Below are 72089 nucleotides of genomic sequence, written 5' to 3'. Positions count from 1 at the left end.
AGAAAGGATCCATTAGGTAGAAGTGAAGCAGTCCAGGTATCAAGTCAGGGACCTTATACTATAGGAGAAGCAGCAAGAATTAGAGAAAGAATGGATGTGGAAGAGAAAGATGACATGGTGTCAACAGGAATTTGTAACTGATTAAATATAAAAGATGAGGGAGAAAGCAGAGTCACAGATAACACCAAGGTCTCAATTCCCCGAGACTGGATAAAAGGTGACACTACTGACAGAAACACTGAAGTCAGAGGGAGGAGCAGGTTTGGGGAGAAATTGAATGAACTCAGTTCCCACAAGGGGAAAAATACTGTTTGTGACTACAAACTAGCCCCCTCCCCAATCAGCCATTTCACAATTGTTACACACACACACACACACACACACACACACACACACACGTGTATACTCTTTTTTTTCTCTGTCTCTGTCTATCTCTGAATCTTTCTCTTTCTCTGTGTCTCTATCTCTGTGTCTCTATCTCTGTCTCTATCTTCCTGTCTCTGTCTGTTTTTGTATCTCTCAATTCTCTGTCTTTTTCTGTCTATCTCTTTCTATCTCCTTGTCTCTCTCTGTTTCTGTCTCTGTTTCTTTCCCTCTCTTCCTGTCTCCCTCTCTCCCTCTCCCCACCTCTGTCTCTGTCTCTCTCTGCTTCTCTCTTCTTCTGTTTCTTTCTCCTTCTCTCCTCCCTCTCCCTCTCCTTCTCCTTCTCTCTCTCTCTCTTTTGGAGGAAACTAAATCAGGGTAAGTGATATCTCTCATCTATCATCTGTGGGAAAATGGCAGTTTTTGTCAAGCACTACAAACTATGGGCCAATAGGACCATCTTCATTTATGAAGGATGATATTTTGGGTCAGAAAGCATAAAATGAGGCTCAGTAAGGACAGAAGCCATGCTGTGCACTCACCAGACAAAGTCCACCTTTCACCTAGATCAAGCTCCTCCTGACTGGACAATAGTTGCCTCATCTTGCCTTGTCTCCAGCCAACCCCACCTCATTTTGCTACCATTTCTATTCTATTCTGAACTAACCTCTTCTCACCCTCCTTCATGTTTCAACTCTAGCTGCAGAAGAGTGCTCAGATCAACATTACCATTATCAGCCTTGCCATTTGAGTCATTCATCTCCTATCTTCTCTGCTCTCCCCATCCAAAACCTTTTTCCTGAGACACTGCTCTCCTTTGCATGTTGCATTCTCTTATTAGAGCATAAATTCCACGAGGAAGAGATTATTTTGCTTGTTTGATTTTTATTTCCAGTGTTTAGGACTAGGTCCAGTTTATGGTAAGCACTTAATAAATCCTTTTTCATGTATTCATTTATATTTTAGGCCCAAGAAATGAACACTAAATTGTAAATTGAATCAGCACATCAAATGCCCTTTTCTACCCCAAGCCAGCTGTAAGTAATGCTCTAACTCCTCTAGTCCACACCAAGGATGCCAACTAGACCACCCTCTTCCTCCAATATAGCAATGAAACAATAATGCAGGGTACAGCCCAAGAAGACTTGTCTTTTCCCTACCTTTAGCTAAATCTACACTCATTAAAGCATATTCAAGCAACTATTTCATCAGTCTATTTCCTCATTCTTTGGTCAAGATTTTGTTATCATCTTCATTCTTACTTTTTTCCATATTTGCTCTTTTTCTTTTTTCTTCCTCACTTCTTTCTTTCCTCCTCCCTCCTTTCCTTCCTTCTATTTCTTTCTTTCTCTCCTTTTTTGATTCCATTCTTTCCTCTCATTTATTTTTCTTCCTTCCTTCCTTGCTCCCTTCCTCTCACTCTTCCCTTTCCTCTCCCTTTCTCCCTCCTTACTGTATCCATTCTTCCTTCCTCCCCTTCCCTCAATACTATTTGCCCTCTATTCATATTGACTTCCAGTTTTCCTTTTTTCTTTCCCAAAATGCTATAGTAAATAAAGTGCTAGCCTTTAAGCCTGGAAGTTTCTGCCTCTGACACTTGTTATCTACTCTAGGTGACTGTAGGTAGAGCATAACTTCAGTAAGCCTCAGGCAACTTCTTAGGATTTCTTTACTAAGTCAAAGATTGGTTGAGATCTGCATCAATGAAGAGTATTCCTATTTGCAGAATTCCCAACACTGATACAGACTTAGTTTTTATTGTTACCTTAGTGAATTTAGCATATAATCAGAATCAATAGCATCTAGAGTTCTTTGTAATTGCAATGATGCATTTAATGAAGCTAAGTGTGTGTTTTTTTAACAAGAAAAAAAAAGATACACCATTTATGAACATTTTTATGCCTTAATCTATTATCTAATGGTTAAGATAGTAGCAATGGAGGCCTGATTTTTTCATCAGATAGGGTAACATTTTCCCAAGCTTCTTATAAAACCTCTTTTAAATTGAAAACATTAATTTTTACCATTTGTTTCAAGTTCTCCATTTACAGATACCTTTGCTTCCATTAATTCTACTGGCTTTAACTTATTTGTACTATATAAACCTTTAATCCCCTTCTCCCTCCTCCAAAGTTCTGTGGGTTTATTGCCTTCTTTGACTGGGGTGCTTTTTGCTTTGGTTGTTTCAGAAAGATTTCTATTAAATAATTTCAACTTAATCCAAAGCTTTCCCACTTTCCCTACATGGTGAGGAAGATATAAAGAAAGTTATCACTAGCTATTTAACTGGGCTAAGAAATCAAGAGCATTCAATTGCATGTCTGCCTCCAAAACATATTTATACTTTTCTCTTTCCTAAGAGGAAATCAGCCAGAAATTCTTAAGTTTTGTTCTCATAATTTACTTAAAGCTCTACTTGGTCAGTGGTTAGGCACTCAAAAGTTGTGAAGCACAAGAGACAAGGCACTACCGTATCTGGAGTCTGAGAGGCAGGTTGTGAGTTCTGGTCCTAATACAAGCTATCTTCCTAGTTATCATGATTCAGTGAATACCCATAGGACCCAGGTTTACATCTGAGCTCTGCCTCTCACTACTTATGGGACTTTGGCAAGATCTTATGGACTTCAGTAACTAAATGGCTCCTGACACTTCTCAATCTATGATCCTGTCACTGAATATTTCTGGGCCTCCATTTCCCCATCTGAAAAATGAGGCAGTGGACTAGACTGTGTTCCCTTCCATCTCAAAATCTATAATTCTAGAAAGGTAATCAATCCATGAAGACTACTGACAAAGATCATAGAGGGACATAGGTGTATTTTGTTTACCCAAGGAAGATCTCTTCAACAGCATGCTTTTCTCATTGTTCAGTCACTTTTTCAGTTATGTTCAATTCTTTATGATTCCATTTGAGGTTCTCCTGGCAGAGATGCGGGAGTGGTTTGCCATCTTCTTCTCCAGCTCATTTCACAAATCAGGAAACAAGGCAAACTGAATTAAGTGACTTGCCCAGGATCACATAACTATTAAGTGTCTGAGATCACATTTGAATTGAAGTACTTCAGGTTCAGCACTCTATCCACTGTGCCACCTAGCTGCCCAAGAGCTCTACTCATATACTGGGAGTATTCTTGCACAAGACAAATTCCTTGGGCTACATGTGAAAATTATTTACATTTGCTATATTTAGAATTAGCATATTTATACAATAGTTCTCTTCTCCAGATATCCTTCTATCCTTAAAAAAAATTAGCAAGAAACAAACCAAGAAGAATTAATTCTAATAATTGACATTTATATAGCACTTTATATTTTGCAAAGTGCTTTACCTAATGTCATTTGATCCTTACAACAACTCTAGAACATGGGTTCTATACAGATTGTTTAGAGTCAGTCTTTCTATATAGTGTTTTTATGTCATGGTTTCTCTTAGTAGTCTGGTAAAGCCCATGGATCTTTTTCTTAATAATGTTCTGTCTGGGTATTTTTTTTTTACATTTATAATTAAAGGAAATGCTAAATTCCAACTAGAGATCAACAAAAATAAAATATTTCCCATCCAAGTCCACAGACCCCCTGAAATTTACCCATAGGTCCTTTGAGGGTCCAAGACTCCCAGAGGTTAAGAACCTCTGTTCTAAGGGCATCACAATCTATTTCACAGAAGAGAAAGCAGATACTCAGAGATGTTAAGAGGCTTGTTCATGATCGGACATGACTTCTGAATATGAAAGGTAGGATTTGAATCCAGGACTTTCCAAATCCATATCCAGCATTCTATGCACTATACCATGCAGATTCCCAATAAAGGATGAACTTTATGGTACCAAGGCTGAGGATACAGAGTTTCTAGCAGTCCATTTCACTGAGTGTTTAGTTTGATTTTTATACTTTTGAAGAATATTTTCCTGCCAAAATATTTCCCTGCTCTAATAAATGTGGCAGAAAGATCAATAGTTGGGTGCCATGACTTGGAAGATTTCACCAAGGCAGGCAACCCTGGAATGTTTGTTTTGCCTTCTCTGTGTTCTGGGGAGTTCAGAGGAAGAGTCAGCATCCCAACACAGCTTAAACACAGAACCTATATCATGGATGCCCACCATGATTCTTTCCCTATCTCATAGAAGACTTAACATTATCAGGTTGTTTTTTTTTTTTTTCTTAAAGAAACACAACCTAGGACACTGGCTTTCTGAAGCCCTGAGAAGCCCCATTCATTTATTCCAAAGGAGGAAACAGAGCCAGGAATTTGTTTTGGGACACCAATTGTAGTAGATAGTCACAAGAGTATCTGAAAAGCAATTCAAGCTATGGCTAGTACAGGATCTTTATCCAGCGATGGAGTCAGAACTTGGGCTCAGAATCCTGGTTCCTCCATTGATTGCTCTGAGAAAGTCATTTACCTCTTTAGTTTCCTCATCTATAAAATAGAGGGAAGTGTTGGACTAGCTGATGTCTAAGATCTCTTATCATCCTAAGTATGATTTGTCCCCCTTCCTCTAAAACTGAATTTGATTGGTCACCAGGAGCAAAGGGATAAAGAAAGGGAAGTTGATGAAATACAATAGAGTTCAAGAAGAAAATGGCAAATGCTGGAGGAAATGAAGGAAAACATGCTTGCTTATGTGACCAGCCTGGCCCTTTTGGAACTATGCTTCCAAACTTACTAAACAGTGCATATAGCTAGATAGTGCTATCTATCTAGGGGAGTCAGGAAGACCCCAGACAGTAGCTATATGACTCTGGGCAAGTCTTTCAGCCTCAATTTTCTCATCCGTAAATAGAGATAAGAGTATCTACTTCTCAGGGCTGTTGAAAGCATCAAATGGGATTATATTGGTTAAAGATAGTATTTGTAAACTTAAAGCACTATATAAATGCCAGCTCTTATTATTACAATCTTTGATCCAGCTATACCACTGATAAACCTAAACCTCAAAGAGATCAAAGAATAAAGCATCTATAAACAAATATATTTATAGTATGTCTTTTCATAGTAGCTCCAAAGTGGAAACTTAAGGGGCAATGTCTAAACAAATTATGGTATATGAATGTAACGGAATATCATTGTGCCATAAGAAACAATGAAATGGGCAATTTCAAAGGAAATTGGGAAAATCTCTATGAACTAGAGCAAAGAAGTGAGTAGAACTAGAATAATTTATACAACAATATTATAAGAGAAACAACTTTGAAAGACTTGTGAAGTCACATCAACCCAATGATAAATCATGTGTCAAGAAGATTAAAGCTGAAACACATCATTCACCCTTCCGCCAAAAAAGTGACTTAAAATGGAGAGACATAGATTTCGGGGCATGACCAATGTGTGTGTATACTTTGCTGGATTACACATATAAGTTGTTTGGGGGTATGTGTGGAGGTAACATTATTAATAAATATATAAATAATATGTAAACATAACAATGAAATAGGAATTAAATATAAGTTAGATGCAGATATAAATAAAAATAATTAAATATAAATTTTGAGGTATAAATATATGAATGAATTTTTTAGAGAAAGTTACCTAAAGAAAACACATTTTAGAGCCACCATGATAAATTATATGACTACAGAGCCCCAGAAAGAAAATTCAGTTTTGAAATGCTAGGAGTGGTTTCTGAGCTCCCTCTGCTGGCCTAAGATAGCTTAAGCTAAGTGATTATTTTCAAAACTCTTTCTTGAAGGCCTCTTAAAGTCCAGTGACTCAGATTGTAGTTAAAAAAGATTTGATAACTCGCTTTCATGGCCAAGGGAACTTTTCCTTGCAATGCATCCTGGGGCAGTTGAACAAAAGTATAAAAAAACACATACGTACACACATACGTACATACATACGTACATACACATTAAAGCAGAAGTAGCCTGGCTCCTTTTCAGTTCCATGCATCAGGAAGTAAAAGTAAATTACCAATTAGAAAACAAAATTGGGGCAAGTCAAATTGCTTCCAACTCTGAAGGAGGAAGCTTTCCATATGGTACGATGTGGGGCTGGTAAATCAAAGAGCATTTGTCCCAGTCCCTGGGGTCATGCTCCTACTCTCCCCTCTTGCCTTAGAGAGGATGCATTTTCCCCTCAGGTTTATAGGAATTTTACCCAATGCTGCGGCTATACCCTCTCAGCAGAGTGCTGGTCCTGACATTATGAGGAAAAGATGCTGAGTGGGGGACCATGATGAAGGCAGGGTCCCACGATCCCAGTGGAAGCTCGGTTCCCAGCCTTTTTTCCTTACTGCCTTGGCTTCCTGAGGATGGTCTTTAATTTTTGTTCTTTACTAAAAGTTTACAAAAGCATCTGCTGAGGCAGTGTGAAACAGTGAGAAGAAAGTGGGACTTCCAATGAGCAAGAACTGAGTTCAAATCCTGACTCAGCCATTGACTAGTAAGAGGACTCCCTTGCTAACATCTCTGTGCCTCAGCATTCTTATCTGAAAGATGGACTTGATGGCTTCCAGGTCCCTCCCGGTTCTAAAATTATGTTCCTTTTATTTTTTTATTTTTGCTGAAGCCATTGGGGTTAAGTGACTTGCCCAGGGTCACACATCTAGGAAGGGTTAAGTGTCTGAGGTCATATTTGAACTCAGATCCACCTGACTTCAGGGCTGGTACTGAGCCACCTAGCTGTCCCTAAAACTATGTTCCTATAAAGTAAAATAATGCTACAAGTTTTAATATTTTGCTTAAATTTTAAGTTTTACTTTATGATAATTTTTAAATTATACTTTGCAGGGGTCCAGCTTCTGCAGGGAATTCAGGGGGTTGAGCAGGAGTAATAGGGTCAGCATCAAAGGAAGACAGGAGTTGTGGGGTAGTTTGAGTGAGGAACTGATGGAAGTGATGCTCCCACATCTCTCAGACTTTATTTTATACAACATCATGATCATATACTTTTCTTTAGGTCAACATAGTCTTCAGACATGTGTCTGACTTATTGATCTTTATATATTACTACATTTGACATTTACATTTGAGTAAGTTTTTTATGGTTAAGTGTTAATTATTGATTATATTATGTGAAGCAATTAATGAAAGATAAATGTTATACAACATTAAAGTCAGTGAATTGCGTTAGTTTACTTATATCTTCTTTGCCAATCCTATGTATTGTTTGATTCCTGACTTGAAAGAATAAAAATAGATATTTAAGGCAATTCCTAGTAATACTTTAACCATCTTTTGGTTCCTAGATATACTGATCTTTTCTGAATCTAAGTTGGCTATTTCTTGGACCTTTGGATTCTCTCCCATAGTGACATGGTGTTCTCTCCTTTATCATTTGTCTCAGTGAGAGATAAGTTTTATTAGGACAGAATATGCATGTGGAAGCATTGCTAGTTAACTTGCCCAAATCCCCCTTGTCACCAGATTTTTTTAGATAATGTTTGGTGCTGTAATCAAGCCAATTACAAATAATATAGGAAATAGTAGTCCGCTGATGAGAATCAGAACGAAGTGTTGTTCCTGCATGAGTGCTGGGCACATCTGATCTCAGTGCTGGGCTTTGCCCGTCAGCTTAGAGACCGCGGCTCCCAACAATTCTTAAATTGTACTTTGCTATGTTTAAGTTATACAGCAGCTAGTGGTGCGGTGGACACTGTGTCAGGCCTGAAGTCAGGAAGACTTTTCTCTGTGAGTTCAGATCTGGTCTCATTTATTAGCTGCGTGACCCTGGGCAAGTCGCTTCACCCTGTTTGCTTGTTTCCTCATCTACAAAATGAACCAGAGAAGAGAATGGCAGACCAGACTAGCATCTTTGCCAAGAAAGCCCCACGTGGGGTCACTAAGTCAGACACTCTCCATCCCTGTTTTCACAGGTGCTGTTTATCGTCTGTAAGAGTTCCTGGACCAATAATCAATGGATTAAAACCATCCCTTGCTAATGAGTTTATGTTTGAGAGGTAATGTGGTTCCACGGAGAGTCAGAATCAAACTCTGCCATTTACCAGCTGTCTAATCTTGGGCAAATTATTTAATTTCTCTGGGCCTGTTTCCTCTTCTGTTAAACGAGGGAGTTGGATCGGATGCTCTCTGAAATCCCTTTCAGGGCTAAAGCTATGATTCAGTGAATCAACAAGCATTTATCAAGTGCCGACTGTATGCCGGGTACTGCACTAAGCCACCAGGATACAGGAAAGAGCCAAAAACGGTCTCTGCCCTCCGGGAGTGTGCATTAATCTGAGCACCAACTTGAAAAAAAATCAGGACCGTGTGAGCGAGAGACGAAGTGGGTGATGGTCGTCAGAACGGGCACCGGGGAAAGTCTCCTTGGAAAGCTGGGATCTGGAGGCTCGTCGGGAGCAGGGAAGCTGGGAGCAGGAGGGAGGAGAGAGAGCATCCCCGCCCAGGGCACGGGCAGAGCAGAGGCAGGACTGAAGCTCGCCAGTGGAGGGAGACCATTAAGTGCGCGGAGGGAGACCATTAAGTGCGCAGAGAGAGCCGAGGGGTAAGAAGAGTGGGAAGGCAGGGAGGGGTCAAGTGCCCAGTGGCAGACTTTGTATTTGAGAATGGAATAGGAAAGTGCTGGAGATTATCGGGGGCTGGGGAGGGGAGAGGGGGATGCGTCTGAGCAGCCCAGGGACTTCGGGGAGCTCGGCCTGGAGGAGGGAGAGGCTTCAAGGAGGGAAGTGAGTTAGTACATCGCGGCGGCATCTTAGGTGAAAAACAAGGCGGGGCTGACTAGTTACCGCTCTGTGAGTGGAGATTTTACATGTATAGATATAAAATTGAACAACTATATATATATATATGTTTGAACAAAAAATATTTATATAGAATTGAACAACAGGAATATATATATGGACATATGTAAGTTCAAGGCAAGTAGTTTGAGATATCCAAGAGGCAATTATGAAATATGTTCCCACAGCTCCTGGAGAGGTAGGTGCACAAGAGGGCAAAGGTCAGCCACAGCCCCCGCCTGGACTGTTATTCAGTCTACAATCTCCTCATAAACCACTAGGGGGCACCTCAGCTCTCTGTCCTCCTTAGGTCAATTTCTCACATGGGCAGGTGTCACAGCACCAGGCAGGAGGCGGTCTGGGGCCCATGTGGGGCCCGTGTGGGGCCTGTCTGGGGCCTGTCTGGGACCCGTCTGGGGCCTGTCTGGGACCAACTTGGGGCCCGTCTGGGGCCTGTCTGGGGCCTGTCTGGGACCAACTTGGGGCCCGTCTGGGGCCCGTCTGGGGCCCATCTGGGGGCCTGTCTGGGGCCTGTCTGGGGCCCGTCTGGGGCCCGTCTGGGGCCTGTCTGGGGGCCTGTCTAGGGCCTGTCTGGGGCCCGTCTGGGGGCCTGTCTGGGGGCCTGTCTGGGGCCTGTCTGGGGCCTTCCTAGGGCCTGTCTGGGGCCCGTCTGGGGCCCGTCTGGGGGCCTGTCTAGGGCCTGTCTGGGGCCTGTCTAGGGCCTGTCTGGGGCCTTCCTAGGGCCTGTCTGGGGCCTGTCTGGGGGCCTGTCTAGGGCCTGTCTGGGGCCCGTCTGGGGCCCGTCTGGGGGCCTGTCTGGGGGCCTGTCTGGGGCCTTCCTAGGGCCTGTCTGGGGCCTTCCTAGGGCCTGTCTGGGGCCTTCCTAGGGCCTGTCTGGGGCCCGTCTGGGGGCCTGTCTGGGGCCTGTCTGGGGCCTGTCTGGGACCTGTCTGGGGCCTGTCTGGGGCCTGTCTGGGGCCTGTCTGGGACCTGTCTGGGGCCTGTCTGGGGCCTGTCTGGGGCCTGTCTGGGGCCTGTCTGGGGCCTGTCTGGGGCCTTCCTAGGACCTGTCTGGGGCCTGTCTGGGGCCCGTCTGGGGCCTTCCTAGGGCCTGTCTGGGGCCCGTCTGGGGCCTTCCTAGGACCTGTCTGGGGCCTGTCTGGGGCCTGTCTGGGGCCTGTCTAGGGCCTGTCTGGGGCCCGTCTGGGGCCCGTCTGGGGCCTGTCTGGGGCCTGTCTGGACCTGTCTGGGGCCTTCCTAGGGCCTGTCTGGGGCCTTCCTAGGGCCTGTCTGGGGCCTTCCTAGGGCCTGTCTGGGGCCCGTCTGGGGCCTTCCTAGGGCCTGTCTGGGGCCTTCCTAGGCCTGTCTGGGGCCTGTCTGGGGCCTGTCTGGGGCCTTCCTAGGGCCTGTCTGGGGCCCGTCTGGGGCCTTCCTAGGACCTGTCTGGGGCCTGTCTGGGGCCTGTCTGGGGCCTGTCTGGGGCCTGTCTGGGGCCTGTCTGGACCTGTCTGGGACCTGTCTGGGGCCTTCCTAGGACCTGTCTGGGGCCTGTCTGGGACCCGTCTGGGGGCCTGTCTGGGGCCTGTCTGGGGCCTGTCTGGGGCCCGTCCGGGACCCGTCTGGGGCCTTCCTAGGACCTGTCTGGGACCTGTCTGGGGCCTGTCTGGGGCCTGTCTGGGGCCTTCCTAGGACCTGTCTGGGGCCTGTCTGGGGCCTGTCTGGGGCCTGTCTGGGACCCACTTGGGGTCTGTCTGGGGCCCGTCTGGGTTCTGTCTGGGACCTGTCTGGAGACCGTCCAGGACCCGAGACCCCTGCTTACCCCACTCCTCTGCCCCCAGTCTCTGCCACGGCTCTCCCTTTCTACTCCTGTCCAGGTGCTACCTCGCCATCTTACTACTCAGGGTCCTTTTGGAGTATCACTCTTGAGAGCCTGTGGATACCTAAGCATGATGTTTTAAAATGCATAAAACAGAATATACAAGGTTACAAAAGAAAGGATTTTGTATCTAATCCCAGAAGTAATAGGAACTAACTGGGGTTTATTGAGAACAGAGGTGACACAGACCCACACTTTGTGAAGCAAAGAAAGTCAAATTCATATTATGGATTATAACATGCTACCTGAATAGGAAGTAGTGAAAATGTATATAACATATGACATGTATAACATATACATATGTATATGCATATATGTACAAATAACTCAATATATACATATATGTGACATTAAAATTCCCAAATAGTTGTACTATTTCATGAAAAAAAAAATCCAAATCTCAGTTTTACTTTTGTCAAGGGTACCACTGCATAGAGACCCTTCTAGAATGGGTCTAACAATTCCCCCCAATATCAGACTCAACAAGAGGGGAGCCCTGAAGGACCACAGAGGTGGCCACCATTGCTGGGAAGAATGCCAGAGGAACTCTGGAGTCACATGGGTACTAGAGTTTCCGCAGACATCACTGAGCGGCTCTCCCTGAGCACAGGTCCTCAGGATATTATGCTGCAAGCCAGCTTCATCTAAAGCCAGTGTATGATATCCTCATCATGGTCTCTTCTGGCATAATTGCCACAAAGCAATCTATTGTCTTTATTTTAATGATTCCAACTATGGCATGAAAAGAAAATTGTGTTTTTGTGGCTCAGTTTATATGAATATAAATTCTTTTCCATTTTGGTACCTTCCAGTTGGGAAAAACACAAAAGAATATGTAGAAGGAAAGTACCTAGCTAAATAGACACTCTGAACGGCCAAGGGCTGGTGCAATTTGAAGACGTTTGAATAATAAAAATTTGTTCTAAAGGAACAAAGAGCCCATCTTCCGCTCTTCTGGGAGTCAGCCCTGTGGGGCCACTAGGCACCTATAGTCTCAGCCTTGGCCTGGTAAGAAATAAGAGCCCTAGCATGGCACAAGGCACAGGAAGCCCAAGCTGAAGAATAAACAATCTCGGTGTTCTCTAAAAGTGTGAGTTTAAGTGGCTAAAGCCATTAAGAATGAGTGGGAAATAGGAATAATGAGCCTGTCTCTACTCACACTATACACTGAGACAGACCAACAGAATGAATTTAGGAAGCTACCACTTACCTCAGGCCCGTAACTAACAAGTATTGCACATGGACCAAGTGGCACAAAACTTGCCAAGGGTTGAAGGCAGGAAACAAGCTCTTAAGTCAACTTTTTCAGACATATTCAGGTGGTGATGGGAGCCAAGCTGGGTCTCAATGAAGGAACTCACACAGGGTACACAGTTGCTAAAAGGGGGAAATACTATTGCTAAATGGGAGTTTTCTATTCCATTAAGTTCTTCAAACTAGGTGGGATGATCAGTTGCTTCTGTTACCAAAGGGCTCATAGACTGTCTGTCAGCACTCTAAATTTCAGCATCTTGCAGTTCGTTAAGATGCTTTACACAGTGAGCACAAGATTCCCATCCAAAAGTAACATCAAGGGGGCTGTTGATTGGATTCGTGGGATTTGAACTTCACATGGACAAACATTCACTTTCAAAACTATGAGTTTATTCGGGACTGTGATGTCTTTGAGTAAATTTGAGTCATTTCTCATAGAGGAGGGAAAAGGAAGAGGAATTAGTAAGGCACAGCAGCTGGTGAGGGAGTGAGCTGAAGTGTGACAGCAGCTAGTCCCAGATATGGTGGGTGACTGAGGCAAGTGCCCCACTGGATGACAGGGTTCCAAGATGAAGGTTTACTATGTGCCAAACATTGTGCTGGGAATATAATGCGAAAGTATTAAAAGATAGCGTCTTCCCTGAATGAGCTTCTTTTGAGGGAAGACAGCATTTAAAATGAAGCTGAAAGGGGAAGTCCAAGACCAAGAGAAAGATATGAGCCTGGAGAAGAATGAGAGATGATTGGCTGGGGTGTCCCTGATTCCTGCTCCCAAAGTTCTGTCACTCTAAAACCCTGATGAAATAAAAAGCTGTTATTTATCTCTGCTCTGCACCTATCTGTGTGAAAAGCAAGAGCTTTTCACCTGGAATTATTGGGAGAAGGGTTTATTCAGGTTAGGGTTCAGGTTTGGCTTATTTTTTTAAATAAGCTTTTATTGATGTCTTTAGATTTTTACACCATCAAGTTTTTTCCAGTAACTCTCCCCATACATAAATAGATAAAAATTCCAAATAAAAATTTATTTTTTTTAGTCTGGTAATTAAGTTTATTTTTTTAATTAATTTTTTTATTATTATAGCTTTTTATTTACAAGATATATGCATAGGTAATTTTTCAGCATTGACAGTTGCAAATCCTTTCATTCCAACTTTTCCCCTCCTTCCCCCCATACCTTCCCCCACGATGGCAGGTTGATCAATACATATTAAATATGTTAAAGTATAAGTTAAATACAATATATGTATACATGTCCAAACAGTTATTTTGCTGTATAAAAAGAGTCGGACTTTGAAATAGTGTACAATTAGCCTGTGAAGGAAATCAAAAGTGCAGGCAGGCAAAAATAGAGGGATTGGGAATTCTATGTAGTGATTCATAGTCATCTCCCAGAGTTCTTTCCCTGGGTGTAGTTGGTTCAGTTCATTACTGCTCTATTGGAACTGATTTGGTTCATCTCATTGTTGAAGAGGGACATGTCCATCAGAACTGATCATCATATCGTATTGTTGTTGAAGTGTATGAGTGATCTCATTTCACTCAGCAGCAGTTCATGTAAGTCTCTCCAGACCTTTCTGAAATCATCCTGCTGGTCATTTCTTACAGAACAATAATATTCCATAACATTCATATACCACAATTTATTCTGCCATTCTCCAATTGATGGGCATCCACTCAGTTTCCAGTTTCTGGCCACTACAAAGAGGGCTGGTTTGGCTTATTATTAAATCAGCCAAGCCCAGATGAGAATAATGAGCTGCAGAAAAAGCCCCATGAACTCAACTGCTTTGGAGCCAGACAACATCATCAACCTGTCCTTTATGTTTTCAGGAAGTGCCCCAATCTTCCAGTGAATATGATTTCTGATCTATAGCTCCAGCACAGCCTGCTGGTTCAACTGTTATAACACTGGACAAAAGAAAGCAGAAAAATTGAGAAGTGGTCCAAATTCAACTCTTTCCTTTCTGGATTTCTTTGGGGTTCTGCATCTGTATTAATCCTTCCATTGCTTGAAAAATTACATATTTAGATAAAAGCCACAGGCTATGAAACCCTGAGAGTGCCTTTTCTGCTGGGTCAGGCTTTCCTTCCCAGGAGGCAGCAGGGCATGGTGGACAGTGCTGAACTTGGAGCTCCCAAGGGAAGCCTTGGTTCCAAGTCACCAGCTACCCTTCCTCCTGGGTGGCTTTAGGCAAGTCTCTTAACCTGCTCTGAGCTAAAGTTTTCTCATTTATAGAAAGGATATGTAATATCTGAAGTGATTAATAGGGCTGTTGTGAAGATCAAATGAGAGTATGTGGTGTTTTCCAAACTTGACAGCCTTATTTGTTTTGTGTTTATTATTGTTAGAAGAAAAATAATAGCATTTACATAGTGCTTTAAGGTTTGTAAAGTGCTCTACAAATATCATCCCATTTTATCCTTCTAACAATCCTAAAAAGTAGATACTATTATCCCAGTTTTATAAATGAGAAAACAGAGGCAGAGAGTGGTCAAGTGATTTTGCCAGTCACATAGCCAATAAGTGTCTGAGGCTAGAACTGAATTCTGTTCTTTCTGACTCAGGTTTAGTACACTACCTACTTCATTACCCAGTTGCCTCATATAGATGTTTTTTGAGTGATTATATGTAAGTAGAACAAGATTATCTTAGTATTTTGGCACAGAATCTCCTACCTTAGAGATTATTTAGCCTAAATTCCCTCATTAAAAAAATTGACACCTTCTGTTTTCATCTCTCTCCCATTTCCAAATATATTTCTCCCTTTCCCCTATCCAGAGAGTCATTTTGAGTCATAAAGGAAGAAGAGGAGGAGGAGAAAGAGGAAGGAATGAAAAGAAGAAAAAGAGGAGGAAGAGGAGAAGAAAAAAGAGAAGGAGGAAGAGGAGGAAAGAAGAAGAAGGAGAAGGAAGAGGAGGAGAAAGAGAAGAAGCAGAAAGAGGAGAAGCAGGAAGAGGAAGAGAAGGAAGAAGAAATCGGCTCAGTCAAGACCAACTGAACATGAGAGTGTATGCAGTGACATACATCCATAGTTTTCCACCTTTGCAAAGGAGAGAGGAAGGCACATCTTCTCAATATTGCTTTCCTGGCCTTCTTCCAGATCAAGTTTAGTCACAGTAGTCAGTTTGAAGATTGTTTTTTTTTTTTTCTTTCAATTTCCATCACTATAGTCATTGCATAGACTCCTGGTTTTGCTTACTTCACTCATTTAACATTGATTTACGTCTTCCCTTCTCTAAATTCCTTGTAGTCATCATTAGTTATGGTATAGTAATATTCCATTACATTTGTGTACCACTATTTTAGTCATCTTAAGCAATACAAATTCACATGAATAAAAGTTAAGGAAACAGATCTTCAAAGAGTAATTTACTCAAGATGCTGTTGAGATTCTGATTTGTTGTGAAGATCAAATTAAGAAATGTTTGTAAAGTGCTTTGTAAGCCTCAAAGCGCTATATAAATATTAGCAATTACTATCTTTATTATTATTAGTAGTAGTTTTAATATTAAGTAGAACTCTTAATCAGGTCCTTTACTCCAGGAATTGAACTGTCTCCCAAACTCCTTCAACTACTTCCAGCCCTTCCCAATTCCCTTTTTAAACTTTCTAACTCAATAATTTGTCTAGGAGAAATAAAAAAAAAAAAAAAAAAAAAAAAAAGCTTCCCAGGCTGCCCATGCCAAAGAGAAAGTCATTCTGTCTTTAGCCCCTTTTCCATAACCTTTCTTTCATAGGCAAATGGCACACACTCAGTCTCGCCACCTTAACCAACCAAAGCTGGGATTTCTTCTCTGCCATCTGTCTCACAGATTCATTTAGCTGCCAATCTTAAGTGCATATTTACTTTGTGGAATATTAATAAATCATAATCTACATGACTTTGGGAGAGGAGGAGTGTGACTCTTTTCCTGAGCATTGATTTTGAACCTCAATACTAGGATAAAAGGTTTGAATATTTATGAAGGAAATCTAAAGGACTGTGTCATAAGTTGTATTTAGTTCCTGTGATTACTTAGGCTCATCATAGGATATCATAGGGTAACCAATTTTTCAAAGATTTTCTTCTAGTTTATAAAGGGGCTGAAATTTCAGTACTGTTTAGGAAGTACCACCTCCCTTCTCTCCTATAATTTCCTTCCCCCTTCATTTTCCCTTTCCCTCATTTCCCAATAAACCAATCATCCCAGAAGTAGTGAAGATGAAATGATTCCTTTAAAAACAAAAGAATGAATCAATACTATTGGCCAGATGGAGGGGGAATAATTGCATTTGAACTAAAAGATATGAAATCAAATCCTTTCTCTTTGGTTTCTTGAAGGATGTTCACTGAGCCTTAACAAACACCACCAAGGAGATATTGAACCAAAAAACTAAAATGTATTTTTTAAAGTTTTCCTAAATTTATGACTTGGTGAAATTTAAAGGATCTTGGAAATAAAAAAATTATGACGTACTCCCCATAAAGACCTTTAAAAAAGAGAGAGAGTAAAACAGATTGGAATTTAACAGGATTTAGAACAAGCTATAACTTATTTCACCAAAATGAATGGCTTAAAATATTTTCCCCTTAAAACAGGCTACACATGTTTTATTCATCTTAATGAATATTTCAGTTTGATGATGTATATATTTAATCAGAATGGTCAAACCTTTCTCTGTCTAGAAGAACACTAATATTGTCTAGATAATAGACAATGCAAAGGACGTTAAGAATTACTGAACATTTCTGAATCCATGGAGTCAAATATTGCTAAAATCCATTTTTATTTTAAGGCCTAAAGAACAAAAGTTGGCAGTGCTATAGGAGAGCAAAATGAGAAGCATCATTTCAGCTTCCAATACTCCCTGAAATATTCAAGTCTTAGAATTAATGTCTCTGGCAATGAGGCAGTACTGGTAAAAATATGGAGCAAATTAAAAATGGAATTGCAAACAAATCCACATAAAGATAGAAGCTTATTTCTCTCCCTACAGACACCAAGTTCTGACAGAGACCAAAAAATATGTAGTAAAAAAAGTAAACAAAACAGAAATAACTGACATGATTAGTAATGTTGGAATACCTAAGGTTTTTTTTTTTCCCCAATTGGTTATTTTGAAATAGTTATCCTTTAAAATTCCATATTTGTAAATAAGTTACCATGTTGAAATAGGTGTTGCAAAAAGAATTATGAAATGCCTTTCAAAGCTGATACATCTCCCAGAGTATATTCGTGCAGTTTCAGCTCAGGCCATGAGAATTTTGGTTAGTTTCATAAAGGTATTTTGGTATCTCCTCCTCGTTAGAGGAAAGGTCTTGTTTTTAACATTCTAAGCAAACCATTCTAGCTTAAAGAGCAGCTATTCACACATGGAATGAGTTTATACTTTGAACTTGGCACTTAATAAAGTACTCAATAAAGCATGCACAAATAGAAGTGAATGCTAAAATTGGAAGCCAGAGAGAACATCATAGGAATCCTTGCTAGATATTATTTTCTTTAGCTATGTGAAGTGGTGTAATTAAGACTGCATAGAAAGTCAGGAGACCTAAGTTAAAGTCCCAACTACAATCACAAGTATGTGAGGCAGTGGATAAAGTACCAGACTTGCTATTACAAAATCTTGAATGTGAATCCTGCCTCGTATGTAACTAGCTATGTGACAAATTATATAGGCTCTATCTACTACAGTTCCTCATTTGTAAAATAGGGATAATAATAATGTTGCAGACAGATTGGTGGCACAATGGATAGAGCACTGAGCCTGGAATTAGGGAGATCTGAGTTTGAACCTGACTTCAGACACTGACTACTCACTCAACCCTGTCTGCCTCAGTTTTCTCATCTGTAAAATGAGCTGAAGAAAACGGCAAACCACTTCAGTGTCTTTGCAAGAAAACCCCAAATGGGGTCACAAATTGTGTAAATCACAACTAAAAAATGATTGAACAATATAGTGTTGTTGTGAAGATCAAATGAGATGATTTTTAAAGTGATTTGAAAATTTTAAATGTTATCTAAATGGTAGCTAGCCACAATTACTCAATCCTTTGAATCTCAGCTTTCCACAACTGTAAAATGTCAGGTAGTTTTGCTTTGTTCTGTTTTTTCTGTTTTGGAGTTATGGTTTCATCACCTGAGGAAGTGTCAGAGAGAAAACTCCCTCTTACAATGCTGTTGTCATTTAGTTGTATCTGACTCTTCATCATCCCATTTGGAATTTTCTTGGCAAAGATAGTGGAATGGTTTGCCTTTGCCTTTTCCTGTTCATTTTACAGATGAGGAAACTGAGGTGAATAGGATGAAGTGACTTGTCCAGAGTCCCACAGTCAAGTGTCTGAGACTGGATTTGAACTTCAGATGATGAGATCTGACTCTAAGCCCAGAACTCTATTCACTGTGACACCCAGCTATCCATACTTTTCAATATTTATATTATTCACTCAAAGGTTTGCAGTAAGTTATGAAAAAGAAATTTGTAAAGCATGTAAAATATCAATGGGAAATATTTTGTTACTGTAAAGATCATCTAGAGAAGTTATAATTATTATGTTGTTATCAAAACATAGGGCCAAATGTAATAATGTGAAATTTAAAAAGGCGTGAGATAAGTTATCAGAAAAGGGCAAAATGTCACAAGTATAAAATGGAAGCACAGACAACAATTTGTCTCAAAATGTTCTTAGGTTTGCAATGCTTGCAAGTGTGTGTGATAAGACAGTAAAGCTAATGCCACCTCCTAGGAAGGACACTGATTGAGAATAAAGAATGGGTAGTGGAAACTAGGATCTGTGGGAACTGAGTGTGGATCACAACATAACATTCTTACTCTTTTTGTTGTTGTTTGCTTGCATTTTATTTTCTAATTTTTTCCATTTTGATCTGATCTTGCACAGCAAGATAATTGTATAAATATATTTATACATATTGAATTTAACCTGTATTTTAACATGTATAACACATATTAGATTACTTGCCATCTAGGGGAGGTGGAGAAAAAGAGGGGAAAATTTGGAACACAAGACTACACAAGGGTCAATGTTGAAAAATTATCCGTGCATGTTTTGAAAATAAAAAGCTTTAATAAAAAATATCAATTGAAAAAAAAAAAAAGGTATCATCATCCTCCCGCTCACTCAGACTCACAACTTCAGGCTTATCTTTGACTCTTGATCATTCTCACTCTATATATCTAATTTGTTTATCTCTATAACTCTTCTCTTATCTGTGCCTTTCTCTTAACTTATATAGACCCCAGCTTCTTAAACCATGGTTTGTACCTGATGTGGCACCTTGTAACTGAATGTGGGTATGGTGAAATTATGATTTAGTATCAGTAACAGATTGATTTGTATACCTATTTTATATACCTATATATCTGGAGTCACATAAAAATTTCTTGAGTAAAAAAGGGTTGTGAATTAAAAAAGTTTAAGAAGTCCCGGCATAATCTACATCATATTACAGGTCTTTACATCCTGCTTGGACTATTGCAGTAATGAGCTGGATTCTTTGCCCCTCACACATGGAATAAGCAAATATAAAGTCCTCCATTTGATATTTTAAAACTTTTCACAACCTGCCTCTTCCTATCTTCCAGTCTTCTCTCCATGTACTGTGATCTAACCATACTTACTATTTTCACAGGACACTCCCATCTCCTTAACTACATACATTTGCAATGGCTGTCCCTCATGCCCATAAATCTTTCCCTTCTCATCTTCAAGTCCCACCTTCCCTAGCTTTTTTCAAAACTCAACTCAAATCCCAACTTCTGCAGATAATTAGTTTATATTGGGAACCTGTCATGTGCCTATTGGACACTTTGCTATGCCCCCAAAGAAAGGCAAAAACAGTCCCTACCCTCAAAAAGCACATAGTTTAATAACCTTTAAGCAACTATGCATAGTTTAATAACAAACAACTATGTATAAACAAGCTATTCATAGAAAATCTCAGAGGAAAGGAAGTAACATTTAAAGGAGATTGGGAAAGTTTCTTGAAGAAATTTCTTCATGGGATAGGATTAGGATTTTAGATAAAAGGATTTTAAGTAAGATTTGCTAAAAACCAGAGAAAACAATGTACAGAGATGGGGAGAGAATTATACAAGCTTTTACTGTTTCCCTTGCTTCCTTTCCCACTCCCCATAGTACTTCCATCTAAGACAAGAGATCTGTGGTCTGTGGACAGATTCAAGGGGTTCATGAATTTTAAAAACACTTTGATAAGCACATTACTTATGTATTTAAAAACACCATGGATAGAATTTCATAGGTTTCATCAGACTGCAAAGAGTTCATGACACAGAAAAGATTAAGAACCCCTGATGATACTGTAAATAGCTTGTGTGTACATGGTTTCTTCCATGTTGTCTCTCCCAATAGAATGAACTGCTGGAGGCCAGGTTTCTTTGTTAATTCCCCTTGTATGGCACATGTTATTTGTCTTTTGTTGAAGAGAATCAATGACATCATAGGGTAATGTCTTAATTTGTTTTCAAACTGGATTTAAGTAAGGCAGAGTTGTGCAAAGTCATCAGCAGAATTAGTATGGTTTTTATGTTTCAAAAACCACATTTTTATAAGACTCATCTAGAAAAAGATATACTAAGTTTTTATTTCCATTTCACAATAAACCCATCTCATAATCTTTTAAGAGCATTTAAAGTAGTACAATGGCACAGTCTAAAAAAATAATAGTACCTAACTTTGAGCTCTGGCTTTGACACTTCCTAGCCACAGGACTATGTTTTCTCCATGGATAAAATGAATATGATTAATACTATCTCTTTTGCCTGCTTCACAGTTATAGAGATCAGAAAAGCAATGTATAAGAAAGTAATAATTTGTACAGTGATATACAAATATAGCATTCAGTTTTAGGGATGGAGTAAACAGAGGAATAGGCAACTGAAATTATTTTAGATGTCATAGCTTCTAACCCTATTCCTGCCTATTTTCCCAATATTTGTACAATTTATACTATAAAGGCAATGATGCATTTGGAATTTGTGAGCAAAAGAGATAATGTAATGCATTTTAAAAATCTTAAAGTGCTATGTCAGTTACTATTACTCAAATTTACATTTATTTAATAGGTCAGATTAGCTTATATGGATGTTTTTCATCCGGACTATATCATATTTCATTTCTGCTTATCACTCACTATACTTCCCAATTATTCTTAAGAAGATAGTCTCAAAAATTTCAAGAGGTCATGAGTTCTGTCTCACTAAGAGTCTTCAAGAAAAAGCTGGATAACCATGATTTAGTTATCCCTGCTTTCTGTCGAAGCTCCAAGGTCATCAATAAGGAGATCAATCACAATGGGAAGCTCATCTTCATTATCATCACCAATTATTGATCAACTGCCCCAAAGTCCAAAGCCACAGGAATGGCAGTATCTCCCAGACCACCAGCTCCGCTTCAAACGCTATGGAGATTAAGCCTGGCAATTACTTCCACGGGGTGCTACAGCCACAAGTACTGAAGGTTCAAGAGAAAGTTTCTGTCATCAAAATATTTTACAGTGCCAAATGATTCAATGTCAGAAAATAGGATTTTATCAGTGGAAATGACATCTTAAAAGAGGCAGTTTTAGCTGCACCCTAAAGACTTTTCCATCTGACTTGTACCAAAAGCCTCCTATTTGTATGATCTTTTCCATTAGAATGACAGCTCCATGAGAGTAGGTGCCCCCTGGGATTAGAATACATCATAAGCACAAGTGCTTTTTCTTTCTTTCATTCATTCATATAGGTTGGTATTAGCTGACTCTGAGGTACCTTGCAACTCCAAGATTCTGAGTGTTGCCATGAAAAGAAAATTATTTTAAACATATTGACAGTATTAGAGATTGGATTCCACTAGATTAGTCAAAAGTAGATATATAGAATATGGGCTTAATACAGTGTCTCTCACACAAGATGTGCTTAATAAGTCATGAGTTGACTGATTTTGGGAAATCATGTGAAAAATATGAAGTATATTTCTTAAAAATTTGTAGTAATTTTACATCCTTAATTATACAAATATTATAAAGGTTCCATTGAGAAGAGACATTTTCTGGGAGTTTTTCCATGGAAATTCCAAAGCAGTGATGTAATGTTTATATTCAACTGGAATTTGCATCTTCAAGTAATATAATACAGCTTGCAAACTAAAAAAAAGGTTCTTAGTAACTTCTGAAAAATATTCCTAATATCACAAGAAAAAATTTTTTCAATGTCCCACACCTGCAAATATAACTTTCCATAAAATTATATGAAATTCATAACCTGATATTCTTTTTCATGCTAAATACTAAAAATCTGAATCCTGACAATAAAGACTTTTAGACTTTATCCCTTGCTATTCTTGTGGTGATTATTTTGCTGAAAACAAGGCTAGTCCCGAGACCTCCAGAAAGCTAACCAGAACCTTACATATTGGCGCCCGAATGTGGACTAAGGACCCACATCCCACTGAGAAGATCCAGAAATAGGATGAATACAAAAATAGACAAGCAGGAAATTTTAAGGGATAAACTAGTGTTTCAGCTGAACTGGGACAGATGCTTAGAAAGGAACCTTCCCCACTTCAAAGGAATTGTGTAGAAAGCATAATTAGGGTAATAAAAAATCAAGGATTGAGTGTAATTTAAAAGTAAATCATTGAACTCTTTGAAACATTAAAATACATCTCCTTGGTTCTCTAAGGAAGAAGAATTAGAGCCAAACGAGTGGAAACTAGTAGGAGAGCAACTAAATGAATATTACAATGATTATGGTCCTGATTCAATTCCTAAAGATTCTATACATATAACTTAATACAATTGGCTTTATGGAATTACATAATTATTAGAATAAGGAAAAAGAAGAAAAAGCAGGAGGGAGGCTATTGATAAAACAGCTGAAAAGCATGAAGAATTAGACAAGAAAGGAATTAAATACAATGCTGATGAAATTAAGGCATGTGGTGCTTCACAGCAGGAGCCATTAGGGCATTCCCCATCCCCTGACCTACCCCCCTCAATTAACCCTTCATGGGTGGAGGAAGGAGGAGTGGGAGGGGGAGTGACACAATCAGCACCATCCATACAGCAGTTTTGTCTACCCCCTATAACATGATTACAAAAGGCACTAATTAAAGCTAAAAATGAAGGACAGGATATCTGATTTAAGAATAGAAGCATATCCTGTTATCCAAGAGTTTGACTCTTCAGATCAAGAAAGGAGAAGATACAAGAAGATACACTCCTTTTGATCTGGAAATTATCAAAGATCTGAAAAAGGCTTGCACTCTTTATGGGGCTACATCATCTCATGTTAAGATGGTATTAGAGATATTTGGCTTATGAAATTTTAACCCCTAGTGACTGGAAATCTATAGCAAGAACATGTTTAGAATCTGGACAAAACTTGTTGTGGCTTTCGGAATGCAGTGAACTATATAGAATACAAGCCCAACGAAAAAGGCAAACTGGAGTTAATATACAAATCATCTTTGATCAACTAGCAGGTATAGGTTAGTATGCAGACACTTTAGCACAGATTAATTACCCTTTGTTAGCATATGAGCAAATTGCTGCTACTGCTATAAAAGCACAGGGCTCCCTCCCAGGAAAACAAGATAGAGGGGAAGCCTTCACAAAAATAGCGCAAAGTCCAAATGAACCCTTTGCTTTGTGGGATGTCTGCAGATAGCTGTCAAAAGAACTATTGGTGAAAATGCAGCTACAGGAATAATGATAAAACAACTTGCTAGAGAAAATGCTAATGAGCTTTGTAGAAGAATTATACTAGGATTACACAAAGATGTTCCTTTAGAGGAGATCATAAGATGCTGTGCCACAGTGGGCACAAATACCTTTTATACCCAGGCTATGATGCAAAACATGGGAAGACAGGGTCCCTCCTGGCAAGAGACTTTCAGAGAGACTCATCAATGCTTTCAGTGTAGTAAAGTCAGGCATCTGAAAGCTCAATGTAGGCATAGAGACAGAGTGAGAAAACAAGATGGGAAAATAAGGCCCAAAACTATGTCCAAAATGCAACAAGGGCTTCTACTGGGCCTCAGAATGCAGATTGACTCAGGAAAATGAGAAGCGGGGCCCAGCTCCAGAGTCTCAGGCAAAAAAACAGGTGGGACATGATGGCAGCCAAGGTTACACCCAACGAGTCTCTAGATGCTCATTACTCTGATATGATCAATCAGCTAAGAAGCAATCAGATAGGAGAAAGATTACAATTGGGAAGAATATAGACTTTTTAACCCGACAAAAGAGCAGTGTCCAGTGCAAGCAGCTCCAATATAATTTCCAGGTGATGTGGAGAAATCCAGAAAATGGTGAATGGAATGGACCAGATAGGTTAACTGCTCGGGTGAGAGGGTTTGCTTGTATCTCTACAGATGGAGAAGGAATCAGATGGGTGCCAATGAGCCATATTTTCCTTGTCCATTGGAGAGAGGAGAAAAAGAGAAAAATCTCAAAACAAAGGAGAAGACCTAAGAAACATCTGACATTGAAAGAGCAAAACCTGTAAGAATCATTGAATTCCCCGAGATGAAAAATTGTTAATAAGACTGTTGCAAAACTTCAAAACCAGCAGGAATTATTGGATTCCCTGATACATGAAGTAATGGACAATAGACTGGTTTTGAACTATTTCTAGGACTTATGCACATGTATAATTCCTCATGTTGATTCATGTTGTTTGTTACATCACTACTAGACTGTGTTATATTACTATGTTCTTGTGTAATACCTCCCATGAAAAATAGATATATATAAAAATTAAAAAAAAAAACAGGTATATATAAAAATCCTGTTTCAAGTGAGACCTTTTAGAAATCCATTAACAAAATCTGGTTTGACTCCCCATTTCCCTTTGGTGTTTTCATCTCCCTTTCTGAGAAGTCAGGGAGGGCATGATCACCTCCTTTTTGGGGTTCTCACTTCCTTGAGAAGTCAGGGAAGGTGTGACCACCTATGTTCTAAAACGAAAGAAAGCAGGAGATGTAAAGGCCAGAACTCTGGAGAAGTGTATTTGAAACAAGGATTCTTACAACAAGGTGTTAACTTAGTGGAATTAAGATAATGGTTCTCTAGTTTACATGTACTTAGTACTTAATATAGTTCTACAAGATTGACACCTATGATAATGTATTTATAGTAGAGTATATAAGAGCCAACAAGGACTGGGAGAGACATTCCATCTCCCACCACGATGGTGCCAGGCCTGTCCTTCATTTCTCCACTGAGATCAAGGCCTATCTGAAGGCCATGAGAAAGCTAGCTGATTACCAGGTGAAGGAGACACACTGTGAAGGAGACAATAAAGACTTTTGGACTTTATCCCTGGCTATTCTCATGGTGATTATTCTGATGAAAACAAGGCTGGTCCCGAGATCTCAAGAAAGCTAACCAGAACCCTTATTTAGGATTTATTTAGGAATTAGCTTCTATATAAGAGAGAAATTTTCTAAGAGAATCTATTGAAGTGGTAAATAGTGCCTGTAATGGGGTAGATAGGCGGTGCAACAGATGGAACATTGGACTTGGAGTCTAAAAGACCCAAGTACAAATTCTGTCTCAGATACTTTTAACAGCTGTGTGACCCTAGGTATTTAAATCTTGTTTGCCTTAGTTCCTTATCTGTAAAATGAGCTGAAGAAAATGGCAAACCATTCCATATCTTTGCCAAGAAAACAACAAATGGGGTCAGAAAGAATCAGACATGACTGAAAAATGACTGAACAATAACCACCTATGATTGATAAAAAGGGAATTTAGGAATCCATTCTAGATCCAATTGACACACTACTCTTCCTAAGACTGCCTCCCATTATCTGTCTTCTTTGCTCCTACATACATCTGCTGCTGCTCTCATCCTCACCATTCTCATGAGACACCTTTACTCCTTGCCAAGTTTAACCTCTCTAGCAATTTAAGAGATCCCACTCCAGGGTAGCCCCTCTGGTGCCTCCCCCTTCTTTTGTTTTTCATCTTTCTATCTGGTGGCTCATTGCCTACTGCATACAAACAAGCTCATGTGCTTCTTCAAAAACCAATTTCTAATTATTGTCCTAGATCCTTTCTACCTTTCTATGGCTAAACTCCATAGAAAGGCCATCTACAATACATACTTACAAGTTCTCCTCTTTATACTTCCACTTTTGATTTTACCATTTCAATAAAACTGCTCTCTCCAAAATTAGCAAATATTTTCTTAATTGACAAACTCAATGGCCTTTTTTTAGTCCTCCTTCTCCTTAACCTTTCTGTGACCTTTGACACTATAATCTTCTCATCCTTGCAATTCTCTCTAGGCTAGGGACACCATTCTTTTCTGCTTGTCTTTCTATTAATCTCCTCTCTGACTGCTCCCTTTTGGAGATCCTCGTCCACATGACACCTCTAGGAGTCCCTCAGATTTTTGTCCTGGGTCCTTTTCCTCTATGCCCCCATCCCTATTCTCTCTGCTTGGTCACTTGATGACCACAGATTTGTCATCTCTATACTCAAAGGTAGATGCTGAAATATACCCACCCTGCCCCAATCTCTCTGCTGATCTCGCATTTCATCTCCGCTTTTCAGACATCTTGGTCTATATGTCCAGTAGCCATCTAAAATTGTCAAAAATTGAACTGATTATTTTCCTCCACCTACCTACCTTATTTCTGTAGAGGGCAACATCCTCCATGACCCTTGGAATGACAACCTAGGAGTCATCCCCAACTTTTCTCACCTGTCATTATCTAATCTGTTGCCAAGTATTTTACTTTTGCAAAATCTCAAATATGACCCCTCTCCTCTGACACTGTCCCTTCTTCATCACCTCAAGCCTAGATTATTACTAGCATGTGGTGTCTACCTGACTCAAGACTCTTCCCCACTGCAATCCATCCTCTAGCCAATGGAGCAATTTTCCTGAAGCACAGGTCTCCTATGTCAAACTTCTACTTAATAAACAATCATAGCTCCCTCTTGCCTCCAGGATTAAATATGATTCTGGTCTTCTTTCACCTTACTCCAAACCATCAACTCTCTGATCATGACTCTGGCTTCCATAAATGAGAGAATCCCCCTAAAAGGGGGCACATAATCTACTGGGGAAATCAAGGTTCACAAATAAGAATATAGAGAATATATGCAAAGCAAATGCATAGTGATTGGGAGAAGGAAGACTAAAAACTAAGAAATTCATAGAAAATCATACCCTGAAAGAATCTGAAAGTTCGAAAAGATGATGATGAAGAAAATCAGTCAAGGCACAAGGAATGGACTGAAAAAAAGTCTGGTGACAGGAGATGAGATACTGGAAAGTTGGTCAGTTTATGAGAAAGTAGCATTTTGTAAAGATGTGCTGAAGGCACAAAGGAAGGGCTCTAAAACAAGGCTTCCTAAATTGTAGTTTGCAAGCCCATATCAAGTCATGTAAACTGTATCTGGGATTGCAAAATTGTGACCTGTTTTATATATCTAGAGTCATGTAACAATTTCTTGAGCAAAAAGGTATCATGAATGGAGAAAGTATAAGAAGCCCTACTTTAAAGGACATTGAAGGGTCTATTTGACTCCAGCAACACTCAAGTTTCTTGAGTTTCAAAAATAACAGCCAAAGCTACATAGGGGCAGATGTAGGGAAGGGTTTGGATATGGGGGATCAATTAGGAAGCTAGTACAAAAGTTCCAATGAGAGGTGACAAAGGGTCTCAATTAGGCTGGTTGTAGAACTAAGAGGCTTTTTAAGAGATGTTGAACATCCACAAGACTTGGCAACTGACTGAATGTGAAGAGATGGAGGTGGCAGATAGGGGGCTGAATACGAATGAGTGAATAGCTGAGAATGACTTCTGATTGAAATTCTGGACTAGAGGAATGGTCATGTTTTCCATAGAAACAGGGAAGTGAGGAAGAGGAATAGGCTTTAAGGAAAAGGATAATTCTATTTTAGAAATGAGTTTGAGATGTATTTGTGATATCTAGCTTTGAAATACAGTAAGCAAATAGATTTCAGACTGCACTCAGGAGAGTTTCACATAACTTAATAATCTTCAAGAGTTGTCTGGCTCAGAGAAAGAGATTTAAGAGTCTTAGCCTAGGTCAAACAGTACATATCAGAGGCAAGATTTGAACCCAATCCTTTGAGATCAACCCAGGCCCTCTAACTATGATTTTTAGATTACTTCATGAAAATCAAAGCAGATGAAAATTATAGAATGAGATGGCAAAAGCAACAGTATCTAATACTTAAGAAAAACAGGGAAAAAACACTCCGCCTAAATCTTTCCAATTATAACTGCTATAAGTGCTAATAGGAAATAAAGAACATATACTATTATTTGATTCACAGATGAGTTGATTTAAATGACTCCTCATTTTAAGACAGACAACCCCAAACACTGATATATAGAACACAGAGAAAAAGAAAAGTAGCCAAAAGTTGTTCTATTTACTACAAAATGAACAACATACAAGGGACTTAAGATCAATGATATAACAAGGATATGTCAAATGGAAACTTTCATTGGTCAAAGTAACACACTCAAACACATTCTTTAAAAAATTTTAGTAAATTAAAAGGCTTTTGCTTTCAAAAAATCTATTAATTCCCAGCAATAATTATCAGCCTGGTAGAATGTCCCCAAATTACACAATTTTCTAGAAAGCTTAGTGGCTCTGTCCACATAAAAATAATTTTGCTGCTTGTGTGTTCTTTTCAATGAATCCAAATAACACTTCTATCATGGACAGATTTTTTTTTTCCTTCACAGCAATTTTGTTAGTATGTATGGGCTCTGTTCCTGATAGAGCTTATTAAGTCACTTGTTCACAATCTAAATGGAAAAAATATTTTCAATATACTTAGAATGTTGAAAGACCTTGGATTTCAGGAATTGTTATATGCTAGAGAGATTCAAGAAGAACAAACATGATTCTCCAAGGAATGTAGTATGAAGTGCATTTTAAAGCACTTTATTTTCTACAAAGGGTTTCTCAAATTCAAAGAATCCATTATAGTTTTGAAGTTTGTTTTTTTTTTTGATTCTGAAAAGGAAAAGAAAGTAATATGGTATCATAATTTCAAAAAGATTAGCAACACACCAAAAATAACTACATCTGGGTTGAGAAGATCTATAAATTAGTGGCTGAATAATTTATTATTCTTTTTCGCCAGCTATTTACTCATTCCTTAATATAGACCCTTAACATGGAAAGCAGCATCCAGTTGTTTTGTTTCATTTTAAAATAATAGTATTCTTAAAATGAATAATAATCTACTAAATTTTAACAATTGTAACAAATCCTAAATGCTTTATTGCATTTAAGGTGCCATACATAAGAGTAGTAAAAATAGCCATGAACATGAAAATTTAAAAGTTTTCAATCAATAAAGCTGGTAGCATTATAATCAATGAATTACTTTTAAGTTGTGATTTTATTAAAAGGTGGAGGCACCATCCCTCTCTTGTCCATTCATTTTCTTATTCCCCAACCTTTTTTCTCTTTTGTCATTTTATTTCATTCAAACAGTATCTGGCTTTGACCTCACACAAGTGAAAGATAAAGCTAAGTCTGGCTGCTCCAAGTCAAGTACATTGAGCTGGGTCAGATGAAAAGAATAAACCAAAGTTGAAACTTGTGGAAGGCTAAGGTCAGTTTTTCCACTGTATTTCAAGTGCATTTTTATTGAACATAATCAATTCTTAAAAGAAAGCAAATAGGCCTCACGACTGAGTACTAATCGTTGTTTTCTCCCTGGTAGCTCTGGGATCTTTTGTAGATTCGGCTTTTATGGACTCTAACAACTTTTTGACCGCTTCACTTGTTTGTCCTCTCCCTGCCTTCTTGGCTTTGGATTTGTTCGGTACAGATGGTAGCAGCAGGGCTGCCAGCCCCCAAGGCTCAGTACTTGGTTTTGAAGATTGACCTTTGTTCTCTTGTAAAATCCAAGCACTTTCTCTGGCCAGATGTACAAATCTTTCCAGCTGACTTTCATTAACATTTCTGCTGATGTTAAGGGAGATTTCAAAGGGATTTTGAATGTGTATAGGAGAGGAGTCAGGCTTGTTTTGTTCCTTTCCCTGTATTTTTTAAAAGAAAAAAAATACCTGTATGGAGTGCTTCAAAACAAGATTTTGCTTAACTTAATGAATGCATTAATACTGAACAGATTCCAATAATGGCTATACTAAATGCAGAATTTATTGCATAGAGAAAATTACTGGATGAAAACTCTATCGTTTTAGGGAAATTCTCTTTATATGCCTCTTTGGGGAATAACAAATTATGCTTATGAGGATGAATTAGTATCTCTGAAGGGTTCCAGGAATCAATCAATGAGTAAGAGAAGTTACAAAAATTATAAAAATCTACTTAGCATGCCATAGTTGAGAAGGAAGAAAAAGATAAATAATAGAATAGGAGGTAACATTCTTGTTAATACGCAAAAACTCTTATCTATGAAGGCTAGCTAATAGAAACATACCTATTAATCTGAACCCTATGGAGCACACTCACAACTGCAAATAATGAGAGTTAATAGTACCATGGTGCTTATGCACGATTCTGTCAATAGGACCAACTATTTTCTTTAGTCCCATGGCTCGGGCCAAGGCTGCCATGACTGACTGTATCCTCAAGGGACCAGAGAAAAAGAAGCATGAGTGTTTAAATGTGGGAATCCAATAATATACTTTGATGAATGTATTTATGCCAATTGGCTTCTGACAAAGTTCTTTTAAGTAGAAAATGTGCTAGAAAATAAAAGGCAAAATAAAAAAGAGCAGAGAGGAACCAAAGAGAGAGCTTGGGTATTAAGAACTATTATTATATTCAATATTCATATTTTGGCCTGGGCCTAATATTTCTTTAATATAGAGAACTTTTAGCATGTAAATTCTCTCTACCAATGCAGGTGAGCAATTGTTTTTAACTTTCGGTCTTAGGGATCAGTCCTTGGTCAAATGGCTAATTTGTAACAGAGGCCAGACAACACAAGTTTTCTTTCTCTAAAACCGGTCATTTGCCTACCTTACCATGTTGTGATTTCTTTATTGTCTTTCATAAGATATCCCAAAAAATCCTGATTAGAAATAGTAAACTCCCTACTGGAAAGACACCAAACCAGAATGAAGAATAATCTTGACAACCATCCCAGATTAATTTAGTTCCCTAAATAATAAAAAGGGTTTTGGGTCTCATCCACAGCCAACCCTAATTTGCTTTTTAAGATTTTTCCTTTTTTCTTATAATTATTTATACATCACAAATTTACTTTTCCAATGAAGCCTCACTATAAACAATGCAAGGGGATATTGTCAAAACAATTTTCTTATATAAGAACAATTTCACTAATGTAGGTACAATAGGAAAATGCTGTTATCTATGTAGAGTACTACAATAGTATATAAAAACCATGTGTTACCTACCAACTTTTCAGGGACACATCTATATTGTGTATTGAGACATATAATGCTTCAATAACTGAAGCTGGGATAGATAAGGTCATCAATCATAAAGGAACAATGCATATACTTACCTTTCGAATATTTATAGAATTCTTATTAAAAGGAAAATTTCCAAAATATTCAAAAAACTGACAGAGTAAGGTATCTGGAAGAAAAAATAGAATAGGAAAAACTGCCTCAGTTAAAGAAGTAACTAAATAACCTAGTACACAGGCCTCTCCACTACTGCTTTAGGCTCTCCTTAACACCTAACTGTTCCCCTTGGTGCCTGCCCTGCCTTTAGACCCTGTGACTCCTCCCCAACTCTCCTTTACTTCCCCTTTCAGAAAGACAATGTCAGTGCCTCCAGTTCCCTAATCTGCTCTATCATACTGTGTTAGTTTCCAATTCCACTTTCTTTTCTGACCTCTCATTGCCAGCTATCTCCTCCCTCACATCTTTCCTGCCTTCGCTTTCATGCTATATCAGTACTTATCTCCCTTTCTCAGCTCCATCTTCTTTGCCAAGTCAACTTCTGGAGTTTCTCTAGGACAGTCTTCCCTCACCTCCTGTGATGTCAATGTCGAGAGCCATCACTCTAGTCCAAGCCCTTACAACCAGACCTGCATCCTCTCATCCTCTCCAAGGAAGGCAGCAGAGGGCCTGGGTTCAAGAGCCTGTCTCTGCCACTTTCTAACTAGGGAACTCTGACAAGCCACTTCATGTGCCTGGACCTCAGCTTGTTCCCATCAAAGATGCTCTAGCTGGACTGGAAGGCTTTTTAGAACCCTCCCTGCTTTAAATCTGTAATTCTATTTTTCATTCTGATACTCAAATTCTGTAATGGCTCCCCAGTGTCAATCAGATGGAAGTCAAACTCCTTAGCCTAGCATTTAAAGCCCTTCGTGATTTTGCCCTAACCAGCCTCTCCCCATTAATTTACCATTTAAAACTGCCCTCATTTCACATCCAATGACTTCTTAGTCCCTGGAATAATTTCTCCACTTTGTTCACACTATTTCCTTCAACTGGAATAGCCCTACTGCCACACCAACCCCACCTATCCAATGTCTCCTTCTTTCAGGTCTTCCAAGATGCCTTCTCTCATCCTTTCGCAAGAAATTATCTCTTCTTTCTTTGTACTCCCAAAGTACTCTGCTCAAAGCTCTTAATGAAATTTAAAATTCTACCTTGATTATAATTTTTCTATATGTACATCTTACCTTCCCCACTAGGTGTAAGCTTCCTATGGATAATTACTTGTTTATTCTTTGATTCTCTGTTATTTGTTCCCTTCTCCTCCAAAAAATTGTCCCCTCTGTTATCCTTAGTCTATCACTTATCTTCAATCTCTCCCTGTCTACTTCTTTCTTGCTACCTACAACCATGCCCATGTTCCCCTAATTCTTCCGAAAACCTCACTTGACCCTTCCATTCCTGCTATCATTTTATATCTTTTCTGCTTTCTGTGGCTTAAAAAGTAGAGAAGTCCTTTACAACAGATGACTTCTTTTCTTTTTACTCTCTTCTTAACTCCTTCCAATCTACTTTCCAATCTCATCATTCCTTCAAACTGTTCTCCCCAAAATTACAATGATCCCCTAGCTGCCAAATCCTCATTCTCCTTAACTTCTCCATCGCCTTTGACACTACTGATCACTCTTATCTTCTCTCATTTATCTCCTCCTCTCTCTCCTGGGCTCATTCTCAATTTCCTTTACTGGATCCTCATTTAGGACACACCCATTAATTATAAGGTCCTAAAGGGTGCTCTTTTCTTTTCTCTCTGTGATCCTTCTTCTCCCTCTACCTGGTAATATCATTAACTCTTATGAACTTAATTATCATCCCTATGATCAAAGGTATCTCAAAGATTTGAGAACCTACCAATTCTGCCCTCTCTTCTCTGCTGACCTCCAATCTACCATCTCCAATTGTCTGAGACATCTTGAAGTGGACATCCAGCAGACATCTTAAAATTCAACATGTCCAAAATGTAACTCATTATCTTTCCTCCTGAACCCTTCCCTAAACTTCTCAATCCAAGAGTCATCCTCAACTTCTCATACTCTCACTCTCCAACATCCAATTTCTTGACAAAATCTGTCTATTTTCCCTCTATTTGCCTCAAGTCTCTCTTCATTCCAATCCATCCTCCATTTAGTCATCAGTATTTTTCCTAAAGCACAGCGATCTAACAGAACATCCCATTTCTCAGCCCTAAGAATTTTCTCTAACAGTCCTCCATTCCTGGAATGTTCTCCCTCCTCATATCTATCTACTGGCTTCATTCAAGTCTCAATTTAAAATCCTACTTTCTATAGGAAGCCTTTCCCAAACCCTCCTAATTTTAGTGCTTTCCCATTTGATTATTTCCTATTTATCCTGTATATAATTTGTTTGTATATATTGCTTGAAAGATGTCTCCTCTACTAGACTGTGAACTCCTTGAGAGCAAGGACAGTGTTTGCCTCTTTTTGCATAATGCCTAATACATAGCTGGTGCTTAATATAGAATTTCTGACTGATTGTTGTTGACCATTTAATTCATAAGCGCTCAATAAATATTCAATGGATAAAGCAACAAAAAACCAAGTTATTCTTTTGAAAATATCTACTTTACTGCTTACCTACTGTTTCTGTGTTTTCTGAAGGTTGAATTCTGTCCAAGTTACTAACAAATGTGCAGTCATTGCTATCTATTATACATTTGTCTTTTACATCTAAAAAAACAGGCAAAAGTGAAATAATTAGAAAAAGTTGAAAAAGACTTGTGATTTGTATTAATCAAAATAAGCATAAAAAGTGAATGTCTTTTTTTATTAATAACTTAAACATTTGAAAATAAGGTTTGTGTAATCTGGAACTATGCCCAAAAAGTTATCAAACTGTGCATACCCTTTGATCCAGCCCTAGGGGCTTATACCCCAAAGAGATACTAAAGAAAGGAAAGGGACTTGTATATGCCAAAATGTTTGTGGCAGCCCTGTTTGTAGTGGCCAGAAATTGGAAAATGAAGGGATGCCCATCAATTGGAGAATGGTTGGGTAAATTGTGGTACATGAATGTTATGGAATATTATTGTTCTGTAAGAAATGACCAGCAGGATGAATACAGAGAGGCTTGGAGAGACTTACATGAACTGATGCTAAGTGAAATGAGCAGAACCAAGAGATCATTATATACTTCAGCAACGATACTGTATGAGGATGTATTCTGATGGAAGTGGATTTCTTTGACAAAGAGATCTAATTCAGTTTCAATTGATCAATGATGGACAGAAGCAACTACACCCAAAGAAAGAACACAGGGAAATGAATGGGAAATATCTTCTGAATCCAATTCTCCCTGTGCAACAAGAGAACTGTTCGGTTCTGCACACATATATTGTATCTAGGATATACTGTAACATATTTAACATGTATAAGACTGCTTGCCATCTTGGGAAGGGGGTGGAAGGAGGGAGGGGAAAAATTGGAACAGAAGTGAGTGCAAGGGATAATGTTGTAAAAAATTACCCTGGCATGGGTTCTGTCAATAAAAAGTTATTTTAAAAAAAAAGAAAAGAAAAGAAAAGAAAAGAAAAAGACAAGGTTTGTGTTTATCAATTACTTCTTTATCAACTGATTTCTGAATGGTAAGGGTTTTTTTAATAAATATTTTTTCCAATTACACATAAAGAGCTTAACACTCATTTTTACAATATTTTTGAGTTCCACATTTTTCTCCCTCCCTCTGTCCTCTTTTCCCTCCCCTAGTTGGCAAGGGCAATCATGGAAATATATTTCCATATTACTTATGTTGTGATACAAGAAACAGAATAAAAGGGAAAAGCCACAAGGAACAAAAAAAAAATGAAAATAATATACACTGATCTGCATTCAGACTCCCTAGGTTTTTTGGGGAGGGATATATACAGCAGTTTCCACCATGAGTCTTTTAGAATCATGGATCGAAGGCAACTAAATGGCACAGTGAATAAAGTACCAACTCCTGAAGTCCAGAAGACCTGAGTTAAAATCTGACCTCAAAGCCTTAATATTTATTAGCTGTGTGATCCTAGGCAAGTTACTAAACCTCAATTGCCTCACCAAAAAAAAAAAAAAGGAATCGTTTTGGATCATTGTATTGCTGAAAAGAGCTAAGTCAATTATAGTTGATTAGTGCAGTGTTATCATTCTATGTACAATGTTCTCCTGGTTCTATTTATTTCACTCAGCATCAGTTCATTTAAGTCCTTCCAGATTTTTCTTGAAACCCACCAGTTCATTTCTTATATCACATATATTTCTTATATCATATATATAGTATTCCGTTATATTCATATATCATGACTTGTTCAGCCATTCCCCAATTGATGGGAATTCCCTCAATTTCTAATTTTTTGCTCTCACAAAAAGAGTTGCTCTAAATGTTTTTGTACATGTAGATTTGTATACAAATTTGTACACAAATCATTTGTTCACCTGCCTCTGAGTAGGGACAAAGTAAATGGATCTTCAAGTTCAGATTCATAAGATATTCAGTAATGGCAAATGGTTATCTGGTTAATAAAAAATATTAGAAGAAAAAAAAAGAAAAGAAAAAATCTTCAATTCTTACCTGCTAGATTTTTTAGATAGTCTAGAGAAGGAATGACTGGAGGAGATCTTTTCTGAAGAAAAAAGATGACCATGATTGTAAGGGAGAAATTTGTTAGCCAGGAACCAGGAATACTACTTGTCAATGACTGTTGACGGGCCCAGCATCTTATACTGAAGGCCAGAGCTCTTACTCGAGAATCCAGGGAGCCATATATATATAGAAGTTCTGAACTTTTCATAGCAATCCTAAATGAAAGCACAAACATTTTTTTTTAAGTTTCAACTATTAGAACTTTTAGGGTTCTATAAACCAAAATTTTCTATTAATTGAAAACCATTCTAAGTAAAAAATTATTTAAACATATCTAAATAATTTAACAAAGTCTACATACAATGAGATAATTATATCAATCACTAAATAAGCATTTATTAGGCATCTAAGTGCCAGGAACAGTGCAAGACTCTACAGAGACAAGTACTAAGAATGAAAGAATTCCTACTTTTAATTAGCTTACATTTTTATGAGAGACAAATAAGCCCATTAATATAGAGAGCATAAATATAAAGTTAATAAAAACAAATTAATCAAATATAAGCAGTATGGAAGAGAGGGTACTCGCTTTGTAAGCTCATTGCTTTGAAAGCTCATTGCTTTGAAATTGAAAAGAATTCATGCAGAAACTAGTGCTTAAAGCACAGTAAGGAAGAGAAGGATTCTGGGAGATACTGGTGAACAGGGAACACATTTCAAGTATGTTATGAGAGACATAAGACAGGAGGACCAATAGACCACTGCAATAGTTTAGGCCAGAAAGACAATTAAGATTATGTTTTGGTACATAAGAGCTGGATGAGATGCTATGAAAGTAGGTATATAAAAATTAGATACTTGGAGGAAGGGAGAATTTGAGTCCAGGATGTCAAGATCAAGAATCTGAGATCCTGGAAGACTGGTGGCCTTCTATAGTTTGGAAAAGGGGAGGTTTTTGAGGAACAAAGATAATAAGCTCAGTTTTGCACATGGTAAGTTTAAGAAGTCTCTAATTAAGGTATCAGTACAATATTTCAAATTAGACTGAAGTATCATACTTCATGGAATTAACTCAAGTAAAAACAAAACATCTGATGATAAATGATTAAATACACAATACATGCTTTATTTTTTAAATTTTGTAATGCAAAACAATATTAATTGTTTGGAAATATTAAGGATTTTTACACTCAACATTAAATATCAAATTAACTTAAGTATTTTGGCATAACACTATGATTCATTACTTTTAATATTCCCTCCAATGGCTTTAAACACATTCATTGTCTATCTCAAGGTTATTAGAAAATATACCTGATTTTATAAGTCACACATTTAGTCTAGTGGTTACCAATTATTATACTTCATAAATTGAATGGCTCTTCTATCTTTGTAGTACTGTTTTCCAATTATCTGTAGATGCTGTTGTGATTAATAGCATATAAATTCATTTCAAAACATTACTGAATCCAAAGTAATTTTTATCACTATATATTTCTTTAATTAATGGATGCTAATAACAGCACTAATGCTATTCCAAGAGTTCTTAAAGTTTTTTAATATCAGAAAGATTATCTTCATATAAGAAAGATTGAAAAACACCTATTGTCTTCAGAGAAACAAACAAGGGTGAAAAACTTAGGAAAACATCCTTCTTATTGAATAGCACTAAATGTTTTAATAACTTTCGATGTAGTTTCTAAATAAAATAAAAATTCAATAAGCCCAATATTTATAGGAAAAACTAAGCTATTAAACTAGTTTGACGTAAAGTAAAATTAGTAAGGAACTAGAATTTAATATCTACTTGAGTTCTCATGTCATTAATAATTAATTGGAGTTTCTCCAAATAAAAAAATCTCCCAAGTTTCATTCAATCCATTTACAATTTACTATAAGCACTAAAAGAACCAAGAGAGGACTCACAACTTTTTCAGAATAAGAAGCATTTTCACAATGTCCATAAAATTAACTTTGTGTAGCTGAAGCAACAAGAAAGGTCATGGCTTTTTGTATTTAATAAAATAAACTTTAGCCAAAGGCCAAATCCTATCTAAAGTAGAGATGACACGTTTTTCCAGTAAAATAACATTCCTAAAACAAATTTTTAAAAAACTTATCCTGTCCATCAATTGGAGAATGGTTGAGTAAATTGTGGTATATGAATGTTATGGAATATTATTGTTCTGTAAGGAATGACCAGCAGGATGAATACAGAGAGGACTGGCGAGACTTACATGAACTGATGCTGAGTGAAATGAGCAGAACCAGGAGATCATTATATACCTCAACAACGATACTGTTTGAGGATGTATTCTGGTGGAAGTGGATCTCTTCGATAAAGAGAGCCTTAATTGATCAAAGATGGACAGAAGCAGCTACACCCAGAGAAAGAATATACACTGGGAAATGAATATAAACTGATTGCATTTTTGTTTTTCTTCCCGGGTTATTTATACCTTCTGAATCCAATTCTCCCTGTGCAACAAGAAAACTGTTCGGTTCTGCACACATATATTGTATCTAGGATATACTGCAACCCATTCAACATGTAAAGGACTGCTTGCCATCTGGGGGAGGGGGTAGAGGGAGGGAGGGGAAAAATCGGAACAGAAGTGGATGCAAGGGATAATGCTGTAAAAAATTACCCTGGCATGCGTTCTATCAATAAAAAGTTATTTAAAAAAATAAAAATAAAAAACTTATCCCAAAGGGGAGAGAATAATTTACAAGTAACAAGTATGCTTAGATTATATTTTAAGCCTTACACATCAAAAATAATAATACTCTGAACATTTGGGGAAAAAAATCCTGGTTTAGCAGAAAACTCCAAGATTATGAAATACATTCATTTTACTTGAAGGTTACCAAGTAAGAAATGCATATACATTTTTAGCACATATAAAACTCCAACTTTTATTACTGATGAAAGTGAAATTCATATTAAGTTTACTGATTAAATTTTATTTCAGGGAATCTACCAACTATTTTCACCAAAAACCCCATAATCTCCCCTCCCCCAATTTCAAAGAATTATTCTAGGCTGGATTTTCTCAAGCTATCAGTCATCTTAATTACATTTAAGTAATAACTGATGAATAAAGTGAAATGAAAATAAAACTGAAATATATCCATGACAGTAAGATGCAAAAAATGAAGCTAATATCATTTTACTTACTGAGAACTGCTACAAAAAATTCTTTGTATGAAAACATTGTCTTTTTTTAAACCAAAATGGTTATAAATTTTTTTAGTATATAGAGTTTGGGCTAATAAAATAGAAACATGCTGAATAAATTTCAATATGTCTCAAGAATAGAAGCCAATTAAATCAGTAATTGTATAACTGACCTAAAACTACAAAAAAGAAACAAACTCAACATCTGCTAGGTACAAAAGACTAGACTTATAAGCAATAAAGGAATGAAAAAAACTATCTGTTATTTGATGACTTGATGGCAAATACTAGATTCTTTCTATATCCTTTTGCCAAATTGTGTTAATAAGAACAAAAAGTGCTCCCTTCCACAATAATAAACATTAATTTTTTCAATATTTTATTCTGCCTAATGTTTTAACAAAGAACTAGATCATAAATTATACATATGAGCATCAAATAAGTGATAAAAGATTAATCACATTTAATACATAATAATAAAATTACCAAGTTCAAATATGTAAAATGACAAATTCTGAAAAACACACCTATTGTTAGCAGTCAAATCACACTGAAAACCAGAAGCCTGATGAGAGAATCTCACCAATGGACAACGAGCATTCAGTATCTTCTGCACACTGACACAACCTGGGCCAAAGTTGTCCAGGCATTCTCCAATCACAGCCAGAATCTTCTGTGTTGCCCATCTTTCAGAAGGGACATTTTTCACCTGATATTCCATTAAAAATGATCCTTCTGTCTAACAAAAATATATATGTAAACATTAGTTGCTTTTTTAAAAGGCCATTTTGCAACTCTTTTGAAAAGATAGTAGTCATTTTATGAAAATAAACTAAATAATAAAATTCAACATTTTTGATGCAATTAGAAGAAATTTTTTAAAATAAAAATATTTTAAAATCCAATTCTCCAAGTTTATAAAATACTAGTAAAGTGAATATAAGTTTACCTTTTAGTTAACTTACTATCCATACAATATCATATACTTTAGATAGTATACATTGCCATTACATCTTTTACATATGGATTAAAATTCAAACTCACATCAATACTCCCAACATGTAACTCAAAAACCCCAATAACACGGTGTTTTCTCTATTGACAGTTTTTGATGTGCTTCAAGTTCTTTATTCAAGGAGAGAAAAAAGGATTGTTACTACTTTTTAGAAAATCTTCACAATTTAGCTACTCCCTACTTTAACATATTTTTGTAATTTCCCTGTTTTTTTTTAAATTATTACTATTTTGACATATAGAAGGGGAGAGCTGCTTTTCTAGCTCCTTTTCTTTAAAAAAACAGAAAAGAAAGAAATCTAGAAAGGATATAAGAAAAATAGGGACCATGATAAAAGTGGATGACATTTAAAGAACAGGACAACGTAGAACTAGATGACACAAAATAATCTTAAACAAGGTCACATGTGATCTGCACACAATTGGCACTTCATGCCTTTCAAATAAAGAAAAAACAAGTGGGAGAGAGTAGTGCCCAGTTCAAATGGATCTGGGATGTCATCCTAGTAAGAATCTTCTGTTATGAAATCTCCCTCCACAGAGGCAACTTGATAACCCAATTTCCTCAGTCTTAAAACAGTTGCCAGGAGCACTAAGACTTATATAAAGCTTGTATTGAATAGAGCTAGGCTCCAAATCCAAGGTGTCCCTTCAAGCATAAGTAATGGAAGTAGCTAGGTGGCTTACTTGATAGAGTACCAGACTTAAAGTCAGGAAAATTTATCTTCCTGAATTCAAATCAGGCCTCAAGCACTTTACAAGTTATGTGACCCTGGACAAATCATTTAACGCTGTTTGCCTCAGTTTCCTCAATTATAAAGAGTTGGAGAAGGAAATAGTAGAGCGCTCCATTATCTTTACCAAGAAAACCTCAAATGAGGTCATGAAGAGCTAGATATTATTGAAACAACTTAACCAGAGAGGAGTTCAATTAACAGACATTAATGTGGCCCCTACTATGTGCCAAACACTTTGTTAAGTGTTGGAGATACAAGAAGCAAAAAACATTCACTGTCCTCAAGGAGCTCACAATCTAATGGAGGAGACAACATGCAACAAATCTGTACAAAACTACATGCAGGATAATTAGGAAATAATAGAGGGAAGGAGCTAGAATTAAAAGAATCTGAGAAGGCTTCTTACAGAAGGTAGGATTTAGTTATGGATAAGAAAGATATTATTTCAAATTAGGATATGTGATTTAATTGGATAAGAAAATTCTACCAACATAGTAAGTAGAGTACTGCTCTGCCAAAGTCTAAGTTTTAAAGGTGGTCTGGATTCCAAAGATATTAAATGACCCGAGTCAGAGGCATGACTTGAACACAGGACTGAGGCCAGTTTGATATCAGCTACACCATGCTGCCTCTTCTTTTCATTCATTGTCACCATTCTATTTGTGGGAAGAATATCAAATGTGGCAAGAGGGTTGAAAAAGTAGGATTTTGAGCTACCAAAGAAGTTGAAAGAGAAAATTCACTTGAGAGTAATTAAGCAATTTCCCAAATATCACAGACCTAACTAGGGTCAGACCTGGAATAAAAAGCCCAGATTAGTAGACTGCTTTAATACTTTGTGCTATTTCCCAATATCTCTTTGGTTATTCTTACCTAATAATACCAGTATCACAAATGAAGGACCATTATAATTGAATTTTTTTCTCTATTTCCTACTTTGAAAATAACAGGGTCATCTTTAGGCAATGGAAACTTTAAACACCATTACAAATTAAATAGTTTAAGAATATAAAGAAGATGAAACCAAATCAATTAATGTAGAAAAGTAATGCCAAATTCTGTACTTACAGAAACAGTGAGATACCATTCAATGCATCAAGAATTCAATGATCTTGTTGGGGATATTGGATTTCCATAAAATAAAAATTCAGTGAGGACTGATAATCTCATTTTTGTAGAGGCACTCCCAATACTAACAAGACCTGGTACATAGTGAGGGCTTAATAAATGTTTGTTAATCAATTGAGTAAATTCATACTTCAGCTAAAAATTAAACTGTAGGTCTCCTGAGGCCTGTTCTAATTTAAAGATTGCGTGATTATAGTAATATTACTTAAGACAACAAACTTTTATTTGGCACTAGGTATATATACAAAAGCAAGAAAAAAGCATGTTTCCTTCCCCCAATATGCAATTAACTATATACATATAAGATACACCCAATATAAGTGGAAGGTAACTTCAGAACAAAAGGGAGGAGGAAAAAGAAGGAACATCTTAGAAATGCTTCTTATAAATGGTGAGTTTAAGATTGGAAAAAGAGAGAGAGAGAGAGAGAGAGAAACTAAAAGGCAGAGGTAAAGGAGAGCATTCCAGCCATCAAGAACAGCCAGTTCAAAGGAATGGACTCAGAAGAGAATGTCCTGTGCAAAGATAGCTAGGAAATTAATATAGGTGGGTTGTAGAATGAAGGGAGGGATGTAGAATATAAAAGATATTAGAAAGATAGAAGGAGGCTATCTTCAGAGAGCTTTAAATACCCAAATAAGTGTTCATATTTGTTCCTGGGAGAGGGGCACTGGAGTTTACTGAATTGGTGTGGGAGTAGGGGATAGAGAAACATGTAATCTAGGAAACTCCATTTCCTAAGAAGAGGACAGGCCCAGGAAAGAGAGAAATTAAAGGATATGACAATAGTGTAGGTGAGAAATAATGATGGACTATACTAGGACGGTAGCTTTGTGACTGAAAAGAAGATATATACGAGAGATGTGAACAGAGAAATGACAACATCTGACAATGGACTGGAGATGTGGGGTGACCTGGACAAAAAATTTGAGCTGATACTGAATCTGCAAGCCAAGTATAGCATACCTGACAGTAAGAAGAAAAGCTAGGAAGAGGATAGGGTATAAGGAGGAAAGATAACAGTCTCTCTTTTGGACATATTAAATTTCAATCAACAACTGAACACATGTGATTTAATAAAATCACCATAACAGTTTAGACATTATACTATATAACAAAGAGGAAGAGAAGAGGACGTAGAAAAGAACCTTGAGGGAACACCCGGTCAGTAGGCATGATCCAGATGAAGATTCAAACAAGGACTTTGAAAATGAACAATCAGATAAGTAAAGGTGAACCAGGAGAGAATCATGTAGGAAAACCTGCAGAGAAGAGATTATTCAGGAGGAGAGGGTTTTCAACCACATCATATAGTACAGATAGGTTAAAAAGGATGAGCAGTGAGAAAAGACTATTAAATCTGGAAGGAGCAATTTCAGAAACCAGATTGAAGAGGGTGCACAAGTGAGCAAAAGGGAAAAGAAATACCTTATATAAATAGAAAGGAGAGATATAAGAACAAGAATGGCAAGATCAGGTGAGAATATTTTATGATAGGGGAGACATAAAAGTATGTAAAACAGATATGAGGAACGTAAAAAAAAAAAAAAGGAGGATTAGAGTATGAACTCAATTTTTGGTTGAGAGAGGCCTTAGTAGGCTTTTTATGGAATTACTCTAATTTCTGAAATTCCAGTTATTTTTTTTTAAGCTACCTCTTTGGGGACAATTGGGTGGCACTATGGATAGAGCATCAGCCCTGGAGTAAAGACGACCTGAGTTCAAATCAGACTTCAGACACTTAATAGCTGTGTGATCCGAAGAAGTCATTTAACCCCAAATGTCTTCCAAAAAAATACGTTACCCCTACTGTGAGCAAAAGTAAGGTTTTTCTGAAATTATTTGGTTCTACTTTATATATTGGAACAATTCTTCCAAGAGATCAGAAAAGCAAAAGGCAACAGTTTTTACTCTGTAGAAATATGATTTTCTACAATTTTCAAATTCCTAGAGTTTTTAAACTCAGATTTAATATACATTCCTCCTAACAATTTTTACATAGAGCTAGCACTATTAATTCTATTTAAAAGTTGGGAACTTAACTAATGACCATGAAGATTAAGTGATTTACTTGTTATAATGCTGTAAAACAAAAGAATAATTTAGAACCCCTAGATTTCTAGTCTGCTCCTTAAACCCACCAATTCACAATCCTTCCCTAAAAGTAGGCAGAAAGACAGAATATAATACTAACAAAAATTCTAAATTAATCATATCAATAGCATTAACATTTCATTTGTAATCTTTGTAGATATTAAATAGGAACTACTACAAATGCAATATATCCAATGAACATTTGCTGTATTTTAAATAATAAATTTATTTTAATAAGTAACCTTCACAAAAAACAAAATTCTAGCATTTGAAACACTTCAGTGGCCAACTACTCTGAAATATATTTTAAAAAGATAATCCCCTTTGGGACACATGTCCAATAAGTGTTCTATACTTTCATTTTTCTATTGTCAAAATTTTAAATCTCAAAGTAGTATGCTCTATTTAGAAAGGTAATAAAGTAAGTTTTCCTGTAACAAATCTACATAAAAGGTAGCATTTAGCTAGTAAGGACTCCACAAAAATTTACTCAAAAATCTTCCTTTAATTTTTCAAGCATAAGACCAAAATTCAAAACTTCTCCCTCAACCAAAACCAAATTTCCCAGGTTCCTACTTTCAGTATTTTTCTCTTTTTTCTACTGAATTATTCAAAAAAGCCCTTAATTTAAAATAGTTCTTATTGCCTACGGCTGGCAGTTCCATCAAAATGAACTGTTTTAGATTAACCACACAATGATTGAGAACATTCCATTTACTTGTAATAGCTTCCTACTTCATAACCAGTTAACTCCTTGCTTGTCTCCTCTTAAAGACTCATTGAAAGTTTTTAGATACAAAGAAAGCCTTTCAAAATGCTAGTTAATTTAAACTGGTTCATTTCCTTTTGTTAATTTATTAATTTTAAAAATAATTATGACAGCATAGAAAGACGGATTCACACTTACCTTTGTAGTACTGTTTTTCCCAATGTCATCCAGGTCCAAAAACATGTCCAAATCACATCCTAGTTTCCCAAAAGTATTTACTGATGAGCCAAATGGTTTGATGGTACAAGATGGAAAATATGCCGCTGCAATATCTTCAATAAGAGAGCAGGTAAGATATCGAAGCCTAATATTCTCCTCTGTTAGTTGTAATATTTTCATCAGAGTATTTATTTGGCTTTCTACCTAGCTGACCAAAACAGAAATACATGAAACTCAAGAAATGATAGAAGGAACAAGTCAATTAAATGACTTTCTTGTTGTTTATAACTTGTTAATGCTCATGATCTGGTTATTTTCTAAGGATTAACTTTAAAATTCTTGAATTATTTATTTCTGAAGCCAAAAAACCCAATAAGCCTTAGTACTCTTTAAAATAATAATTAAAATGGAAAAATAAAAACCAAAATTATGATCACAATTTTCCTTGAGACACTACTATCTTTCCATTTCGGACCTCCCCACCCCCTAAAACAAACAAATAAAAAATCGTTGGCAGACTTGTTTTGGAAAAATAAAAATAAACAAGCGGTGCAAATAACAAAGATGATAATTTAAAAAATTAAAGGCAAATAAAATGCTATTTTTTTAAAAAAGAAACATAAAAATGATTGGGATTAAAAAATTTTAATAAAATAATAATAAAAAAAATACAAAACAAAATTTGAATGTTAAGGTATAGTTGAAATGAGCAAAGTGTTTAAAATTATGTAAGCAAAAATTCCAGTTGCTTGAATAATACTATATATTTATTAAGCTATTCGTTATTTAGTCAACTTTAAAAACAGAGCAGTTAATACTCTTACATATACCCACTTCTCCCAAAAAACAAGTAAAAATACACAACTTACACTTTCTGCATTACAAAGTGCCTTGATAATATTTGCATTCAAAGGGCTAGATTGGTTACTACATTGTACATCTGAAGTTTGGTTTGATGGATTCTTCAAGTTTAGATGAAAAAAACGAGATTTAAATGGAATAGGAAACTCTGTTTCTCCACGAGGGATAAAAGATGCATCCTGTAGTGAAGCTATACTTTCCTTTTTGGAAAACTCTATAACAGCATGAAGACCCTATTTAAAAAAAAAAAAATTAAGAACAAGAATTATTTGACAATAGATTTAATGTCATTTTCTATTTAATTTTTAATATAACTTCACATTATCAAATAATACTCTAATGTAATTATTAAATTATATACATTTCCTCTCTATAAAGCTTTCTGAAACAAATTTTGCACTTTCGTATGAAGATAGGAATAGAAGATAAATATATTGAAAAAAAAAACATTCGATATAAAGTGCAAAAAAAAAAAAAAATTGGATATTTAAGCATCAAACTGAAAGGCTAAACAAAGTTACCTTGTTCCATCTCAGACTCTGAATCAAGCAAATAGCTATTGTTACTTACAAATGATAAATCCTGCAGTTACAATTTCTATTTATTATAAGAAATAATAGTCAAAGAATACAAAGCATCCTATGTATCTCTATCATTCGGCAGAAATGCATTCCCGTTAGAACATTGTACACAGTAACAGTGGGATGATCAGCTACGACCAACTTAATTCTTCTCAGCTATACAATGATCCAAGACAATTCCTAAAAACTGGAGACAGAAAATGCTATCGACATCCAGAGAAAGAACTACAAAGTCTGAATGCATATAGAAACAACTATTTTCTCCTTTTTTTCCCCTCCTATAGTTTTTTTTTTTCTTTTGTTCTTCTTTCACATGACTAATATGAAAAAGTGTTACTTGATTGCACATGTGTAAGCTATATCAAAATACTTTACTGTCTTAGGGAGGCAGGAAAAATTAAAAAATTTGGAACTTAAATATTACTTTAAAAAAAGTTAAAAATTGTTTTTACATATAATTGAAATAAAGAAGATATCATTTTTTAAAAAGAAAGAAATGTCCTCCTTTGCTGAACAAGTACAAAGCAGTAAATGAACTGTCAGAGAAATCTAAGAGCACAAATCACACATAAGAAGTTCGTTGTGCTTCCTCATTCGGTCGAGCATTCTCTCAAACTCCGAACACTCTAAGAACTTACAAAACTTTCGAAGAAGAAATGATTAGTGATGTCTCCATGCCGACACAAATGCTTCAGCAGTTTTTTCTCAGGGATTTTCTTGGGACAGCTTATCAAAATGGACCTTTGCGCCTGCTCACGTCTTTCCTTTTGCACCTCAGAGAAAGTCTTTTTCTTGGTCGTTTCTTGTAAGTCTAGGACAAAGATAAAATTAATATTTAAGTTATAGCATTGGAGCCACAAAAACCTAGATTCAAGTCAAACTTCTGACATATACTACTTATTAAACCGGGACCAAGCAACTTAGCCTCACAACACACCAAGAAATTGTCTAAAACTTCAAGTTACAGGAAAAGTGCTAGTGAAGGGCATTTACAGACTAGAAGCTCCTTGAAATCACAGACCTGAATACTTCTTCCCTCTACAAAAGGCGTATTGTGGCTGCTACAGAAAAATCAATTAAATGAGTGTAACTGAAGTTATAATCATACTACTAAATAATATTTTTGTCTCCTACAAAACACTGTATCAACTTTCCCATATAGATAACCTTAGAATTATCCATAGTCTCCATTTTAACCTATCATATTTATCTATAGTGTTAATGACATTAAAGAACCATGAACAAAAAAAGGAAAATTCCATTTCTTGCCACAGATACATATATGTGTGTAGATATCACACAGAAGTCAACGTGCTATACAAGTTATATCTCCAGAGCACTATGTGTGTGTATTTATTTTTTAATTTAAGGAAAGAGTAAATGAGTTAAAAGAAAAAAATGTAAGAAATTTCCTATTTTTTATATTTGTTGGTAAATTTTTCATGAGACTTTTTTGGGAGTCAAAGATCTGAGTATTTGGTTATAGGTTTAACATAGAGGAAACAAAGAAAAAGGGATCCTTTAAGAAAAATGTAGACAGAGCCAATATGTCCATTCTGTAGCCCAATAGAAACATTTGAGGGCTCAAGTTAGTTTTTCTTCTTTAAAGTAACCACTATATCCAGTGATATCACTACCTTGACAAAAAAGGGTCAACAACAGAGAGAAAATATTCATGTATATAAAAAATGATTTTTAGCACTTTTTCGTGACAGCAACAAAATGGAAATAAATGACAAAAATCTGGGAAGGAGACCCCGTGTGTTAGATGAGGATTACAAACTGCCTACTGGACATTTCAAATTAAATGACAATCTCAAAGTGTGGAAAACTAAACCCATTAAGTTTCTTTTTAAAAATAATTTTACTTTTTTCAGATAACAACAACAACAACAAAAATCTACCTTTTCTCATTCCCATTCCTCAATTCCTCAACTGAAAATGAAAGAGAAACAAAATCCCTGTTACAAATAGATATAATCAAACAAGACAAATTTCCACACTGGACACATCTAAAACACACACACACACACACACACACACACACACACACCCCTGCACTTGGGATTCTCACCTCTCTATCAGGATGTGGGTAGCATATTTTAACATCAATTAGTTCCTAATCAGAGTGCCTAAATCTTCCAAACCTGTTTTTTTTCTACAATGCTATTGCCACTGTAAAATTACCTCTCAATTCATTCTGCATTAGTTGAATTAAGTCTTTCTAGGTTTCTCAAAACCTATCTTCTTTTCTTATAGCACAACAGCACATTTTCAAATGGACAATCCATTCAATTTTCTCCAAAATGGCCATGCCCTCAGATTCGACCTCAAAAAGAGATATATTTTTGTATACATTGTTTTTGCTCCTTCCCTCTCCACTCTTCTTTTAAAAACTTTTAAGATTTACCAGAAAAACTTAAAGGCCTTGTGTCTAATTAGACATCTTTCTATGATCTCTGATAATAGTGTTTAAAGGGGTGACATGTATAATGTGAAGGAATGTTAAGGGGTCCTCGGAACTTGTCCGTCTGAGCTACCATATTTTCAGAAACAATGGACCCAGAGTATGAAGGAGGCCCTGACAGCATCAAGAACCAAGTCCCACCCAAACTGACATGATATGCTATTTGCAACCCAAGCTGGACTCCCTGTGAGCCCTTGGGAGTCAAGACACAGCATCACTCAGTCTGCACTAGACTTGAGAAATTGCTTGTGCAGTTGGGACTCTTGTAGATAAGCAGACCCTCCTATCTTCATTCTTAATGAATTCATACCTTCCTTCTTAAAGGAAAAGAATGTTGCTTTGGTCATTACCTTGCTCCTTCCCTTCAGGAGGGGTTTTGTCTTTTTCCTACCTTTACTGTACCTTTATCCCTTACCACATTCCTTAGGATGGAGATTTATGTTTTTTTCCCTTTGTCCTACTGTTACAAAAATGCAAACTTCTGTATGGATTGTGAAGTCTTTCTATTCCACATCATTGTTCATTTCTCTTGTAAAAAAAGTTTTCATGTTAAATTTTGTGAAGCTATGGCTACCTGCATATTTTTCTCATATCAGAATAAAAGTAGTTTGTCTTTGTTTAGTCTTTCATAGTTTTATATTTCTCTTCACTCCCATGCTTGAACTTCAAAGAACTTCTAAGGTTTTGGCTTTCTAATCAAGAATGTTTGGAAGTCCTCTATTTCACTATTGCTTGAATTTTTTTTTTGTATAAAGTAATTATTAAATTAAATAAAAATTAAATTAAAAAAAAAAAGAATTTTTTTTTTGTCCTAAAGAAATTATGCTGTTTTGTTGGAGAAAGTATTTCTCATCTCCTTTGTTTTTAGTTCTTAACTCTTAACTTCTTTAAAGTAGAAGGTGCTAAATTTTATCTGATCCTAATTGTAACTCCTCAGTACTTGAAGTAATAACTGGAAACCATGTCATTTGAGGAATGAAGAAAAAAGGGATGTTTACTTTGGAAAAAATGCTTAGGATGGATTACAGCTACCTTCAAGGAGATGAAAGAGGGGAGACAAGAAGAGAGAGGGGCGAAGGAACAGAGAATGAGAGACAGAGACAAAGACATTAGAGAGAAAGAAACTGAGCACTTTAATACAGAAAAGAAATTACTTTAGGTAGAGCTCCAAAGGCAAGCATTGAAATCAAATGATAGTAGTAGTATCAGGAAGACAGGATTAAGCCCAAAGTGAAGAACTTTCTATCAATTAGAGCAGTTCCAACACTACTAGCTTATAAGCAATCCACTTTGCTTATAACTACTAGCTTATAAGCTTCCACTATTAACTGTTCAGAGGATCCACATTTCAGAGGTAATTTAAGAGAACTGCTACACATGGTAGCAGGTTGGACTAATAATAATAACTCATCTTTCAATGCTAAGATTTCAAGCCTATCCCTAATGAAATCAAATTACCCTCTTTTCAAAATTTTGAGTAATTCAGACAAGGAGATTGTTTTTAGTTACTGCCTATGTATGTTACTGTGCATTGTTTGGTTTGGGGTTTGGGTTTTTTTTGGTGGGGGGGGTTGGGTGGGAGGAGTATTTTAATACTTCATTAATACAGATCAGGAACTTTAATTTAGAGGTAGTTGGGTGACAAAATGAGTAGAGCACTAGATCCAGAATCAGGAAGACTCGAGTTCAAATTCAGACTCAAACATTTAATAGCTATATCAACATGGGCCAGGCCACGTAACCTTTTTTTTGCCCCAGTTTCCTCATTCATAAAAGCATCCATCAAATGAAGCAAACCCTAAAACTGTTGTAAAGCCCTTTGTAACATTAATGCTATTTACTACTATTGTTATTATTATAGCTTAGCGTTATTACATATGTTATTACATACATTATCTGGGGCACTTAACCCTTAAGACCATGAATTTGAAGCTGGAGGGTCATCTGCTATATAACCTCTTCATTTTACAGATGAGAAATGAAAGCCCAGAGGGGTTAAGAGCCCTGTCCTGCCCAACTTCATACAAATAGTAAGTGGCAGAGTTAGGATCTGGCTCGGGGGTCCTTTGACCCCAAATTTAGCACCTCAAGCTCAACATCCGCAGGAAATCATGCTGCTATGGCCACAGAGCTTATGGATGTCAGACAGGAATGAAATTAGGTTTTCCTGACTCCTAAGCTAGTCTTCTAGTTATCATTCCAAACTTCTTCTCAACCTAGTAACCTCGGTCTGCAAAATTATCTCAATGATACCAACATGGCAGCTCATCTGTCCCTATCAGTATATGTTCAAAATCACTAGGCTCCAGGGTAGGCTCTGAACGCACTTGAGTGTCCTTCCATACCCATGAGATGGCATCCTAATGACTATTTTGTTCCTTTCAAAGAACCTAGAAGGAAATTTTTCATATATTTTAGCAAAGTCTGTCCTGGACCTTTTTTTTAAACCACTGGACTTTTCTCATGCAACTCTTGTTTATCATTCCAGTAGACTAACTTGGCATCTGCTTTTATGTAATTTAAAAAACAGACACAAAAAAAACAAAATCTCAAGATGGAAATTAATGGGTTAGGCGATATATAGCAATCATTGATCTTTTTTTTTTTTTTTTTTTTTTTTAACAAAAGGAACCACCTACTAACTCACAAAATGCAATTAATTCCCTGTGTGAAAATACGACTGAAAAGTGATACCAATTTTTTCAAATTCATTCAGTGAATTTGTAATATATCAGATGCCTAATTAATATGTATTGATCGAGGTCGGAATGGTATCCCGTAAAGGTACTTAATTTTCTTTGGGGAAAAATACTAATTCATTTAATTCTGACAACTGAAGAACACTATAACTACTTAAAATTATACCTAGAATAGCATCAAATGGGTCTCCATGGGAACAGATGTAATGAAAAGTATCCCTAGTAATAATAATTAGCACTTACACCAATGCCTACTACTTTTCAAGGCATTTTACAAACATGATCTCACGTCATCAACACAGCCCTTCCGGATAGGTCCCGCTATGCCCATTTTACAGATGAGGAAACTGAGGCGGGCGAAGTACCATGACTCGCCCCGGGTCACACAACGAGTGTCTGGGGCCACACTGTGCTCCACGGGCAGCAGCAGGGGATGCCTCTGGCTCCGGGGCCTACGTAGCGGGGAGGGGGGGGAAGGTCCTGTTTGACCAGCTGCCCAGAGTCCCCAGGCCGGGTTCCTCCTCTCCCCCAGCACTAGCCCGGCGCGGCTCCAAAGACTGCAAGGTCAGAGAAGGAAGCCCCGGCACAGGACCGAGGGGACGCTGGCAGAGCCCAGTCCTCTCCCCTCCCCCCGTCTCCCCAAAGGGAGGCTCGGACGGGCAGGGCCTCCGGGACCTGGCCCTAAGGCTACGTGTTCCCTCCGAAGAGAGCAGAGGCAAGGAGGGTCCGAGACTCCCATCCGAGCCTTCCTACCTAGCTCCACGCAAACTGCAGTCGCCTCTTCTCGTCTGAGGATGGCAGTTCCGGAATTACTGAGATGCCGGCAGAGAGAGTCAAGGAACCGAGCTCTTCCCTGGGGGCAAAGAGGCAGCCGGGTCACCAGCCCCACGCGGGCCGCCATGGCAGCTTAGGAGCCGGAAAGGAGGAGGAAGGAAAACAGTTAAGGAGAAGGGTCAGAAGTCCTCGTGCGCATGCGCCCTCCGGTAACCCGGACGGAGCGGCGTGTGGGTCAAACGAGATCGCGCGCACTATATTCACTTCTGAAAGAAGGCTTCATGGGGGCCTATTCCTTTTGCTCCCTGACCGGGAGCCTCACGCCCTCCCCCAAGTCTCGTCCAAGATGTATATATACATCGAGGGGCGATTTTAAGAAATGCACGCAGAGGGACAGCTAGCTAAGAGCACGGGCCCGGAGTCGGGAGGACCCGAGTTCAAATTCAGCCCCAGGCCCTTAACATTAGCTCTGTGTGACTCGGGGCAGCTTTTTTAGCCTCTCTCCCCCTCAGTTTCCTCATGTGTAAAATGTGCTCACAGTAATTTTGTGAGGGTCAAATCAGTGAATACGGGACAAGTGCTGTAAGTAAGGTGCTGTGTAGCTACGAGCTACTGTCACGATTCTTGCAATCGGGGAGACTGGATGAGGAGAGGGAAACACAGGGAGGGTCAGCTTCTGAATCGGCGGCTCCGAAGTGAACGCAAGGTCCGGGAAGCTCCCGGCAAGCCTAGGAGCGCGGGAACCCTGAGAAACGAAACTGCCTCTTGGAACTGGCAGGGGAACTATTGCCCGTGATAGGGTCCTGGGGATTGTTCTATACATGTCTTGAGCTCTGTGACTCTAAGACTTTGCTTAAAAAAAAAGTAACATGATAAATAAATAGAAGTAAAATGGGAAAAAGACAGTAATTATTCAACATTTTTGAACATAGATTATGAGATATACAAAGAAGAAAAAGAAAGTCTTACTCTCAAGAAAATTAAGTCTAATTGAGAACTCATAAATTTGATAACTAATCTTTTTTTACAGCGGTATTAGCCAGGATAAGGTCTTTAGTCAAAACCCATAAAATTAGTATCTTTTAGATCTAACTCAGTTTCAATTGATCAAAGATGGGCAGAAGCAGCTACACCCAAAGAAAGAACACTGGGAAATGAATGTAAACTGCTTGCATGTTTGTTTTTCTTCCTGGGTTATTTATATCTTCCGAATCCAACTCTCCCTGTACAACAAGAGAACTGTTCGGTTCTGAACACATATATTGTATCTAGGATATACTGTGACTTATTCAACATGTAAAGGACTGCTTGCCATCTGAGGGAGGGGGTGGAGGGAGGGAGGGGAAAAATCGGAATAGAAGTGAATGCAAGGGATAATGCTGTAAAAAATTACCCTGGCATGGGTTCTATCAATAAAAAGTTATTGAAATAAATAAATAAATAATTAGTATCTTTTATAGGAACTCCTTTGTGTGTTCAGGTAAAATTAAATAACTGAATTCATCTTCATCGACTTCATTGACCAAATCCTCCTTTTGTCTGTTAAAGGTACCCATCTTCCTAGGACTGCCCCCTACTCTTCATTATTTTAGTCTCCCTCCCTCACACATCCAATATACTATCTCTCATCCAACCTTTTCTTCCTACTCACAAAACAAACAAACAAACAAACAAAAAAACTCCAAAACTTTGGTTCAAGCCCTTATCACCTCTCCCCTACATTATTGCAAAAGCCTCCTAATTGATCTCCCTGACTCATAGTCTCTCACTTCTCCAGTCCAGCCTACACACAGCTGTTGCCAAAGTAATTTTCCTTAAATGCAGATCTGATCATGTATCTCCTCTACTCAATCACCCTCAGTCATTTCCCATTACCTCCAAAATTCTTTGTTTAGTTTGTAAAACCACATACACACATACACCCATCTCTAGTATCTGCAGTTCACTCTTCATTGAATCCCTTTGTCCTTTAAGATGCAGTTCGGTTACCATCTCTAATGAAACTTTTTGATTAGCACAATTGCAGGTGTCCGCCCTCCAAAATGGCCTTGTTTGTAGCTACTTAGTATTTGTTTCTATTTACTCAGTATCCTGATTTTATATATATATATATAGCTACTTAGTATTTGTTTCTATTTACTCAGTATCCCTGATGATATATATATATATATATATATTTTTTTTCCCTAGCTGCTTCTCCCACTAGAATGTAAGCCGTTTGAGAGTAGGGATTCTTCTTATTCTTTTTTTTTTTTTTTTTTTGGTAGTAGTACTGGTATCCCACCAATTTAGCATAATGCCTGTCATTTGATACTTGCTTGTTGCTTAATTAAGCGATCCACCTATTTTCTCTCAATTGGATTTCATAGTTTAAATGACTTTTGACTGTATAAATTCCCTCATTGCTTTGTATGCAGTCAGCACTTAAGAAATACTACTTTATAATTAACTGACTTTGTAGTTCTTTTCTTTGAATAATAGAGGCTGACTTTAGAAATATTTAATACCTTTTAAATTTTAAAGAGGTTGCAGTAAATCTAATTCCACAAATTTGAAATTTGGCTGGACAGGACATTTGTGCTATGTACAGGACATTGCAGAGGACATTGAAAGTATAAACATTAGCAAATATTTAAGTTATATAAAGTTTTAAAGCTTTGAAAATCATCCTTCAGCTCTTTAGAAGCAGTGATTCTCCTACAATTAATTGTTATACGAATTATACATTACCTTAATCCCGATGAAACTTCACTTTAAAAAGTATATAACATATTTTCTTACTTATCAGATTGGTTTATTGGCACAGCTAGTTCAAATCTGTGAGATTTTGCTCTTATCAATTGATCTTCATCTGCTATTTGCTCTCCTTCAGTTTGGGATAGTCAAATAAGAAGAGCTTAAATTTAATCCAGATTTTCTTTTGCTTCATATTGTAGCAATGTTTGTTGATTTACTGTAAAAACAATGCATCTTCCTCCCTTCCCCACTCCCTTCCATCCTCCCTCCCCCACCAGGCTGTTGAAATACTCCTATACAGTATCTTGACAAGTGACATAGTCACCTTTCTGAACTCATTACTAAATATTGGGCTTCCTTAACCCTCCCACAATTCCACCCTGGGGGCCCAGCCAGAGAAATAGCTTAGTCTCAATCCCAGCATGCCAGTCCCTACCATTCACCTGTCATTCAGGCTCAGAAATTGCTAGGAATTTAAATACTCAGAAAAGTGCTAATGTGATTTCTCATATATCAATTGTGAAAGAATCTAGATGGAAGCATTGTTTTTATGTCCCTTCCTATAGATATAAATAACACCTCAAACTGCAGATAAAACAAAATTGTTCCCAGAGAATGATCCATCCATTCAGATCAGCTTGAATCATCATAAGATCATAGATTTAGTGTGGAAGGAATCTTAGAGATCATGCAGTTCATTCCTTTCATTCTACTGATAAGGAAACTAGGGTCTTAGGAGGTAAATGAAATGCTTAATTAAGGGCAGAGAATTAATAAATATAAGAGCTGGGATTGGAATCTAGGTCCCTAACACTGCTACCTACTACCTGAGTGAGCCTGGACATGTATAAAAACTTTCTCTCTATGAACCTGAAATTACCCATCTAAAATTAATCTTTGAGTTCCCTTCAGCTCTTATGTTCCCATGAATCTAGTGGCACCAGATCTTTCAAACTACAACGAATCTATACATGAGAAAAAGCAATGGCTAATAGAGCTCACCAGATTTCTTAGATCACTACAAAATGAAGAAAATAGAAAAGAAAACAAGAGAAAGTATTCAACCAATAAGCACATATAATGCACTTGCAAATTGCAGCTGTATGGCATAGCTCCAGGCCTTGAGTCATCAAGATCTAAATATAAATCCAGTTTCAGATATGTATTAGCTGTGTTACCCTGGGCAGGTCACATAATCTCTGTCTACCTCAATTTCCTCAACTGTTAAATGGGGATAATAACAGTCGTTACCTTCAAGGATTGTTGTGGGGATCAAATGAGAATATATCTGTAAAGTACTTTACACAGTGCCTGGTGTACCATAGGTGCTATATAATGTTTATTCTCTTCCTTTTTTCTATCAGGGGATACAAAAGAAAAAAAAATTTTAAATCGTCCATGACTTTAAGAGGCTGACATGATATTGGGGGAAACAACATGTATGTGTGAAACTAAATAGAAAATATATAAGCAGTTAATACAAGGCATTGCTGTATCATATCTCTCCTTACTCCAATGTTATCAAAGTGTTCTTTCCAAAACACTCAGTTATCAAAGTGTTCTTCCCAAATCACAGATCTGATCAAGAAACTCCAGTTTCTCCTTATTAACTCTAGGATTAAGTATAAAATCATTTGTTTGGCTTTCACAGTCTTCCATAAATAACCTTCCTACCTTTCTTTCCTTTTCCACCCTTCTGCCTTCCATATATTTTCCGAATCACTGGCACTGATCTTGCTATTCTTTTCAGAAGACACTATGCCCACTCTGTGTATTTCCACTGGCTATTCCCCAAGCCTACAATTTTCTCTTTTCTTGTCTCTGTCTTCTTGTCTTGTGTTTTTTGTGTCCTAATTTCAGCTCAAATCCCACTTTCTCTATCTCTTAATGTTAGTAACTTCCCATCATCTCCAACTTTATTTTGTATGTATCTCTTTTGTACAACATTGACTACCCCATTATATTTTGAATTGCTTATGAACAGGAGCTGTTTTGCTTTTATATCCCCAGCACTTTGCACTGTGTTTAGCACACAAGAGGTACTTAAATGCTTGTTTGCTTGATCATGTAACTCCAGCACAGAGTAGCTGGAGAGAGCTTTGATCTCACCAAAAATAATAACTGAGAGAAAGCTTTTAGCTAAATGAGGAACCCAGGAGGAACCCTTATTACTACTAAGGCCTTCCAAAAAGACACTTCTGTCTTCCTCAAAATAACTCACAGACTAGTCAAGAACAAAGCCCCTTAAACTGTGGGTCATGACCTTATATAAGATCACGTAATTGAATGTGAAGGGCATGGAAAATTTGACATCAGTAAAAGGTTTGAACACAATGAGCAAAAATTAATTCTAAATCAGACATGTAATGAATCAAATGTTTCTGGCAGCACTTGCCAGTCTTGCATTGCATGACCTCATTACAGACTTGGTTCTGAACACAACGTGCACACTTTGCACTTTGCCTGCACAACTGCTGCCAGAAACACCTGGGCTCAGATTCAAGTCGGGGTGGAGTAAAAATGTCTCTGGTGTTAAAAAGGTAGTAAGTGGGAAAAGTTTAAGAATCTTGGGTTAGAGAAATGATGGTTTCATACTATGAATCTCTATTTTTATTTTGCTTATTTATCACTTGGAACTGGTTTAGAAAGCTGTTGCAGGCAGACAGCACCACTGGAACTGTGAATTTCTGGGGAAACCCTGAGATGGTTCAAACCTCATTTAGATCTGATCCCCATTGCTGTTGCAGAGTGATTCTACTAAATTATCCAAATTGAATTTGCTCCCAACTTCTATCACCCAAATAAAAGCAAAGGTTGAGGTATTCATATTCAAGTTTTGTAAAAAAAAAAAAAAAAAAAAAAGATGGCCACAAAATACAAGGGGGCAAGGCAATAGGAAGAGCTGGCCTGCACAGCACATTAGAAATAGAATATTCAATGCAATATACTTCTCTGACCACAAGTATAAGACACCAGAGGGGACAGTTAATAAAGAAACTTTCTCTGAAGCTGAGAGTTTCTGGGAGGAAAAAGCAAATCCACTCTGCACAACACAGCTTCCTTCTCCACTATAACATCAATGTAGAGGCAATCCACTATTCATCATATTTTCTTTGAATCAAAGAACTAGAGAACCAGTTCTCTCTATATGTTCTCAAGAAAGAGAATACACTTCCACACTGAACTCTGTCTCCTCCTCCTCTTCCTTCTGGGGTCTTTCCCCCAGGATACCTTATAAACAAATCCCTTCACAAGTTCATGAGTAGAGGAGCTTATGAAATCTTAGGAAAATACCTGCATCTCCAATGGTTAATCTTTTGCAAGGTAATACAAGGACTCATCATCATCAAAAGACCCCAAAAAACTATGAACTCAGCTAGATTTATTTTGGATCTCCCTACCTTTCCCCTTCCCCAACTTCCAACAACCCTACATCCAAACTATTCCTTTTAATTCCTCTCTAGTCCCTTAACATGACCTTTGATTCAATATAAGGATATCTCAGATGAAGAAGTTCCCTCTATAAATGCAGACCTGCAAGATCATAAAGACTGTACAACATGAATAAGAGGAAGTACTTGAAATTTGGTTTTCCTGACTCAGAGGCTAGTTCTCTCTCCCCTGTCCTATTCTGTCTCTCATCCATTTCCTAACATAAATTATTCATAAGGGTTCCACCCAACATCATTCCAGTTTCGTTATTGTTTGGTCATTTCAGTCATGTGTGACTGAAGTTTTTGTGACCCCAGTTTGGGGTTTTATTGGCAAAAATATTAGAGTGGTTTAGCATTTCCTTCCCCAGCTCATTTTACAGATAAGAAAACTGAAGCAAACAGAATCTAGTGACTTGCCCAGGATCACACAGCTGATAAGTATCTAATGCCAGACTTTCTGTCTTTAGGCCCTGCCCTCTATTCACTGTACTACTCAGTTGCACATCATTCTAGTGAACCTTTTAAAATTACTTAGCTACAAAGTTTCAAGATATAAAACAAACCCACACACATCATCAGCATTTCAATATGTTATCAACAAAGCCCAGCATCAATAGATTGAAAGAAAAATGCTATTTAAAATAATTGTAGATAATATAAAATATTTAAGAATCCACCTGCCAAGGCAAAGCCAGGAACTATATGAATACAAATAAAGTTAGATTTCAAGTGCTCATGGGTAGGCTGAGCTAATGACAATTCTACCGAAATTAATCTACTTAATTAACACCATATAAATCATACTTCTAAGAAATTATAGAGTTGGAAAAAATAATAAAATTCATCTAGAAGAACTTTAAAAGGTCAAGAATTTCAAGGGAACTGATGAAAAACATGCAAAAGAAGGTGACCTAAAACTATATTATGAAGCATCAGTCATCAGAACCATATGGTACTGACTAATATAGTAGTATAGATCATTAGAACAGAATGGGTTCACAAGACCCAGTAGTCAATGACTACAGTAATCTAGTGTTTATTAAAGCTAAAGACTAGAGTCTTCTGGAATAAGAACTCACTCTGACAAAAATTGCTGGGAAAACTAGAAAATATTATGGCAGAAATTAGGCATTGACCAACATCTATGCCAAGATAAGGTCAAAATGGGCTCATTATTTTTTATTATAACTTTTTGTTTACAAAACATATGCATGGATAATTTTTCAACACTGATCCCTGTAAAACCTTCTGTTCCAAAATTTTCCCTCCTTCCCTCCAACCCCTCCTCTAGATGGCAGGTATTCCAATACATATTAAAATATATGTTAAATCAAAAATATGTATACATATCCCTAGTTATCTTGATGCACAAGAAAAATTGGATTTAGAAAGAAAAAACAAACCTGCAAAAATAATAGAAAAAACAAAAATGTAAGCAAACAACAGAAAGAGTGAAAATGCTATGTTGTGATCTACACTCATTTCCCACAGGCCTCTATCTGGGTGTAGATGGCGCTCTTCATCACTGAACAATGGGAACTGGTCTGAATCAATTCATTCTTGAAGAGAGCCATGTCCATCAGAATTAATCATCATATAGTCCTGTTGTTGCCATGTACAACATGGTTCTGCTCACTTCACTTAGCATCAGTTCATGTAAGTTTCTCCAAGCCTCTCTGAAATTGTCCTGTTGGTTATTTCTCACAGAACAATAATAATCCATAACATTCATATACCACAATTTACCCAGCCATTCTCCAACTGATGAGCATCTACTCAGTTTCCAATTCCTGGCCACTACAAAGAGGACTGCCACAAACATTTTTGCACATGTGGGTCCCTTTCCTTCCTTTGAGATCTTTTTAGATATAAGCCCAGTAGAAACACTGCTGGATCAAAGGGTATGCACAGTTTAAAAAATTTTTGAGCATAGTTCCAAATCACTTTCCAGAATGGCTGGATTCGTTCACAGCTCTACCAACAATGTTTCCAGTGTCCCAGTTTTCCCACATCCCCTCCAACATTCGTCATTATCTTTTTCCTGTCATCTTAGCCAATCTGAGAGGTAGGAAATAGTACCTCAGAATTGTCTTAATTTGCATTTCTCTGATCAATAGTGATTTGGAGCACCTTTTCATATGATTAATAATAGTTTCAATTTCTTCATCTGAAAACTGTCTGTTCATATCTTTTGACTTTATCAAATGGAGAATAGCTTGATTTCTTATAAATTTGAGTCAATTCTCTATATATTTTGGAAATGAGACCTTTATCAGAACCTTTGAATGTAAAAATGTTTTCAATGGGCTCATAATTTAGACATAAAAGGTGATACTATAACGAATTTGGAGAACAAGGAATAGCCTACCTCTCAGATCTGTGGAAAAGGGAGAAATTTATGGCCAAAGAAGAGCTAGAGAACATTATGAAATATAAAATGAATAATTTTGATTACATTAAATTAAAAAGGTTTTGTATAAATAAAACCAATGCAGTCAAGATTAGAAGGGAAGCAGAAAGCAAGGATTTTATAATCAGTGATTCTGATAAAGGCCTCATTTCTAAAATATATAAACAACTGACTCAAATTTATAAGAATACAAACCATTCCCCAATTGATAAATAGTCAAAGGTTAAAAAATTAAAGCCATTTCCAGTCATATTAAAAAAAAAAGTTCTAAATCACTATTGGCCAGAGAAATGCAATTCAGAGGTACTACTTCACACCTCTCAGATTGGCTAAAATGACAAGAAAAGATAATGATAAATGTTTAGAGAGCAATTTGAAACTATGACTAAAGGGCTATTAAATTATGTGTACCCTTTTTTAATATTCTTCTCTAAAATGTAATCTTCTCTTGTTGGGGTTTCCTTGGGGTCTCTGGAGACGGCCTTCATATTAGTTCAGTAATAATCCCCAATGCAGCCAGGTATTAAAGTCCAAATCCTTTATTGTCTCCTTCAAAGTCTTGTCTCCTTCACTTGGGGCTCGGCTAGTTTTTCTGGAGGCTTATCTCTTTCTTTGGTTCCAAGAGCTTCTGCTCCCATCTGCCTTCTCTGCCTTCTGAATCTCCCTGATTGAATCCTGGTTGAGGCTCCTAGCTTATATATGCTCTCTTAAAGGTGTGAATCTTGTGGAACTATAAAAAGTACTAAGTACATGTACTGAACTAGAGAACTATTAAGTACCCTGCTAAACAACCATTATCTCTATCAATTCCACTGACTTAGCATCTTGTTTCAGAAACAAGATTATCTTGTTTCCCATAACACCCTTTTATAGTGTTCTTGTTGCTTTTCTGGAGGACTTGGGAGCAACCTTCCTTTCAGCAGGGTAATCACCACAAGAATAGCCAGGGATAAAATCAAAATTCTTTATTGCCTCCTTGCCTGGGGCCTGGCAGCTTTTTGAAGAGCCTTCCAGACTGGCCTTGGTCTCAATGGGAGAAGTGCAGGAGCACAGCCACCAGAGTGGTATGAGATGAAATGAATGAATCTCTCCGAGTCTGAGGGCTTGTGCTTCATGGAATGAATCTGTCTTTCCTTGGCTTCAAAAGCTTGAGCTCCTGCCTCTAGTCCCTTGTCTCCTCTGGCTCTGACCCTGGCTGAGTTTGTCCCAGCTTATATGCTTTGCACTGAATATAAATCAATCATTATATCACTAGGAAACCATTATTTGTTGTAAGATTAAATCAATCATACTGAATTTAGAGAACTATTAATCACCAAGCTAAACTAGATAACGATTGTCTCATCAATTCCACTGAGTTAACTAACACCTTGTAAGAATCCTTGTTTCAAGTTCAGAGTTCTGGCCCATAACACCTTTTGATCTAGCAGTCTCACTACTGAATCTGTATCCCAAAGAGATTATAAAAAAGGGACAAGGACCCACATCTGTAGCAACTCTTTTCATAGTGGCAAGGAACTAGAAATTAAGTGGATGACCCATCATTTGGAGACTTCCTGAATAAGTTATGATATATAAATTATAATAGAATAATATTTTTCTATAAGAAATGATAAGCAGGCTGATTTCAGAAAAGCCTGAAAAGACTTACATGAACTGATTTGAAGTGAAGTGAGCAGAACCAAGAGAACATTGTATACATCAATAAGATTATGTGATGATTAACTATAATGCACTTGGCTCTTTTCATGGAAATTCCAATAGATTTGTAATGGAAAGTGCCATCCATATTCAGAGAGAGAACTATGGAAACTGAAAGTAGTATTTTCACTTTTGTTTGTTTGCTTGCTTGTTCTTTTTCATGGCTTTTTCCCTTTTGGTCTGATATTTCTTGTGTAGCATGACAACTATGGAAATGTGTTTAGAAGAAGGCACATGTTTAACCTATATTGGATTGTTTGTTATATTGAGGAGGATGGAGTAGAGGAGAGAGGGAGAAAATTTTGGAACACATGGTTAAACAAAGGTGAATGTTGAAAACTATTTTGCATATATTTGAAAAAATAAAATACTATTAAAAATTAAATAGTGGCTGTCTCAAGGAGATAATTCACATTAATTAATGCAGAAAAAGCCTTCAACTTAAGTATCACTCATTTATAACAAAAACAAAAGTAATAACAGGAATGAAAAAATTTTTCTCAATAAGATCAAAAGTGTTAGCCTAAAACAGTGATAATTCTGTGTTATGAAGAAACTGGAAACTTTTAAAATAAAATTAGAAATCATATCCATTTAAACCAATTTTATTTTAAACCATACTAAATAAGATATAACAATAAGAATAGGAAAAAGAAACCATCGTATAATTAACAAAAGCAAAGCACAATTATTTCTACTCCTGGATAATATAATGATATATTTAGAAAACCCTAAAGAAGGAACAGAAAAACAATCAAGATAATACTGATATTTTAATGGATTTCATAAATATAGTTTACTAACAGTAGTGCTATAGATCACAATCCATCCATACCTTCTTTTGCTATTTTTGTCCATGTCCTCCTATAGGACATTTGCCCTAAAGGAGCTCTACTCTTCCAGCTTTTTGTGGCTTTTCTCACCCTCCCATTATCCAGCTCTCTGTATTTTTTATACATCTCATTGGGAGATGAATTCGACCCTGAGTTTGCCTTCTAATAAGATTAGATTGCAGAACTGGCACATCAACCTTTTAAGGAATCTTTGGACATGACCATATTTTTATCCTAATCAACCTTAAGCTGCTCCTTTAATTCCATCAAAGACAGATGATCACTTAAAAGAAAAAAGATAGCCAAATGTTAGCAGTTTAACTATAAAAATTGCTAGAAAATTTCTAACTTATTTCTTCCATTTAAAAAAAAAAAAACTGCACGTTGTCCCTCTTCTAGTTTCAGTCTTAAATGCTTTTAGGATGAGTTTGCTTAATTGAGTTTCTACCAAGTTTTTTAAAAACTAATTTTCACTTCACTGCTTCTCACAGCTTTATTAAACAATATTTTTCATAATCTTCCACTATTCTTTGCAAATGATATTACATTCTAAAACAATATTGCCTTTGATTGTTTAATTTTTCTCTGTTGGCAAGAAGATCAAAGTCTGCTAGTTTCAATAGCTTTTTTTGTTTTCCTCATCTTGATAATTGAAATTCTGCATTACATAATTAAAATTATAAATTAATGTTACTAATAATGTAACATATATGTAATATAAACAATTATAATTAATCATTGGATTTATCTCCATCTTTTTAATAATATAATTTTTAAGTGAAATACTGACTTAGATATAGACTTTAGATACAGACTTAGAATAGACTTTTGATAAGAATTGTAGCATTTCTACTCCAAATTCTAGCGTAAGAGAAGATCTGGTCTTAGGAATTAGACAAAAATATAGTTTAAATTATAGAAGCAGACCATATTTTCATATTTTTCCCTCCTAAAAGAAGTAGTTCATTTGCATAAAACAACTCTTATTTATTGCAAAGGATTTTTCTGTTTCTCTTTAATCCAGTATAGCTATTTTCTTACTTTGACCTATGTTACAAGTTTGTTTGTTTTGTTTTGTTTTTCCTTTTAAAATGGCTATTATCTCTCTAAGTAAGGATCAATAAAATGGTATAATTTTAGCTGTCACAGCCACAACCTCAGTTTCCTTATCTGTAAAATTTCTGTATCTTTGAAATACTTGTCTTATTTACTTATCGTATTCCTGTGCTGCTCTAATGAAAAATATTAGAGGGTTTTATGTGTGGGTTTTGTAAGATTACAATTTATATCTCTATGCAAATCATTATTAATAATCATTATCATCATTTCATTTCTTTCATCTTCTCAGTGGATCTCAAATAAAGATCGTTTGGGGTCAAGCTACCATCCTACTATCATTCTTTTATGTTTAATGCTTCACAGACTCTTACATAATAAATATGTTAGGATGCAATCTCATCTTCTGTATGTTCACTGAAAGCATCATCAAGATGTCTCTATTGTCTTCAGAATCTGGGATCCTAGAAAACAGAATCATTTCCAAAACATAATTGCTGATAAAGAAAACATCTTTTCATATATAGCACATTTAGAGTCTGGAGCCACTTTCTCAGCCCATTTGTACAGCCTGATTGGATTTTCCAAAGGGCAGCTGCTATGTGTTACTTCAGAGTCTAGGAAGTAACCTTAAGGAATTAGTGGTTATTTTTTTCCTCTAACATTATAGTTCATGAATTCCCATGGATATGCTTTCTGCCATGAGTATTGGTTGATATTCATTAAGCAGACTTAGGTTTTAGAGGTATATATTTACAGTAGTATAATTTGAACATAATATCCTCCATCTAAAATGCGTGAAACACTTCTACTGGTTCACACCGAGTACAGTGGAAAATGAGTGCAAGCTTAGTAAGAACTTGAGGCAAAAGGGTAACTTAACAATTTCTGATTGCTGAAGGTTCTGTCCTCCCTTTTGTTTTGTGCTCATAAAATTCCTTTTAGGCATTGTATAGCTTTTTATTTGGAGATACTAACAGAATCTTGAATCTGTCTTTGCTCATTATATTCATTTTAGTATTGACTCGCTGGCTATTATACTAGGACACTGATGAGAAGTTTAGAATACTCTATACACTTTGAACTCTTAGAACCTTTATGTGGCCAGTTGGTTGAGAGTGAGAAATGTTGGGGTAATGAATAAGACCAAGGCCAAATGCAAGATACTTTTCTTGCTTCCTGAGTGACACCTTCTTGGATCATCAACCAGAACTTCCCTCTCCTGGTTTGTCATTTGCTGGAACCTCTTGGATTCTGAACCAGTTCCTGGTTTTAAATAGGCCTTAGAAAGAATACCAATATTTGAAAAGACTTCATCCTTAGGGAAATATCCAGACCTTGTTTATACCTGGTGTCAAAGAGATATGTTCTCATTTGACAAACATATCAGAACTAAGTAAGGATGATTTCAACCCCATTGTTACATATATATAATGTCAGTGTCTGTTCTTAGGATATATATGAGCGACTTGAAATTTTTCTTTGTATATTTTTTCTCTAAAGAAAAAGAAAGAAAAATACTTTTTCAGTAATAATTCTAGATTTCCAGTATGACAATCTTTAGTACTCAGTTGCAATGATGTATCCTTCCGCATAGTTCCACATCTATATTCTTGTTTGTCAGTTTTCTCAGTAAAGTCTTCTATAAGCCATGAGTTTACATAATATCCAAAATAATTATGTTCTTTACCCTTTATTCTTTTTTTTAATTGAGGCTTTTTATTTTTCAAAACATTTGCATGGATAACTCTGCAACATTAGCCCTTGCAAAACCTTATGTTCCAGTTCTCACCCCTCCAATTACCTTCCCCTAGATAGCAAGTAGTACAATATATGTTAAACATGGTAGAAATATATGTTAAATCTAATATATGCATACATATTTATACAATTATCTTGCTGCACAAGAAAAATCAAATCAAACCAGGATAGAAAACAATGAAGAAAATAAAATGCAAGCAAACCACAACAAAAAGAGTAAGAAAGTTATGTTGTGAATCACACTCAGTTCCCACAGTCCTGATTTTGGATGTAGATGCTTTTTTGATCACAAGACCTTTGGAACTGGTCTGAATCATCTCGTTGTTGAAGAGAGCCATGTCAATCAGAATTGATCATCATATAATATTGCCATTGCCGTTTTACCCTTTATTCTATAAGACATTTTGCTTCCTGCCTAAACTCAAAATGGCCTTTTTAATATCTTTTGGCTCTATACTCAAATTTGGAATGAAAAACACAGATTTAGACTCTTCATACAAATATAAAAAGAATGTTTGGTTCATTGTGTACATTGTATATTAAGCAAATGAAGCTTTTAGTTCTCTGAATCAAGCAAGAGAAGAAAAAAAATTGCTTTGGTCACATTACTATTCTGAGCTTAAATGCTTGCATTTCTTCATCTGTAAAGTGAGAGAAGATATCTCCTGATTTGTGAGAATCAAATGAGATATCTGTGAAAGAGCGCTGTAAGCTATAAAATGTCAAATGCAAAACACATATTTATATGTCTGTATATGATTGTCTATCCATGAAACTGTAGCTCAGGAAACTAAAAATGACTTGTCCAAAAATACCCAACTATTAAATGTCACAGTTGGGATTTCAGTTTGAATTTAAGTATCTCCTGACCCTTGAATTTAACACTATTTCCAGTAACTTCATGTACAGACATTTAAGTTATTGTTATTATAATGAAAGTAATTATCCTGGTTCTTAAGGCCTTTCACAATGTATCACTTAATAGATACAACCTTATTACTCTTCTTAGAAAAGAAGTACAATTGAAATAGTCCTTAACTCTAGTGAGGAATTATCTGAGTTCCAATTCTACCTGTGATATTTTATAGTATTATTATCATGGCTATGTCCCTTAACTTCTGAACCTCAATTTCCCCATATGTAGAATAAGAATGATCATATCTGTGAAATTTACATCACTGAGTTATTTTGAGAATCAAATAAGAAGTATGCAGGCACTTAAATCTTTAGGTACTAATATAAATATCAGCTATTATTAATAAAAACCTTTCTCCCCAGCCAAAAGTCTATTAATTTTTCCTGGGACATAACCATATATGTTCCTACCTCAATAGTTTTGCTCAAGATTCATCACTCCTTTGGAAATTCCTTCCTTCCACCTTACAACTTAAGTCATATATTTTTTAAAAAGCTGGAGGTAGTTTCCATTCAATTCAACAAATACTTGATATAGACAAGAAACTTAAGATGGGCCGCTTCCTTCAAAGAGCTTATCTTCTACTTTAATGAGTCAGGTCTGATGTACTGAAAGGGACTGGATGTAATGTTGTACTGTTGTACTAAATTTAGAATCAGAAGACCTAAATCCAAACTCTAACTTTCATCTCAAATACTTTTTGTGACTTTAAAGATAGTCTCTTAATCCTTCTGGCTCTCAGTTTCCTTATCTGTAAAGTGAGGACTTTAGACTAATCAGAGATGTAAAACTTATGGTCATGGCCAATGTGCCTTAAACCAGATTAAATGTAACTGGAAAATGTTTAACAAAACAAGAAAAATATAATGCAACATAAATAATGTTCATTTGTTATTTTCTAAGTCAAAATGCAGGCTGGCAAGAATCAATTTCTACTTGAGTTTGACACTCCTAGCATACAATCTCTATGCTATGCCCTGTTATGTCTTGAATTGTCATGCCCTGAATTGCTTGTTATTCTCTGAATAAAATTATTATGGCCACCCTCCTTCCTTGCCATTAGGACTGGGAGAAATGAATCAGGAAAATCCTTGGCATACCATTGATTTATAAAATCTAGGTGCATTATCTTGATCCTTGCTGGGATAATTCTCTCTCCATTTGAGTATTGCCCCTCACTTCGATGTCCCCTGCCCTCTACCTTCTTATCTTGATCCTTATCCTGTCAGGATTAAGTTATGATTCTTTCCTGGAATTATGGCTTGTCAGCTCACCCAGTGTCCTCACCCCCCTTATCTGCCTTTTTCCCCTATAAGATTGTGTACTCAGGTTATGTATTCTGTTTGCAAACCCTGTTTAACTAAAACCCTATAAAAGGTCCCTGCCTCAGTTCCTCAGCCCCGAATGATCTTTGAACAAGAGTTCCATTCCTTCAGCTAGCTTAAAAAAACTCTCCACATTAAAAGATTAAAAATCAATCTCTGTCTTGCCTCAGTTTCTTTGGCATTAAACCATCACCTTCGTGAATATTTTTCTAACTGTCCAGCCTTCACTATTCATATCTTGTTCAGAACTCCTCCAGGATCTTAATGTGTTTACCATTATTTTCACAATACCACCTTATATTCTTGTTTTTTTTTTTTTTTAACATCTTTATGGACAGGTTCTCAACTAAAAGGGAAGCACCTTGAATTCAGGGACTATATCTTTTTATTTCTTTTCCATCCACAGCACTTATTATACTGCTTTCAATGTAATGGCTAGTCAGTGTTTCATGATTGTTTTCAGCACCCAATTTACCTATCTTCTTTTGTCCTTCTCTTCCCTCCTAGTAGTTTATCCCCATGTGTTTGTGTTTCCTTTTTACTAATCAATACTACAATATTCTGGCTGGAACCTCCTTGTCTAAAGAATATCATCCTCCAAAATGACTACTCTTCCCAACACACACACAAAAAATCCATTCCCTCAGTTTTTATTATTTCTATTAATAAGTGAGATTATGAATACAATAATTTACTCTTATTTGTGAATACCTAATTGACCTAACTCAACTGTGGGATGTTTGCATTAATAAGAGAAATATCCAATAATCCAGTGAATTTGAATTAGTGCAATTAGTTTGGGGTAGACATTTTAAACAAAAGGAGTTTCTGTAGCACTTCTTACTTTCTTTGGTTGGGAGCCTCATTTTGCTGTACTTTGCCCCCAAAGAATAGAAGCCTGAGACTTGGCATCTCATTTCCAAGAAGTTTGTAATCTCCAAGATAATCTATAATTTATCCAGCTGGTTTAGAGGCTTTTCTCTTTGTTAAAATTAGCCATAGGGAACAGAGCCACCATAAGCTAGGTGGCCCAGCAGATAGAATGATAAATAATCTTTTCTGAAGAAGGGTGAGTTCCCCTTTGACTTTCAGGATTCCACAATTCTCAGCATAATAAAATACTTCCCTTTAACCTATGGCAATTAGCTAGGTCAGAGACTTCCCTGCTTTCAACAGAAATGGGGAAATAATACTAATCCAGCAGGCTAGAAAGAGAAAATCCCAAGGACAAGGAAATGAGAATTCAGCTCGTTTCTTCTAGCTTGAGTGTCTTGAACTACCAGACAAAAATTTGAGAAATTTAAGAAAATGAATTCTTATATATTTCAAAGATTGTTGTTTGTTTTGTCATCAAAATGTTATTATTATATAAATTGTTTCCTTGCTTCTACTCACTTCATTTTGTAACATTCATACAATTCTTCCCAGGATTCCCTGAAATCATTATATTCACCATTTCTTACAGCACAATAGTATTTCATCATATTCCTATATCATGACTTATTCAGTCATTTCCCAATTTATGAGCATTTCCTTTATTTCAAGTTCTTTGTTACAAGAAAAGGAGTTATTATTACAGAGCTTTTTGTTATTCTTTGATATCTTTGAGGGCACAGGAGGTTGATACTTAAGAAAATAAAGTTTGAAGGACTGCTGCTTAAACATTTTATACTTCACCTCAGCTTTGTACTGTCTCTCTCAAAGTCTGTTTTCTGGACTTAGGTTCCCCCTCTTTTCAGTGTTCTTTGAAGAAACTACCCTGACACTAGGCAGCTTTATTCATAGGATTTAGGACCTTAAAACCTCTCTAACTCATAAGATTACTTCCAAACCTAGATATATTCACCTCATGATTGCTTCTTGGTCACACACCCAGGAAAGAAAATTCAGGGATCTAGGTGTGAGATTGCCTAATGGAGTCTCTCTACTCTAGCTACCACATTAGAGGCAAGATAGAAAAAGGTCAGTCCATCCTTGTCTCCTCATTTAAAAAAAATAGCATCAGATTATATATTTTTATTTATTATTATATAAAGATTTATAAGACTTTGAAGATCTCTATCCCACTCTCATTATTTTGCAGATTAGGAAACTAGCATATCTCTTCCTCAAGGTCTTAAAGGTACTACACATCCAATCTTTTCACTTAGTTGTGCTACTTCTTTCATATTCTATAATGTTGAATATCAGTTAGGACTCTGCCAGCTAGGTTTAAAAAAAATAGACTATTTTTTCTGAGTTGACTATTTCCTCTTTCTTGTTGATTTTCGTGGTGGAATCTGGTACACTGGGGATAGTGGCAGAATCCATTTTCTGTGGTTCAAGTGAAATATTATCACATGCCATGCCAATTATGATGCTATAGAAAAAGCAAACACAATAGCAATATGCAAAAGGAAACTAATGCAATGACTTAAATTTCTTCTTTTGGCTACCATGGTTTCATTATGCATTGAGTAGAGATTTCAGTTTCTAATTTTACTATTTTTCACTTGAAAGAAAAAAAAATCACCTACTGAGCACCAAGGTGAAGAATCCAGAGCATTTCTTTTTTTTTTTTTTTCTACTTTAAAAGGCTAACATTTGCATGCTGAGATATTTTTCCAGGTTTGCCATTAGTTAAAAAAAAAAATGAAACAGTTACATAAATAATGTGTCAGTAATGATGATGTGATGGAGTTACAAAAACAGTATAAAGTTAGACTGCTGTTGTTGGAAAGGAAGTCCCACAATGTAGTGAAAGTTTCATTAGACAGAGCCTGAAAACAGCACTGCAACTGTAGGAAGCTGTTCACTCACTGACTGTTTCTTTTCTAAAAAAGATAGATAATTGGAGTTTGGGATGGGGCAGGTTAGACTTCTAAAGTCTCTCAAAGCTCAGTTTTATACTAACTAGTGTCTGTGTGGTACTTTAAAGCTTGAAAAGAATTTCAGAAATAAGTCCTCCCAGCAGGTAGGTATACCCATTTTACAGATAAGAAAACTGAGACAAACAAGTTAAATTACTTGCCTAACATATTCAAGGGAAGTAAGTGTCTTAGACTGATTTGAAGTCAGGTCTTCCTGACTTGAGATCCACTATGTTATCTGACATAACATAATGGTCCCATGAAGGTCAATTCAAGAAAAAAATGGATTCATCTTTTAATTTTTTTTTCTTTTAAATTAAAAATGCAACAACAACAACAAATCACTAACAATCCAATAAACAAAGAGCAATAAATGATATTCTATGTATTTCAGGGGA

At 36.7% G+C, this 72089-nt stretch overlaps 1 protein-coding gene across 2 annotated transcripts; it reads right to left on the bottom strand.

Moving 5' to 3' along the window:
* Positions 1-29801: 29801 nt before the first annotated feature.
* MTPAP (mitochondrial poly(A) polymerase) lies at positions 29802-52831 on the bottom strand. 2 transcript variants are annotated; one of them, XM_051963376.1, is made up of 10 exons: positions 52650-52727; positions 48635-48665; positions 47369-47541; positions 46158-46382; positions 45268-45492; positions 39915-40126; positions 36198-36424; positions 34226-34318; positions 31688-31761; positions 29802-30230 (listed from the first exon to the last, which is right to left on the bottom strand). In XM_051963376.1, the coding sequence occupies exons 2-10, from the start codon at positions 48648-48650 to the stop codon at positions 29874-29876; spliced, it is 1602 nt and encodes a 533-aa protein (XP_051819336.1). In that variant the 5' UTR covers positions 48651-48665; positions 52650-52727; the 3' UTR covers positions 29802-29873. The 2 variants fall into 2 exon arrangements, with proteins under 2 accessions (XP_051819336.1, XP_051819335.1); XM_051963375.1 differs by lacking the exon at positions 48635-48665 and having other exon boundaries at positions 52650-52831.
* Positions 52832-72089: the final 19258 nt, after the last annotated feature.

Source organism: Antechinus flavipes, chromosome 5, assembly GCF_016432865.1.
Source record: "Antechinus flavipes isolate AdamAnt ecotype Samford, QLD, Australia chromosome 5, AdamAnt_v2, whole genome shotgun sequence".
Classification (NCBI taxonomy): Eukaryota; Metazoa; Chordata; class Mammalia; order Dasyuromorphia; family Dasyuridae; genus Antechinus; species Antechinus flavipes.
The sequence above is the reverse complement of the archived record's forward strand: the minus strand, read 5'-3'. Positions and strand labels throughout refer to the sequence as shown.

What these genes read in the sequence shown, in the direction of transcription:
- MTPAP (XM_051963375.1), bottom strand. Translation starts at nt 52,797, where the DNA reads ATGGCGGCCCGCGTGGGGCTGGTGACCCGGCTGCCTCTTTGCCCCCAG. An exon ending in TGCAGTTTGCGTGGAGCTAG is followed by an intron (nt 47,542 to 52,649) that starts GTAGGAAGGCTC and finishes TCTTTGTCCTAG; the next exon opens with ACTTACAAGAAACGACCAAG. An exon ending in ATTTCTTCTTCGAAAGTTTT is followed by an intron (nt 46,383 to 47,368) that starts GTAAGTTCTTAG and finishes TTTTTTAAATAG; the next exon opens with GGTCTTCATGCTGTTATAGA.